At 38.2% G+C, this 72,089-nt stretch overlaps 1 protein-coding gene across 1 annotated transcript; it reads left to right on the top strand.

Annotated features, from left to right (window-relative positions):
- Window positions 1–13,979: 13,979 nt before the first annotated feature.
- On the top strand, window positions 13,980–46,580 carry LOC128578946 (band 4.1-like protein 2). Its single transcript, XM_053581283.1, has 10 exons — window positions 13,980–14,022; window positions 16,790–16,832; window positions 19,628–19,703; window positions 21,187–21,411; window positions 23,883–23,970; window positions 28,814–28,951; window positions 29,500–29,597; window positions 34,129–34,289; window positions 40,117–40,263; window positions 45,759–46,580. Exons 2-10 carry the CDS (start codon window positions 16,826–16,828, stop codon window positions 45,785–45,787), a joined length of 969 nt encoding a protein of 322 aa, XP_053437258.1. The 5' UTR covers window positions 13,980–14,022; window positions 16,790–16,825; the 3' UTR covers window positions 45,788–46,580.
- The last annotated feature ends 25,509 nt before the right edge of the window (window positions 46,581–72,089 follow it).

Below are 72,089 nucleotides of genomic sequence, written 5' to 3'. Positions count from 1 at the left end.
CTATTTTTTGGTTGCAGCGGTCATTGTTATTTGGCGGGCCTGGGCTGGATTTGAACCTGCCAGCTCAGGTATATGTGGCTGGCGCCTTAGCCGCTTGAGCCACAGGCGCCAAGCCATCTCTTTATTTTTGAATGAAGATTTAATTGACAGATGGCCAGAGAACAAAAAGCAGAAGTAACCCCAAAGCTGTAAGGGTCTAAGGGTGTGGAGAAGCCCAGGGGGCTACGAAGGAACTCCGAGGAATCCTGGAAGTTCCAGATGTGTAGAATGCCCCAGCCCTATTGTCTCCTCTAGAGATTTTGCTGCTGAGAGCTCCTGCAGCAGAGGATCCTGGGTGTGTACCCTTTACCCTGCATTTCCTCAGTTACTGGGCATAAATAAGAACCATCCATTAGAAGAAGGGGCAAAATGCAGGTTCCCAGGTCCTCAGCATTCAGAATTCAAGATGTGTGGTAGCCTTCAGGGGATGATTCTCAGCATATATCTGATTTCTCTCGAGGTTTCCTGTATGATCCCAGGGGTCCAGCAACGAGGATGGTGGCTATGGAGGCTGCCAACTCTGCCGAGAATCTACAGTTTTGAAAGCACCTCATAGGTGTCTGTGCCTACAGCCAGAGTCAAAGGCTGGACTGTACTAGCTCTCCTTTCAGCTCCTCCAGGATCTGAGTCTCTTTGACCCTGCCAAGGATCCCTGCACCTTTCTTAGAGCTCCTCCTCCCTTTCCTGGGCAGAGTATCCCACTCAGGGTTCACCAAATCTCCCCTGAATCAGAGGAGCCAGTTCATGTCCAACACTCTGACTTGACTTTTTCTTATGTGCCAACCTCTTTGGGGGATTTTAAAAGGGTTTCTTGGTACCAGAGAAAATAAATTCACAAAGGAATCAGAGTCATTGGTTGTCTCCATTTTGTAATTACATACGATTCACAAAGTACTGCAGTTATCCGTATCTGCAGCATCAAAGAAGCAGAGACAGATATGGCCAAAGGGTCAGCGTCTTACCCACTTCTCCTGTTCCCTTGGGTCACCTTCACTACTGTGGCTCTGGGCCTGGGAGCTGTGGTGAGTGTCCTTGCCAAGGTAGACTGTGCTACCCGGGGAGGCCCTGTGGCTACAGCCCCTTACTATGGCAGATGGTTGAGTACAGCTGACAGTGGCCAGGGAGTTGAGTGACAAGAACCCTGTCTTTTCAGCCCATGCTGCAGTCTGTAGGTGCACCACAAGACAACAGGCGACCTTTCAGAAACCAAAAACTAGGAACAACTATGACACCTGCACACCAGTCACCAAGCTATTAAGGTAATATCTACTAAACTAAGACAAAACTTAGACGTGAACAATCCCAAGATAACCATGCAGAGGCCCATGAAGCCAAAAGCACCTGCTAGTTGTCTTTTTGCACAGATCCAGCTGGCCTGGTCCCAGTCTGATCCAGGCAACCAACTGAGTATGAGCCAATGGTTACTTCAAATGGGCTCATAATCCTTAATAAACCATTTCTGGTAACTTCAGAAATTTCTTCAACCTTAGAAAAGACTCAGGTCATTTCTCCCACAAACAACTCCTCCTTAAAAACCACCCACTGTAGTCTCAAAGGATCATCTGTTTAAGTCCCATTAAAGGAGTTTCTCTGTAAACGTTCCTCAGAAATATATTTAAAATCATTCTCATAAAATGTGTTTTGAGAAAAGACAAGCTTAATTCTCATATGCTTCATTATTGGGGAAAAAATAATAATTGTACGGTTTCTAAATTGAAATAAAATTGCAAAGATGCAAAATCAACCTATATCATCATCTATAAACCAGTCACAAATGTTAAATCAACTGTAAAAACTATTTTAAATCTACATGAATAATTTTATTAAATGATTTGAAATCATATTTTGTGCTACTTTCATTTATTAACCACTTCTCCAATAGCAATGAAGTTATGGGGGATATTTGAAATACAGAGATGTTTTCAAATAATTCTGTTGATGATGACAAGGTCGCCCTCTCCTGGGGGGAAAGAAGAAGCATATGACTTTCTGGTATGTGGTGCAGAAAATGGACTTGGAGAGTGAAAGCCGCATGATTTACATACCTACAAATTTGCCATTGAGTCTTAATAAGCATGCGTAAGATTTTATGCACAAGGGTTTGCATTCATATTGTGCGTAGTTAGAAGCAAGGAAATAATTTTCTAGAAGCAGCCAAAATAGCCTATGTCAAATGACTCTAAGTGTCAAGAAATTTCTCAAAGCATTTGGAGTTTAAAAGCAAGGGGACATTTCTGTCAACCCTCACTATTGAACATCCCTTTCATAGAGAGAAGTTCAGAGTATTTTCATCTCTGTAGCTCTAAACATGCCTCTTGGTGAAGAATAACCAGATCAAAAAGTCTACAAATATCTCATCTTTCTTTGTGTCTTCCAGGAGTCACAGGAATTCGAGTGGAGTATTCACCAATTGCCTCTGAACATGAAGCAGAAACAGAAATGTCACGCAGAGAACACTGTAACTAAAGTTCTTTGAGTGTTCCCCACCTCCCTCTCTGAGCTTTCTGCTCACTGTCCTGCTGTGGGACAACAGAAACCTACATTGGATCACTAAGGCTCTAGGCTCATTGCACCTTGAACACTTGAGTCAGCAAACTCAAGGGCAAATCATTTGTCTATTTACACAGAAGAAATGGAGAGGAGCTGTGCTAACCCTAATAAGCATCTCTATCCCAAAGTTTAAATGGCATATCCACATCCCTAGAGATGAGAGAAAAGAATTCCAAGATTAGTAGTCATCCTCCTATAGATAGCTACCAGAATCAAAGTCCAAAAATATAAAGCCAGATAGAGAAACGGAGCTTTGGAGTGTTGTCTGTGCCTCCCAGCCACCTTCAGTTGCAGAAGCCTCTCATGGAAAAGGGGGTTGAGGAAAAGGGGAGAAGGTGGGCAGTGGAGACTAGCCTTGGAGACTAGCCTGACACCCAATGACCTGCTCAATCAGCTGGGTCTCATTCTCCTTTTTGACTGCAGGCATGTCTGGAGGGACCATCTCTGAGCTGCCCTACCCTGTCTACTTTGTCCTCATGTCTACAAGCCACCCACCGTAAACGCCCATATGACCACCTCACATCGTAATCTTCATTGTGTTTCACATATAATACATATTTTCAGAAATACTTCTGTGCTACTACAGGTGTGTGCCATCACACCTAGTTCTATGTTTGTAGCACTTTTGAAGATACTCGGGCATTACTCCTTGGCCAGGATGCTAGGACTTTTATGACTAGTTAAAGGAAAAAGAAATATGTGATCTGCTATCTCTGCCAGGCCCTGCCTATTCTCTATGGCAGTTGTTCCCACACTTTGAAAGTCCCTTTGCCTGTGTAAATTTACCCAACAGTTATTTTCAGATTTAATTTAAATTTTGTTTCCATGAGTTGTGATAAAATCAAGATCAAATCAATCATTAGATATGTTTTTCCTCCTCTAGAGTTTCTTCATTTGGTTTGGATTAGGGTCCATAGACATTTGTCTTATCATCATGTACACAAATAAAAGAGTAAGCAAAATGGACAGGATGGAGGTTTTACAAGTGTGATTATAGTTTGAGTACCTTTCTCAGAAAATTAACTTTTGCATTGGAACAGTGATAGTAAAAATGGTGTGACTGGAACACAAAATGAGATATCTTTGCTCTAGATTTAATGTTATTGCTATTAGGCACACTACATTGAAAATCTGTTGCCATAACTGCTAGCATTGTGGTATATTTTGGTTTTAATGTGTAAATTTGCAATAAGATTCTGCTTCAATACTTTGGTGATAACATTTTCCTATTACCACATATAGAAGGAAGAAAACTAAGTACACAGAAAAGTAAGTATCCTATACAAAACTGGACAATGGGGGTTAGTTGTCATTTATAACTAGTTCAAACCAATGAACAGTAATATCTATGGTCTTGGTCACTTTAAGGTGTAACTGTCCTGATTTAGAATTCTATTGTGATGCTGGTTTGGGATCTGTGACTCAGACAGAATTCTGAGAGTCAGATTACCAGTCTTCATTTTCCCCTATACTTTTGAACCTTCCTCTTGTGTGATTTCTCCCTCTTATCTCTCTGCTATTCCCCTTCTCACCCTTTCTTATTCCACTCCTTGCCAAAACTATAATTGAGAGAGTTTATAAAGTACCATTTTATGATTTTGTTTCATCTGCAGCATAAGCTGTAATGATGATCACGGAAGTAGGCTCTGCCTCTCCGGAAAAGACTGAGATAAAAGCAGAGGCCTCTGCTAACAGCAGGAAGAAGACCCAGATGATGAAGTGTACTGTGGTCCTCTTAACTGGTTTCAAATACCTCTGTGAGGTAGAGGTGAGACAGAGCTGAGTGGAGAGCTGTAGTGATGTGTGGTCATGGCATGGCACAGTGAATGTGTTTCACCAGGTTTCTGTAATCTACTTTTCATACATTTGTATTAAAAGAAAAGAAAAAAGTCATTTCCGTTACAAACAAAATTACCTGTCCCTTAAAACAAGCAGTCCTGTGTACTGTGTACTCCAGTCCTGTGTACTCGGTGTTTGTTCTGAATAGTCATGAAATATTCTGATTATTACCTCTGGCTGTAAGATGTTTCTCCTGAGGAGACCTTATGGTAGTAGTTTGGTATTTCTGAATAATGAAGTGTAACTCCAAATGTTTTAGCTTGAGATAGATAATAGCTAAAATCTAGCTTATTTATGTAGTTTCATTTAATGAGAAAACACCCATGATTTACGAAGCATAATTCCTTTGACAGAAGCCTGACAAAAACCAATGACAGAAGCCAGTGTCATTTTTGAAGCCTTCAGTACCTTATCATTTTATGTCAATCAGAAGAATTTAGTGCTTTTTACAACTAATTACTTAATTTGTGACATATACTAATAGCTAATGTTTACAGAAGAACTGTGTGAAACGCTTTGATTATGTCACTTAATATATATGAGACTCTGTGTAACGTGGGCATCATTAGTATTGCCACTGTTACCGTGAGGAATATGGGGTAGACGTATTAAACAACGTGGCCCATGTTTCACAGCTAGTTTGTTGTTGAATCAATATTGTAGCCATGGTAATTTGATTCTAGAGCTCATGGACCTGACCACAGAATGATACTGTTTCTTCTGCCCCACATGGGACTGATCTTGCTGGTTAAAAGCTGCTCTAGTTGATTTTCCATTAACATTTTTCCTAACTTCCGACATTCTTGTTAAAAATAGAAGTTATACTTTAACAACAATGAAACAGTTCAGCTTGGTAATAACATCTTAAGTGTATCAAGTAGAACAGTAGTTTATTATGTATTCAGATGATTTATGGTTCTTGTGCTCACCTTGATATTTCAATTGTGTTTAAAGAGAGGGAGAAGCGAAAGGGGATTGAAAATCTATGTCTTAATTCTTGTTGCCATAACAAAATGCCTTAGCCTGGGTCATTCATAAAAATCAGGAATTAATTGCTTTCAGTTCTGGAGATTGGAAAGTCCAAGACTAAGGTGCCAGGAAATTTGGTATTTGATGAGGAGCTGCTTCCAAGATGGCTGTTGCTTCTTGCATTTTCACCAAGTTCTAGGAGCAAGTGCTGTGTCTTCCCTTGATGGAAGGGACAAGGCTGCTCCTATACAGGGAAAAGAATAGAAAAGAATGATTTTCTGAACTTGGGTCAAGGGACCCCATGTCCCTTGTTTTTCCTACCTACCCTAAAAGTGAGGGGATCTAGATTTTTGAGCATTTAACTTGATCCTAAGTGACCTTGAATCATTGATTCAATCTCTCTGGGCCTATTTCTTTATCTATAGATTATAGGACTATTTAGATGATCCAAAATGCCTATTAATTTATAAATTTCTTTAGATCAGTGAACCACAGGAGTGACCATTGTCCTTTATTTTTTAAATCTAGTTTTGTTCTATCTTTTCTTAAAAGTCATGAATTATTTAAAAAACTATAAAAACACAGAAACAGTAGAAGGGACAGTTGATATGCATCATAAACATTTAATCAGCCATTACTACCTTATTGTGTGTTTTTGATCTTTAACCAAATAAAACATTACGGACATTGCTTCATCTCATTGTCATCTTTTCCTTCTTGCTTTGTATATCATTTTATGATATGTAAATCTTAATTCGTTTTAACAGCCGTAGAGTATTCCGTTATATGACTGGACCATTTATTCCCCTTCTTTATGTACAATAATGGCCCTTCAGTGAACATTGTAGGATGAGTTTCCTCATCTACTGTGCAAGAGTTTCTTTAGGGTAGACAGACAGTGGTGAAATTATTGATGAAGTTTCACTTCACTTTTCACAGATACTGCCAAAGTGAATGTGACAATAACTTACATTGTAACCAGTAGTCATTTAAGTTTGATTTTACCACATTATCATTAACATATCTTATTATCAAACTTATTACTTTTGACCAATCTTATGTATGGAAAATCACATTAGTATTTTAATTTGTCTTTACTTGATAACTGCCAACTTTCACTAGGTTATGCTGCAGTAGCAACCAGCGTTATCTAGGGAATTGCTATTAAGGATTTTTAAAAGGGGGCACACAACAGGGTACTGAAGTGTTCATGTTTTCTGATTAAAATGTTGTATATCACAAAAATTAAGAAAAATGACAGTTACATACTAACTGATCTAGTTGGCCACTGTTATAACCTAAAAACTGACTTTACACACACACACACACAAAATTAACTATTTATATGGTGGTGTGGTATTTCTTATTCTCAAAGATAATGGGCGAGTATGATGTAGTGAGACAGATTCTACCAGCCACTCGGTTTTGCTACTTTTTGGTGAAACCTGAATCAGTTCATTAGTAGGAATAATAAAGCATTTTGTAGATGTTCTAAATCACACATAAAGGATGAAGATTGGATTAGCTCTTCATGTAATCATCATTAGTAGCACATTCCCTACTAATTAACATTGTTTATGTTTGCTTTAAAATAACTAAAAGAACATAAAAGCAAATCTCAGAAACAGTTTGCTGTTAATATCTACATATTTTGTAAAAAGGTATACTTTGTTCTGTTAAAACCTTTGTTGACTTTTCTACAGTGAATCTTTCCTTGATTTAATAAAAGTGTTAGTTTTGGAAGTAGAAAAAAATAAAGAAAATTCTGTCTACAAATGTGGTAAAAAGTGAAATATCAAACTAAAATGTTGGTGGAATAAATGATGTTGAATAATGGGGCTGATTGATTTTCCTGGGGACTATCCAGTCATATGTCATGAGCCACCTGAAGGAATAGAGGGAAGCAGTCTCAGCAGATTTTGTACTATTTTTAACATTAGTAAATGAACTGCTCACATAGTGCCTTTTTAGTCCTTTTTGTTATGGGGACTAGTATCAATAAAGCAGAGGGCATTTTATTATGATTTCACTTTAGATTTTCTGCTTTTTTATGAGTGGGAGGTATAAGGGCTAAAGTGAGAAGGATTATGAATCACTTTCATATGGTCATAAAATTGGGAAATAAATATGTTAGGTTAATTTACACTATATCATAGATCTGCCAGTATGTTCTGTAGTTACAGTACTCATGAAATCTTTAGTGCTTGAAAAGTAAAAAATGCTGCTTTTTTCTTCAGAAAAATTCAATGGGACAAGCATTATTGGACAACGTATGTGACCATCTCGATTTGCTAGAAAGGGACTATTTTGGGCTCATGTTTTATGAAAATGTTGAGGAGAAGGTAAGTGACTTTGACTCTATCTTTACCTTTTAAGAACTTTTTAAAACAAGTTTTTATCAGTATAAAATTTATCTTTAAAATAACTTATGTGTTATCAAGACTTCACCTTAGAAATCTGGTAAATATTAGAAAACTATCTTGTGTAGAGAAAATGATCTATACGTTTTAGGAGTTTTTTTGTATGTGTGTGTTTTACACTTGTAAGCAGACAGAATGTAATTGTCATTGATTGAAAATTTGTGTTCTGGCATAAAAACAACACAGAGTTTTAAAAATGGCATTAAACGTTTGGTTTTCAATGTCTCAGTCTGCCTTTTTGTTGCTAAGGATGGATAAATCAGCTCACACTGTGTAGGCACCTGCATGGTGGGTATTAAGGGTGCCTGACACATGGGATGGAGACACTTTGGAGGGATTCTATGTGAGGATACCCAAGGCTCATGGTGACAGTAAAAGGGATTACTGTTTGAGACCTAACACTCAAATCACAGAAAGAAGAATAGAAGGGTGAGTACAGAAACCTGAGTGTGCATTTTATTTGCTTACATGACATCATTGTTTGTATTTCCATGTCCCACTAATAAAATACAGGGTAGGAAGGATGGCATTATAGAACAGGACATTTTCTGAACTTGCTTACTTTTCTAATCTTAATGTTTAGTTTGTGTTAATTTCATGTTTGGACTAGAGGCAATTAAATTGCCTGCCGGCCTGCTGAAGAGTGTGTGAGTACGCTTACTAGGTGTGTGTACAACGCTCTTCTCAGAAGTAACAACATATATGACTAAACTGGACATTTTTGAGGCTATAAATTATAAGTTGATCTTAATAGTGTTTCCAAGCATGTGCTTCTTTGTGGTGAATAAAAGAGAATGTGGTGAGAATGGTTGTTATCTAACTTTTTGAACTTACCAGTTAGTAGTTTCCTATGAGCATTTAATCTTTGCAAAATAGGGACAAAATTCAGTATGTTGTCCAATGTATAGACTGATGTGTTCTGTTAGTAGAAATAGACTATGCTATATTAAGAAATCCAGAATTTCTGGAACACTAGTTTTGCATAATAATGATATTTACATAATGAGATTTATTATATTTTATTTTGATAACTCCTAATATATGTGTCTAATTTATATTCTACTCCTAATCTCAGCCTACTGTAGAGGGGATTTGGTAATTTTTCTGCCTGTTGTCTACAAATGTAGTACAAATGTTATGTGTGTGTTATTCTTTCCTGCTATGACTCTGTGAATCTTTGAGGATACAAACTTTGCATTATTTATTTTTGTTGCCTCACCATATCTAGACATTAACTAATGCTTGTTACCTATAAACCATCTCAGACCCTGTCCATTGTCATCACAAGAAAATAAGAGGTATCAACAAGGATGTGGAGAAATTTAAACCCTTGTGCGCTGTGTGCGGGAACGTAAAATGGTACAGCTGTTAATAGAAAACAGTATGCACATGTCATAAAAATGAAAAGTAGAGGTATCATATGGCACAGCAATCCCGCTTCTGGGTATAGATCAAAAATAGCTGAAAGTGAGACCTTGAAGAGGTATTTGGACACTCATGCTTATTGTAGCATTATTCATAATAGCTGAGAGGTGGACGTAGCTACATGTCCATTAATGGATAAAAAAAGTGTGGTACATACATATAAGGGAATGTTATTCAGTATAAAAAAGGAAATTTTGTCATATGTTATAGCATGAATAAATGTAGAAAATGTTAAGTGACATAAACACTGTATGATTCTACTAGATGAGGCATATGAAGAATCAAACTCATGGAAACAGAGAATAGAATTGTGGTTGCCTAGGGCCATGAGAAAGGAAAACGGGGAATTGTTCAAGTGGTTTCAGTTTTGCAAAATGGAAAAGTTTTAGAGATCTGTTGTACAATAATGAGAATATAGTTAACATAACTGTGCCTTAACAATGTTTAAAATGGAAGGTTTTATACTATGTGGTTTTTTACACAATAAAAAAAAACCATCCCTATGGGCTAAATGGCAAAGGATCCAATAGAGAACCACGAACACAAAGGCCCTGACCTCCTAGATGTCTCTGCTTATATTCTAGTTGAGGAGACAGAGGAAAGAACTAATTACCCAGTTACTACATTTTGATTCCTGCTCTACAGGAAAAATTATGGACACTAAACAGGAATACTGTTCTGGCTTTTTTTTTTTTTTTTTTTTTTGAGACAGTGTCCCATTTTGTCACCCTCGGCAGAGTGCCCAGCTGACAACAACCTCAAACTCTCAGGCTTAGGCAATTTTCTTGCCTCTGCCTCCCAAGTAGCTGGGACTACAGGTCCCTGACACAATGCCTGGCTATTTTGTTGTTGTTGCAGTTGTCATTGTTTATCTGGCCTGGGCTCGTTTGAACTCACCCGCCGGTCTTGGTGTTTGTGGCCTGCGCTATAACCACCATGTTACGGGTGCCGGGGTGCCGGGATTCCATCTAGGAAGACCGTTCTTAAGAGGGAATGTTGTTTGAGCAGAGACCTATGGTGTGAGTGGACCTTGGCTGGGTAACAGAACATAGGAAGTACAGACATGGGACCCTGAGTTTAGGGCAGCTATCTGCTTGAAAATTCTAAAGAAGCCTGTAGGGTAGGGCTGGGCATTAGCAGGGGTCAGATCATGTCGGGGTATCTAGGCTACTCACTGAGACTTGGGTAATTTCCTTTATCCTACCAAATGGTAAGTCATTGATAGGATGAAGCAAGTATGTGATATGAGCACTTTTGCCTTTCAAGAGGTCACTTTGTAGCTGGGCCTTGTGGCAGATCCCTGTAGTTTTAGACACTTGGGAGGCTGAGGCAGGATGTTAACTTGAACCTAGAAGTGTGAGGTTGCTGTGATATGGTTAATAACACAGTACTCCAGCCTGGGGCAACAGAGTGAGACACTGTGTCTAAATAAATAAATAAATAAATAAAACACTTGTGCTAACACTAAGAATGGGATGAAAGGGGACTTGAATAAGGGTGATTACTGAAAGCACAAACATGGCTTTAAGGTTGTGGCAATGGAAATAGAAAAGTGAATAAGAGAGTCTTTGCAAGGAGACAGAATCAGTCTAATCATTGACCGGTATGAGCAAAGGATGGCAGATACCAAGAATAAGTAAGGCCTGGTTTTTGGGAAGTTGGAGGAGTTTATTTAGGAGAAGGAAGACTTGATGGGTCGTGGAAGGGGATAGAATGAATATAGTTTCCAACAGTTTGAACTTTGGCTCAGATAACCTCTGGAAAGAATAAGTAAACAAATGAATTTAATTTTGGATGTGTCTTAAAAGATAGCATCTAGCATGAAAAATGCTCCATCTGTAATCCATCTCAAATGTACCTAGTGCATGAGATGCTTTTATTTCTGGATGAAAATACCGTACTTGTTGGGTTGAGGCTTATAACCAGACATAATTATTTAGAATTTATTTTTTTTAAGAATCAGATCTGGCATTTATCACAAAGTCATTAGTACTAGAATAGAAATGCCTGTTACCAGCTGATCATTCTGGGATTGGCACTGTGTGGCCGGCACAGTTCTCAGCACCTTATACATGTTGTCTCAGGGAGTTTTCAGAAGAGGCTTCCAAGGTAATGATTATCAGCCACAATGTGAAAATGTGAGGCATAGAGAAGTTAAATATTTAACCCAAGGTGCCTAGAGCAAAAAATGTTATAGATAAGTTTGAAACTCAGGCAAAACTAGGTAGAAAAAAGTAGATTTTAGGCAAAATGCAAAATTGTGAACTTCCTGTTCATTAAGAATAGGCACACTGTTTCGTAGCTATCATAACTGGGAATATAGGAGTGTACCATCTTTTCTCGGAGGAATTTTCCATGTCATCAAATTCTGAAAGTCCTCTTGCAAGACTTTCTGTATAAGGTGTTGAAGGACGGTGCTGGCAGAGTTTCTATTATGAGTTTGACTGTTGATCACTCTATTATGACATTAATACATGTGTGACTTGAGCTAACTTACAGATGGTGATAGTGTGCCGGTCTTTGCCAGTGCTATTCAAATGGGACTTCCTTTTTCATATGAGAATCACGGGAGAGACAGAATTAGGAATTAATTAATTAGGAATCTTATTTATCTCTCATCCTACCTTCATTCTTCCTAAATACGCACCAAATACACTAATGCATATGAATGCTTATGTTTACTGGGCATGCCGTTATTGTCCCCTTCCCAGTTAAAAAAAATACTAGCTCATTGTTTAATTTGCATAATTTGTGTAATTTATTGAAAGATGTTATAGCAGGAGATGTTATAGGAGTGGAGATTTATTGAAAGATGTTATAAGATGTTACCAGGTGGACTATGAGATGTCATATTGCTCAGGTATGTTGGAACAGAAAATGGATTAACCATTTGGTGAGGCTAAAATTATCAAGTGTATAACCTCCTTATAATCTAACTCTATTCATTATCAGAGCCTAATATACTCTGTCCTAAATACCTGATTGACATTTATTAGGGACTAGAGAGGAGACACTTTTTGAAGTTTTACTGCCCGACACGAATATTTTGTGTTACATAAAGGCAGATCTTTCAATTTTGGGAATGAGATGAACAGTTTAGTGTTGACATAGCTACTGAAAATTAGGGGCAATATTCTGGATGTGAGCAGGGAAGGGACATTCTGCACAAGAGAAGCAGCGGCTCCAGCATGGAAGGTCCTAATACACATGAGGCATTTTAAGCTGTCTATTGGGGATGGCGGAGGTGGCAGTTCCATCATCCCCACATAGAAAAGACCCAGGAGGAACAGGCATATGGGAAAGAGGAGCTGGGGACCAGTTTTAGAGCCGTGTTTTCTCAGCAAGTGCTGTGTTTTCTCAGCAAGTGCTCTCTTTCAGCTGGAATCCCAGGTTGGTTTGGGGGCTCTGTGGGGAGTGCTGATGGAGATGCTGGAAAGCAGCTGGAAAGATAGGCAGAGATCATTTTTGGAATATATTGTATCTCATGTTATGGAATCCAGATTTTAAGAAGAAAGATTTTTGGTCAGATTTACATTTCAGAAAGAACTTGTTCCTGGAGTTGAAAGCGATTATACAGGGAGCTGAGACCAGAGACAGGGAGGTCAGGAGAAGATTGTGACCATCTAGCCCAGAGCTGATGAATACCAGGGAGGTGGTATTAGGGGTGAAGAGGAAGACACAGAGACACTGTGTGGGGAATGTGCCTGGCAGGCTGTATGACCCATCACCTCTGAGGTGTGATGTTGAGTATGGAAGGTAAGTTCAAACGTCAAAGTTGGGTGCTGGGGAGTTTGTGGAGACTTTACATAGGTCTTTGGAGGAAAAGTAGCAATTTGGGTAGAGTTAATCACTGGAGAGTAAATTTAATTGTCATTTTGCCGAATTGGACGTTTTTGTAGGTCGTTGGCTAGATAATGCTTGGGGATCAAGGAGTAGGTGAAGCCATAGCAAATTAATGGTGTAGAATTTCAGCACTTGTGTGAACTATTACCTTAAGAGCCTGGCCATGAAAAGAACAGAAGGGAAGGCGACATTAGAGGATGTACCCCAGTACTTCCAATAGACGTTTTGGTGGTGGAAATGTGGAATACTTGCCCTGTCCAGTAGCTGTGGGTGCAACTGGACACCAAATCAATACCATCTACTCAGTCCATTTGTGTTGAACTGAGGGACCTGGGGAGGCCAACACCAGCCAGCCCTCCGGGGGAGAGACAAAGGTGCACCCCCTCTCTATGTCCCTCACAGGTTTTTATTGAAGTCTCAGGCATGAGAAAATAGAGCACAGAGCAAAGCTTAGACAGAGGGTAAGGGTGAAAACACAAGGCATTTATCTTTAACTGCATGATGGAACTTTTAACACATTTTGTTTCCTGCACTTCTATCTTGCCTTTTTCTTATCACTGCTAAATATGACCTAGGGCTGAGACACTAGTTGTGTCTAGTGAGTATCCTTTTTAGTATGCAGGGCCAGCAGTGATGCTTGGGTTTCCCCCTGATCACTCTGTCGTAGTGCCTTCCACTTTTATCTCCATTTCCCACCCCCTGTTTTGCTTTTTAGAGCACATTGAAATTTCTTACAGGGAAATGTAAGAGGAGGATTTTAATCAGGTTGTTTTAAAAATAACCCAAGTTAGTATAACATGTGACCCCATCTGTCTGTTCATGTCAGAAAGTTCTTGGGACATGGATTAGTTTCTGTTTCTAGAGTATTATTTGTAAAGTGTATCCACAAGGAGCCACAGGGGGCTGTTGATCACTTGAAATATGGCTGGCATGACTGGTGAGTGGTGGCTATTATACTGGACAATGCAGATATTTGACTAATGGTTTGGGGGGTTGGAGGATTTGCTTTATTGTAAATAGCTTTGAGTTTCCTGTGAGAAAGCCCAAGAAACATAGATGGCTGATGACAGAGGAGAGTGATGATGAGAAAATGTTCTAAATTCATGAAAATGATTAGCCTCGAGTGAAGAGAGTGACCTCATCCAGAGTCTGCAAGAAACAGGATAAAGGTGGTGTAGTGGTTAAAAAATTTAAGTTGTACAAAGTGCAGTATAAAATCTCTATGAAACAGATGGCAAAACCATCTGTTTATGAGTGAGTAGGGTCGCAGTGGGACCAGGAGAGACAGCCACCAAAGAGCTAGCACAGGGGTTGCTATTGACAGTTCTGAGATTGGAGATCATAAAATTGTGACGACAATACAATATATTCGTGCGTTTTTCTCTAACTGCCTTCATCAAACTGGGCATAATAGTGGAGAAATGGAGTATTGGATAGGTTCTCTCTTGGCTGTGTTCATGGTAGTTACAGTTAGAGGAAAAAGCAATGAGAAAATTGGAGATGTTGAAGAGATGATTAGTCAGAGGGTCTTAGGAAGGAAATTAATTGAATCTGAAATAGCAGATTGGCTTCGAAAAAATATCTTAGGGAAGGAGTAGAATTGCAAAGATGTTGAAGATTAGGCTCAATGGTAATAAGTGTGTAGAAAACTTAGATGAGAGGAAATGACTGTTTCTGAGAAGTGTGATGACATGACCTGGCCTGTGGCCATGAAGGCTATGGCTGAACTCAAGGAGAGGTTAAGGTCATTAAGTCAGATGATATTAACATAAGTACAAGTTTTGGTGGGGTTTACCATAGCATTCTTGGTCAAAAATATGCTAATGCTAAATAATAATTTGTAATTCCTAATACATCATAGTTACTCTTAGAAAAATGTCAGATGAAAATACACAAATATTAGGCACACACTTTGTATCTAGGCTTTAACTGAAAACTTCTGGAGAATAAAAAGTGAGATGTCCTTTCTGAGAAAATCAGGTTTCAGGAAATCATTGTTCAAATATATTTGGAAGTGAATTAAATTATTCACATATAATCTAATTTGATTTTTTAACTTTTGTTCCATAAAATTTTAAAAAGGTCTTCCTGTTTGTTGTGGACAAAATCTAATCCTAAAGTAACCTAGGAAAAGAATGCTTTTTCTTCCTGGATAGATTTGTATAACATTCTGTTTTTTTTTCCCACAGAGATGTATTACTATTCTACTAGCTTGATTTAATCAGAGTTACTTTGTTTCAAACCCTTGCAGTTTCAACAATAGTGATTGATCTTGGATTTCCCATCATCTAAGACTGTGAGAAAATAAATTGCTGTCATCTAAGTCAAAAAAAAAAAAATAGGACGCAGGGATAGGTATAGGGATCACTGCCCTGGAAATTTGAAATGGACAAGAGAGACTAGGTTTGATACTGAAAACAATACGGTAGGGTGGGGATTTGTAGTTGTGAATCAGTGTGGGGGGCAGCTGGGTCTTGCTGTTCATTTTTAGAGCTGCTTATTATTATGGGGAGCAGTATTTGGATGGGGAACAGTATGTGGAAACAGTGCCCTGCTAGGGCTTTCTGTAGGGAGCTGACTTGACAACTCAGTGTAGGCTGATTTAAGCCAGTAAGACTTGAAAACTGTCTGTGTACATTTTGCTTTGGGAAAAAGCAATCATTTCTATGTCAAAAGAAATTTTGGGCTCTCCTACTCAAAAGGTAGTCCCAGGAGCAGCAGTGTTAGCACAATGTAAAAACTTGTTAGATAAACTCCAGGCTGCATTTTTTACTAGATGTTCAGGTGATTCATTCATATGCACTTGAAAGTTAGGGAAATATTGATGAAGGGGATAAAATAGGCATGAGAGAGTTTGAAATGTTACAAAAGTCAAGAGAGTTATGGGGTCCTAATAAGACCATGTGGTTTGTGTTCCCACAAGTGTTCAAATACACAGGTTATGAAGGAAGTAGGTTGTCTAGTTTTGTTTGTAAGTTGAATCTGTATGTAAGATAGAACAGATACATTTACCCATTACCTGTGATAGCCTCCATTTCTGAGTTGTAGGTTAGTGAGATGTTTGTAACTTCGGGGCCTACTGTAATAGCCTCCATTCATAAGTGCAAGCTTTATGCAAATCAGATATCTATAATTAGGGGACTGCCCGGATTCATAGTGACTTAGGCATGAGTTTGACCAATCCCACTCTCTGTGGACATTTTAACCATATATTCTGAGGTTCTTTCTAACACTGCTCGTATCCTATGAGTAGACATATGCTATTAGGATACATTGTCTAGCGCTCTTTTCCCAGATTTTTCTGTCATGAGAGGATCAAGCCTCATTTGGAACACTTTTTCTCAGAGAACCTGTATTAAAATGTTGTAGGGAAATGTCAGAAGACTTGGTTAACCAAGACTGCTGCATCCTCAGATTTGAAGTGTAGTTCCATTTCAGATCCAAGAGAACGAGGCCATAAGAGTCACCTTAGAAGCATTTAGTGTTTAATTAAAGCACACACAGAAACTCAACACACGTAAACACATGCACTGAAAACCAAGTCACTACTTAGCCTAGTGAAATGCTAACAGAGGAAAGCTGCTTGGAATAGGACTTTATGAAATTGTGCTTACACTTTAACAAGTAGGTGAATCATAAATGGTTCTATTTGTGACTCTGGAGTTTTTCTTCTGGGTTCATTAACCCTTTCTCTCCTCCTGCAGATCTGGCTTGATCCCACAAAAAAGATAAAAACACAAATGCAAAGTGAGTATTTAAATCATATTTTGAGTTTGTTAAGTTAATCATTACATCTATTCATCCCTTTATTATCTGTAACATTTATAGGAATATAAGCTGGGATAATAATATAGTGCTAGACTAATCAGTTCTGTGTTGCATGTAATACCATCTTAGGAGTTAATAATGCTAATGATATTTTTGTAGAATTGTGACTATTTTGAACTTGGCTTAGGTTCTTGTATTTTTTAGGAAGTTCTAGACTCACATTCCTAAATGTTCCCTCACAGTGTCTGACTTTGTTTTTCTGGGAAAGAATGAGAAGATGGTCTTCTCATGCAAGAAGACATGCGATCATGTGATGATTTTTGTAGATTTGATTCTTAGTAGACATATACCATGGGCGTGGCTCTGATTTGGAAGTGTCTAATTCGTTTAGTCAGCATATCTGTGGATCCAGAGTAGTAAAGGTACACTGGTTGCAGATGTTCTGGAAGAGTGAGGACTCGAGCATCTTTCCAGGGCTCTGATACCTTCACTGTCTTTACTTCTCCTTGGTTCCACAATCAAGGGCCACTGTTTTTACTCTTTGAATCTGGGTTTATAGTTAGGCCTGCTTACCCCTTTCTTCCCATGTACCCATAGAATCTCCGAGTGCCTTCAAATGTCCACTCTCACCAGATGAGTTCTCTAAGCCTCATCTCTGCCAAGATTTCATTGTAGCTATCAGTCAAAATATAATTAGGAAAGGTAAATGTTAATTTTTGAGTTATCTGTGACAAATATCAACCTCATTGTTCTTGTTGAAAATTTGTCTTTACAACCTTTATTTTCTCAAAGTTACCTGAAAATACTCCATCTGTTGAATGCTTGCATATGATTAATATATAAACTGTTTATAGCTAGAAGGTCTGTTGCTATATAGCCGGGTAAAAATGATGATGTGGCAATATAAAAAGAAATGAAAATTTAACTTGAAAATGATTAGGAGTAGATTTTGAGTGTTCTCAACACAAAAACATATCTGAGGTATAACAACTATGTTAATTTGCTTGATTTAGCCATCCCAGAATGTATTCATAATTTACAACATAGTATTATGAACCAGAAATACAAACAATTTGTATTTGTCACTTTAGAAAAAGACTAGTGTTATGGATACATTTCATTAGCTTTTAGAAAACATAGGCATTCTATTAGAAATTTATTCCTGTAGTCATAGCCAGGCACTCAAGTGCTGTGTTAATACCTACAAAAAATCAACAAGGAACCATTATGAAACGAAAATCCTGTGATGGTATTGCTTTACTCTGGAGTGACAGTCACCTCCAAAACGTATGTTTTCATACACAGTGCTTGGATGCTTGATGCTGTCACCAAAGTGCTGCAAGACAAGAGACATAATAGTTAACAATACTTAGAAAAATCTTGTATTCCAGTATCCTATTTTTATATGTGTAAAGTAAAAATGAAATCTGACTTTGATAGGATTGATATTATTAGTAGAACAGTGATGTAGTGCCCCGAATACAGCAAAAGTGCATTTATGTCCACAGTAGCCAGTCAATAACTATTTGTGGACTATTGAGTTAGAGGAAAGGGAGTGTGCTGGCAGGGAGAAAAAGATAAAATGACACATTGAAGAAGAAGATGGGACTAAAGAAACTTCAAGTCAAGAAATTAGAGATCTGGCAAGATCTTTTAAGGTGTATATGCACAGCCTTGTTTTTATTTAAAAATCCTGTGAACTTGGAGCAGAACTCTAAATTCAGTCTAATGGAGTGATTTGAATCCCCTTAGATAAGTAGTACCTGCCCCTTTCCCTAAAGTTTTATTATTTTGAGCATTCAAAATGAGACATATCACAACATTAAGTTTTAACGCATAAATGGTAAGATTTATTTTTAAGAAGTCAGTTATGATATGCATGATTATCCTTTAGATCACAACACAGAAAACTTGATTTTATTTGAGGGTACTTATGCTTCTTGTATAAAGCCTGGGGAACAGTTTTGTTGTCTTTAAGTATTGTGAAGTTTTACCAAACCTTCCCTTTTCTGGTATCCCTTTCACACTTTATTCAAATACTGCATCCTACTAGTAATGCAATGAGTAGTATTACTCCCTTCCAGCAACAAAGTAGAAATCTTGAAATGCTTTTTTTTTAATTTTTATTTTTTAAGAAAGTGGCAGAGAATATTTGGCAACTGAAAAGCCTGTGACTAAAAGAAATCTTATCTCTAAGCTAGTACTTAGAGGTCATATTAAAATGTTTGCATAATGTTTACATAAACATTTATGAAAGTAGAAATAAATGTTTCTAAGGAAGTGAACCTATTCATGTTAATGATGGGTTATTTGTGTAATTGATTTCTAATTTATTTTTTATTTTCTTTTAGTTTGGTAAATTGTGTTAATTTTTAAAATAATAAAATAAAATTCTGCACACGGATCTGCAGTGAGATTGATCTGTACCATTTAAACATTGACCTTAAAGTTTTATCAAAAATGTCCTTCTGAGTGGTACCTGTGCCTCAGTGGGCAGGGCACCGGCCCCATATACAGAGGGTGGTGTGTTCAAGCCCAGCCCCGGCCAAACTGCAACAGAAAAATTTCCGGGCATTGTGGTGGGTGCCTGTATTCCCAGCTACTTGGGAGGCTGAGGCAAAAGAATCGTGTAAGCTCAAGAGTTAGAGGTTGCTGTGAGCCGTGTGATGCCATGGCACTCTACTGAGGGCAATAAAGTGAATCTCTGTCTCTACAAAAATAAAAAAATTCATTCTATTGATTGTTTAAATAATCATGATATTTAATTATTGCAGATCGCTCCTGGCTTTTTACATTTAATGTAAAATTTTATCCATCTTGTGCTTCTCAGATGACTGAGAGTATTTCCAGGTACTTTATATTTGCATTTGAAAATTAATCTTTCCTTATAGCATTTATTTATTTCTGGGAGAATAGTAGTAATTTCAGGGTTGAAACCTAACAGTTTTTTATTAAGGTAAGTTTTAAAAGTTTCCTTAGAATTCAGTAATCCCAATTAGTTTGAAATGTTGTCAATTTCAAAATAAGTTTACTCCCTTTAGCTTTTTGATTTCCATTTGAGAAATGGAAACATAAAAAAATGATATAATGAAGCAACTTTGTTTTCTTTGTGGTCTTTTAAAAAGTCACTGATGTTTCATCTTTGAAACTTAATACTGGTGATTTTTACTTTAGAGCTCGTGTATCTGTGCACTAGTCTCATGTAACAAACGCGATATAAAGATAGAAAACTGAAACTATTTTTAAAAGGCATTTAAACTGGTATTTTTTTGTCCCCTGATCTCACCCAAACCACCAAACTAAGTAGGCTTTCCCTTGTAGAGTCAGTAGCTATTTCAATTCCATCTCCTCTGAGATTGTGTGGGCCATTAAAACACACTCCACTTCAGTTGCAAAAATAAAGGACTCAGTTTATTAAGAAGAGAATATTTACTGCTTCTGAGAATTTGAATGGTAACTTTTGGGGTAAATGCAGGGGCTATGGAGAGACAGTCTTGTAGCCTTCAAGGATAAGCTTCTTCCTATAATGTTAAGGAAAGGAGGCAAGAAACTTGTTAAAGTTCGTTTAGGAAAAAGAGAAAGTAACATGAACGAGGTAGAGATGATCAAGAAGGGTAACCTTAGGTTCTTCTAGCCAATGATTAAGACTCTCATTATTTTTTAAATTTCATTAATCTTCAGAACTTTAGAGTGGCATTCTAATTTTTGTTAACATTTTAAATACAAGAAGACAGTTGATGTGATTGGCATTTTTACTTTATTCTAACAGTAATCATCGACTATGAACAGAACAGCAGTTAAGAATTTCCATTCTAGGCTCCGGGCCTGTAGTAAAGTGGTTAGTTACAGTGCCGGCCACGTACACCCAGTGTGCCAGGATTGAACCCACCCCAGGAAACCTAAACAATAAGAACTACAACAACAACAACAGAAAAAGACCAGGAATTGTGGCGAGTGCCTGTAATCTCAGCTACTTGGGAGGCTGAGGCAAGAGAATCACTTAAGCCCAAGACCTGTGAGCTGTGAGCTGTGATGTCACGGCACTCTACCAAGGGCAACACAGGGTGGACTCTATATCAAAAGAAAGAAAAACAAATAAATAACATTACCATTCTATTCATTAGCCTTTGAAACTAGTTTCTGTAAATAAACCAAAGTTTAGAAGCCCAAGGAGTGAGAGGAGGCTTCTTCATAGAGAATACCCTTTTTTTCTATGGATATGAAGGGGGTCTATGTTGTATATTTCTTTCCAAAGGGACATCAGCATTGAAGGAATAGAAGTGCTGCAGTCTTAACTAATTATTCTCCCCTTTTTTCCCTCTGCTCCTCACAGATACCTCCTATGCCTCCAGATCCGGGCAGACATTGTTTCTGGGCGCCTGCCCTGCCCCCCTGTGACTCGTGCCCTCCTGGAATCATACACCATCCAAGCGGAACGTGGAAATTATGTGGATGATGAGGTCCTCAACAAAATCAAGCCACATACTGATTATTATTTTGGGTCCATTGACACCAAGAAGATGGAGGACTTGGTATTGAATTTCTACAAAGCACATATGTATGTTGTCATGCTTCCTGGAGGGAGACTGGTCATGGTAGATTTAAATAGTGTCTCTTGTAACACTTTGTAGACATTTGAGCGCAGTTTGGGGGATTATCCAGTTTTCTTTTTGGATAACCTAGCTCTGATCAAGCCAACCTGCACCCCCTGTGATCTCCTGTCATTGGTTGGGTGACTGTAATATGAGGCCCTATGCTCATGTTCAAACGCTTCATTTACTGGATGAATGCACCTTTCCCTAGGACACCTCCTCTTCCTTTAACCTACACACACTGGAAACAAGCATATACACATACATGTTTGGCATTTCTATTTCTTCTGCCTTTTAATGGTTTTTATTACTATGGTAAAATGCCAGGGAGATAACAAAGCATTGAGATTTGTAAATAAAAAAGAAAGGACAAGGTATTGAGATTTGAATTAGAAGCGTAGGTGGTGATGGATTCAGGAAAATAGCAACAGAAATGTGAAGGTGGGGCTGGGTGTGGCGGCTCACACTGTAATCCCACCACACTGGGAGGCCAATGGAAGGACTGTTTGAGCTGAGGCATTCCAAACCACCCTAAGCAAGAGCAAGACACTGTCTCTACTAGAAACAGAAAAACTATCCATACGTCATGGCTCGCACTGTAGTTCCATGTACTTAGAAGACTGAGGCAGGAGGTTCACTTAGCCCAGGATTTGGAGGTTGCAGTGTGCTGTGATAACACCATGGCACTCTAGCTAGGCAATAGAGTGAGACTCTGTATCAAAAAAAAAAAAAATCTGAAGGAACCTGCCAATAAGCAGATAGTTACTTTATGCACATAAGATGACCCCTTTGGCTTAGCTAAAGATTACTAAAATTACATTAGTAATTCAATACCATATACTTTGGGAATGTTTCTATCTGTGTGAAAAGAGAATGGGTTTTTACACAAGTTTTTAAAAGCCTAGCTACACAATTATAATTTGTTCTGTTATTTCAAATTGTAGATTTATTGACAGCGCCTCAGGCTCAAAGGAGTAGGGTGCTGGCCCCATAAGGCAGAAGCGATGGGTTCAAGCCCAGCCGCAGCCAAATACTGCAATAAAAAAAAAAGAAAAAGAAAGAAAGAAAGAAAATTGTAGAACGTTTATAAAATACTTTGTAAACGTTCTGCAAGAAACTTTCACATATTAGGAAACAGGCGAAAAGAAAGAAAGAAAGAAAGAAAGAAAGAAAGAAAGAAAGAAAGAAAGAAAGAAAGAAAGAAAGAAAGAAAGAAGGAAGGAAGGAAGGAAGGAAGGAAGGAAGGAAGGAAGGAAGGAAGGAAGGAAGGAAGGAAGGAAGGAAAGAAAGAAAGAAAGAAAGAAAGAAAGAAAGAAAGAAAGAAAGAAAGAAAGAAAGAAAGAAAGAAAGAAAGAAAGAGAGAGAAAGAGAGAGAGAGAGAAAGAAAGAGAGAAAGAGAAAGAAAGAAAGAAAATGTAGTTTTATAAAATACTTTGTAAATGTTCTGCAAGAAACTTTCACATATTAGAAAACAGGCCACATTTTTTGAATTTTCTTTAAAAAATAAATACAACATTTCACTCTGAAAATGTTACTGTGGTTTAAGTTGCGATCAACAGGCCTTTATTGTATAGTTGTCATATGAATTATCAGGTACTGAAATGCCTTGGGGAATATAAGATTAATGGGACATGGACTTGTTCTCTAGGAGCTTAAAATTTGTTGAGTTAGGGTTAAGAATAGAAATATTTCTAGTGTGGACAGAATGTGATTATCTATTATAGGTATAAAATGAAATGCAAGTCATTTCAGTGTTCATTATGGTCAGTCCTAGCAACATAAAAGTAGGGAGTAAGAATTTCGCTATATCGTAGAAATAAAGTCACTTAAAAAAAATTCAATGTTAACTTACACCTATTAATTCTGTGGCTTTCTTCACCAGTAGGAATAACAAAAATCAACTCTCTTAACATACAAATCATAAGGGTGGAGTTATGTGACTCATTGCTGTTAGCACGTTAAGATGAGAGGATCCTTTTTATTTACTTTTTTTTTTTCCAGAGATAGTGTCTTACTCTGTCACCTTTGGTAGAGTGCCACGGTGTCACAGCTCACAGCAACCTAAAGCTTTATGGCTTAAGCGATTCTCTTGCCTCAGCCTCCCGAGTAGCAGGGACTACAGGCACCCACCAAAACGTCTGGCTATTTTTTGTTGCAGTTTGGCCGGGGCCGGGTTCAAACCCACCACCCTAAGTATATGGGTATGGCGCCCTACTCACTAAGCCACAGGTGCTGCCCTAGATGCGATGATCTTAAGAGAAAAATGCTAGAGTTGAGAGTTGAGTCTGTTTTCCCATTTCCTGGTCTTCTGCCAACTTTCCTGGGTTACATCCTCTACTCCAAACTATCTAATCTTAGCCACCCCTGGCTCTGTTTTAAACACTTCTATTTTGCATGTATTCAAAGCAACTGTAATATTGTTTCTTTTTATTCTCAGTGGCATAGCTTCAGCAGAAGCTGATTATCAGTTCATAGAGCACGCCAAGGGACTGCCCATGTACGGGGTTCATCTGCATGAGGCCAAGGTACTGTCATTGTCATGGAAAGTAACTTCACTCCAATGTGTTCACTGAAGTTTTCCCAGGGCTCTAGCTTTAGAATGGCCTAGTTTCATAAAAAAGAAGAGAGAGAGAAAGAAAGGAAGGGAGGAAGGGAGGGAAGGAGGGAGAGAGGGAGGCGAAGGAAGGGGGAGGGAGGGAGGAGAGAAGGAAATAACAAAAGGATGGCCTAGTTCACTATTGGAAAAAGACTGTTGGCCTTCCCTTGAGGATTTCTAATATTTCTTCGGTTAATCATGGGGTTTCGGTAGTGGGAGGAATCATTTATTCTCCCCCTACTTCTTCTTTTCAGTAGTCTTTTTAATGAATACCTTTTCATGGGTAGTTATTCTAAGCACAACTTGTCAGCCTTTTTACCTCTTATCCTGGTTTATTCTGAGTCCCAGCTTCTGCTAGGAGAAGTGCTGTGTCTGGCCCCGCTCCCTCTTCCACATTTGTATTAGGAGAGGGAGCAGATCTCAGTAAACCTAACAGGGCTGAGGTGGCACAGTTCTGACTGCTTCCAAAAGCTTCTGGGCTGTGAAGGAGCCCTAATCTTGGGCTCGTTCCTATAGGTCTGTTTTGGAATTTGTGAAAGATCAAGTACACTGGCCCAGGCTCACATGATGAAAGAACCTCAGTCTCATGTGAGAGGTAGTGAGATCAGGGAATCAAAAATAATGGTGGAGCACTGGTCTTGATCTTGAAGATACGATTTTGAATGCCATACTCCTGAAAAATAAAATCCTAAAGATCAAATTTCTGAAAAAATAATTTCAAAAATTGAAAACATATTTATTTGTATATTTAAAAGGAGTTTGAATTGAGAAACATAAAAACATGACAGAATACTTCATAGGCCATTTCATACAATAAAGTAGGCAATAATATACCTATATTTGTGAGCATAGATACACAGATATTCTAGTGACAGTCACTTTGATATAATAAGTTATGAACAGGTGAACCCTATTCATCAAGAAATGAAAATGAAATCTGTAAATGCATACTGTGGTTATTACTAGTGACAAATGTCACCTATTTCATGATTCTAGCTTAGGTAATTACATAGTGGGGAGAGTCAAGGAAGAGAATGGGAGCCCAGGTGAAAGATGGATTTGGTTTTGAGAAATGTGTCCACAGTCAGTGGAATGTTCTGAGGGAACCCACAGTTGTGAGCTTTGAAAGGACTCTGTCAAAACCTACCTGCAGTTTAGCAGCCCAGGTTGCATGATTTAGGAAATCTCTAGGAAAGCTTCCACTGAAACATAGATTTCCTTTCTATGACTCATGGGTCCTAAAAGACCTCCCAAGCACATTTCTCCTTCTCTAAACCCTACTACGCTTGCCACATGCAAATCTTGCATCTCGTGATCATTGAGAAGCCAGTTCTTAGATTACAATGTCACAAAGCGTCAAGATTTTGTTTTTAAATGTGATATCTTAGAAAGAAAGCTAAAAAGTTATAGGCCCTGTTGTAATATCAGTGTTTGCTTTGCACTTAAGAGCAGAAGACTAAAAAACTCAAAGTAATCACCATTGTGTTTGTTAGCTATTTGATTTGTTAGATAATATTTGATGAGTAAGATGTTTGTGGCTTATTGAACAGACTCTCTATAGCAATTGAAAAGAAGTTTTTATGTACTTTATAGTTTTGTTCCTTTTTCTATTTGATCCTTTTTTATTGTCTAGAGTTCAGATTTATTTATTTATTGCTGTTAAAGGAGTTCTTTTTTTTTTTTTTTAATCTGCCCTTCTTAGCCAGGGCAATTTGTACAGTATATTTTTTCCTCTTAACAATTATTTTATTAAATCATAACAGTGTACATTAATATATTTTGGGATACAATATGCTAATTTTGTATACGATTTGGAATGCTTACATCAAGCATATGTGAGGTTAACATAGCCTTCACCTCACTTACTTATTATGTTAAGACATTTTTACTCCACTTTTAATAGATTTGACATGTACCCTTGTAATATGCACCATAGGTGAGGTCCCAGTGATTACCCTCCCTCCACCAGCCTCACCGTTCCCCACTGCCCTTCTTCATCCTGGGCTATAGTTGTGTTTTATCTTTTGTGTGAACGTGTGGGTAGTTATATATTGGCTTTGTAATCGTACTGAGTACATTGGATACTTTTTCTTTCTAGCAAAGTATCTCAAGAATGGAAGAAAAAATATCCAATGTTAGAGGAGTTCTTACTGGTGCATTCATGTTAGGATAATTAGAAGAATCTGGAATAAAAGGACTCTTAACACAGGTGCAAGCAAACCACAAAGCAGCACAAACCATCGTCTGTGGTCCCCCGGGCTGTGTCACCATCCCTTTTGACCTCCCCAGGTCTGAAGGGGGCAGAGCAGACTGCATACCTGAACCCAGAAGGCAGATGTATGGAGATGGTTGTCTTAAGAGGAGCCAGTGTGAGAGGAACACAGGCAGCGTGATGCCACCATGCAGGGAGGGAATCTGAGTGTAAAATACTCTGACCTCCCCTCCATTTTTCTCCATGATCTCTTGTGAGAAATTTCCAAACCCATTTGGCAGCCAGCCATCAAGGGACCCGCTGTTATCCACATGGGGCAGCGTCCTGAGGTGGTGAGCAAGGCAGAGCAGGTGTTTCTTTTTAGACTTTCCTTTTCTGCCTTTGCTGCCCGGTGGCAGAACTCACATATGAGGGGTTAAGACTTGCTTTTCCCCTTTTACTCCCTGGCACTTATCTTGAATTTCTATTCACACAAATGTTAATAATCCTAAAACCATGCTGTAGAGCAATACCAAAATCAACCAATTTACTTGAATCTGCATTGCCCTTATTTTAAGTCAGATAAAATGGCTTTCTTGTCCTGTCCAAAGATTCCTTTGGACTGGAGATGTCTTGTGCAGTGTTTCCACTTGGGTTGCTTCCTCTCTTTTCGTGAGAACATGACACCGTGAGCAATCTTCCACCTTGCTCCCTGTGGACGTGGGCAGGGATGGTTTTGGCAAAGTTACTTGGGCACATGCACCTGATTCACTCCACCTTTTTATTCAATTCCTAGAGAGAGTTGTGGCTGCAAGCACAGGGTGAGTAAAGGAATAGACTAGATTTTTAAAAACATGCTTGGGTTGATATAATATAGTTTTGTTTGTATGAATTATTCAAGTATCATAGCAGAGAAAGCAATTGTCATTAACTTCCTCGACCTGTGCTTGTATTTTCTAGACATGTAAATTCTATTGAATTTTTCTTAGTAAAGGTAGTCAAGATATTATGCTTTATGAAGTGACATGTAGACTGAAGATGGTGTTTGTTTCAGCATGTTTTTCTGACACCTTGTTTCCTATTATTGACTTTTAAGAATGTGGATACTTTTAGATAGTATTCTTTAATTTTATATTTCTTTTTTTAGTTTGGGAATACTAAATGGGTAGACATGATATTTCTTTTTTCAGTTTGGGAATACTATAGAGGTAGACATGATTTACCCCCTAATACACTTTTGATCACTTCAGTCAAAGTTAAAAGTGTTCTGCATCCCAAAAAGGGGCATTATACCAGTTAAATGTGAATTCACCTAACCCATCTTCCCACCTCCTACCTACTGGGTTTCTATTGAGTTTTATTTTCAGATGTGCACCTAAGATTGGGATTTTATATGTTATGGATGAGATCCAGTTCTCCCCCGAAGACCTTGGGGATTTGTATACTTTATAGATTGTGCATCTTAGACCCTTTGCACTACTTCAAATGTGAGGAGGCAATTAGTCACTTTGGCTGTCCATTGATTTAGTTTTCTAAAAGCCCTTCAGGGTCTTAGTTATTCTCAATTATCATCTATTTTAAATGAAAGCTCTGGGGGAAAGAAAACTACGAAGAGCTTCAATAATAGTCTTTTAAAGTATGCCAGTCAAAGGAATGCTTGATGAGAAGTGAATGTCAGCACTCTGACTTATTGAAAAAGTTCTTGAAAGAATTCAGAGATTTCAGTGCAATTTTCTGTGGTGGATTTGTGCTTTGTGAACTACTGACATCATTTCAACAGCTTTATCTGAATTAAATAAAATTCACATTATTTATCTGAATAAATAAATAATTCAGGGTGATTTATCTGAATTAAATTGGCCTCAAATAAGATGGTTGAGTGCATCTTAGGGTGGACAACAGATCATTTCTAATGGCTTGAATAGCCTTCAGGAAAGCGTATTTTATTTTCTTTACCTTCAGGATCGTTGATACAGTTGTTTCCTTTCTTCGTTGTTATTGTTCAGAGCTGGAGAACATATGTCTTATGGCTTTTGAAGAATATTGTGTCCTAGGGCCAGGCGTGGTGTCTCACGCCTCTAACCTTAGCACTCTGGGAGGCTGAGGTGGGTGGATTGCCTGAGCTCATGGGTTCAAGGCCAGCCAAGGGAAGAGTAAGACCCTGTCTCTAAAAATGGCCAGGTCTCCTGGTGGACGCCTGTAGTCCCAACTACTTTGAAGCTGAGGAAAGATCATTGCTTGAGCCAAAGAGTTTGAGATTGATATAAACTATGACACCAGGGCACTCTACTGAGTGTGACAAAGGGGGACTCTGTCTCAAAACAAATAATGAACAAACAGAAAGAATATTGAGTCCTATATTCATGTTCCAATAACTGTTTGGCAAATCAAATCTGAGTCCTTAAGATAAATAGATTTTAGTTGTGACTATGTCTTACAGTTTCTATTAATTTGTGTTCTATTACTATAATTTAAATACAAAAGCATTAAGTTGCCATTCTTTCTTTGAGAGAGCTCTTTAGCCTCTTCATTATATAACTTTGACAGCTCTAATTATGGTTAATTCGGTTATTCTTTGAAGAACATCAAGCTGGGCGTGTCTGGCAATGGCGTGTTCATCTATAAGGAAGAGCTGACTTTCTGTCGCTTTGACTGGGGTAACATCGCAAAGGTCTCCTGTAAGGGCAGTGAGTTTTTACTCAGACTGAGGCTCGAAGAGGTAAGCAATCGTTCATCACCGTTGGCGTATCTAATCACTTGCGTCAGTTTGCTGCTTTACAGACTTGAGCTAAATAAATTCTTTCCCACTAAAATTTTAAGAAAATGAACTATTTTCTATTCCATTATAAAAAAGTCAGTCTTTTTGATGATCAGCCTGCATATACATATTTTTGCTACTAAAAACACACACACACACAGACATGCAAAGAAAAAGTCATAAATTCTTAGCTCACAGTAGTGAAGGAACAATAGGTTTTTGTTGTTAAATTAATTCAGTGGTGGAGATGAATAGGAATGCAATAAAAGGAGTTTAGTGGACACTGAAGTTGGTCGGTTGGTTGATGTTGAATAACTTCTACTTGATTTTCATAGAAAATGGTGTATCAATCTATGAAAAGTCCTTTTTGTATGAGTACATTAGATATACAATATTTACCTTTTTCAAGAAGAAAGACTTTTTATAGAGCCATCTAAATCCATGTTTCTCAGTAGCTTCTCATTGCCTTTTAAGGGAATATGCTGATAGATTTTGTGTATTTATTCCAGAAGAACAAATTTGATGGCACCATTACATTTCAAATGCCAAGTCCCCAGGCAGCCAAAAGGTTCTGGAAGGAGTGTGTGGAGCAACATACCTTTTTCAGGTAATTTTAGAAATGTAGTGCAGTATTTTCCTTGGTAGCCTCTACTGATTTAGAGACAGTAACATGGATAGTATATTAGGTTCATCCACCCTGGTGTCCTTGGGCTCTCTCTTCTTCTCTGTGCCTTATCTCCTTTGTCTGCAGTCCCTTCCATGTCCATTTTTGTGGCCTAAAGCCCTGTTTAATACTCAGCCATTCAGACCTGAGTCACTCTGCAGCTGACCAGAAGTCCACTTCCTGACTCAAACCACTTTCCTCCCACCACTACCACACTGCCCTGCACCTTGTACCTTTTTTCTCTCTACTGTCACTCATCTTAGCTTCCGTTTAGATGATCTTGTCAGCTCCTTCTTGGCTTAACTTCTTTCCAAAACCAGCCTGAGGCCTGTCATCTGGCCTCCTGGCTACATCGTCAGAACAGTCCTTACTTTCTCATGCCCAGACCTGTCTTCACATTGACCTTCCCAGTCTGTTGGTCCCGGATGAGTCTTTGTGCTGACTGTACCCCTTCTGTACCTGTGCTACCAGTTCCACCTTAAGCAGCACAGTGATGGCAACACAGGCAAAGTATTCTTTGTAACAGAACCTAACACAATCCTGAGGATTAGTGCTATTCCAGATAAGTAATTCACAGCATAAGCCAGATCCTCAGTGGAACTGGACAATCAAGCAGTCTTTTTACTTCCTTTGCCATTCCAGATGTCCACAGTCAGCTTGAGTTCCTAGTCCCCCCTGCCACTCTCCTCTGATGCCGTCCATCGTGTGGGTCACTGATGGTAGGCGTGTGGGTCGTGACTGTTCTTAATGTCGCACACCTTCTATTTCTCCCCTTTTTCCCTGACCTGAGCATCATTCCTCCTCTCCAACTAGCTTTCATTCTTTTCCTCATCTCCTGTCACAAAGAGGAGATAGCTATTTCTATGCCTTGGTCCCTCATTTCGTGCCTCATAAAGAATCCTGCTTTATACAATAAAATTTTTACGCTCCATTGCATGCTTTTGGCTTTCTTGCCCAATAAAAATGTTCATGTCTTGATTTTTTAGAAACAAATTCCTTTGACTAACTATCCATCTTTAGCTTATGTATTATCTCCTTTCGTACTTCTCTTCAAGGACATATGTTTGCATGTAGTTTGCTTATCCTTCTTTTATCCATTTCTGCGGTTTTCTATCACTGCACTCTACCCAGCTTTGTGTCTAAATCATTCGTCTTTAAGGTCTTTGCTCTGGGGTTTGGGGCTAAGGTGTTCTACCACACACTAGCTGTGTGACTGTTGTAAGTGGCTCAGCTTCTCTGAGCTCCAATTTCATCATCCATCTTTGGTGATAAACATAATATCTTCCTGATAAGATTGTTCTGAAAATCAAATGAGGATAAAACACACAAAGCAGAATTATTTTTAGTGGTTCATAGAGATTATCTTCATTATAATTATCACCATTATTCTTAGTTTGATAACATAACACAGTTTGTTATTTTGAAAGTGAGTTATCAGCTGGTACAAATTACTCCTTTGTAAAATTAAAATAACCCATATTTTTGAGACTACTCATCCATATTTCTTTTGAAGGAGAAATGTAACTCATAACAAATCGTTGAATCCATCTGACTCAGTTACACTGATCTGATAATTCTTTCACGAGCTGATAATGTCTCCTGGTAACTATGACCAATTTCTGCTCAATTCCAGAGTAGCCTGTTTGCTATAAAGGTAGTAAATGACATTTATGGCACAAATGTAAGACAGATGACAGCAGCTTTTGCTGTGCAATAATGGTAATAGTAGCAATAATTCTTTTAGAAAGGATTGACATACATTGAGCATTGCTTGTTGTGAGACACAGAATTGATTGGTTTCTATTACAAAGATTCATTTATTTCTCAGCCCAGGCAAGGCAGCTGGTGCTTATAGGCAGGTGCCTGCAGAAGAACACAGCAGCCAGGCACTGAGCAGAGACGGAGGCCCAGCCCTGTGACTCTAAAGCCCACACTTTCCACCACTGTGTTGTCCTCTTCTTACATTGTTCTAGCAAGAGTTTCTGAGATATGTTAGCATTATTCTCCTTCATTATTTTTGCTAATGTACCATGGACTCCAGTGTAAAAGTAAAACAATTTGATCCTTCAAACCATTGAGATAATGGTTAACAACAGCCCTTTTAACATTTCAAACTTTGTATAGCATTGTATTACGTAACAAAGCTATGTAAAACAGTATAGATAACAAAGAAAAGGCAAATGTATTTTGTCTACAGGGCTCTTTGAATCAGATCAGTGGTTTCTGTTTTGTTTTAGATAAAAGGGCAAAATGATTTTTTTTCCAGAAAATTATAGAGGCTTGCAGATTGAAGTCATCAAATAAACAAATCTTTCTGTTGATAGTAGTGGAATGAGAATATAATAAAGCTTCTTCTTGTGATTGGGTATGTAATGGAATTGTAAGGGCTGTGCAAGGATTATTTTAAGGTTTATATCAAACCTTTCCATATGGAGAGAATGAGGAACAGAAGAGCTATGAAACATGCCCTAAGGTAGTAAGTGGTGGATGTAGAATTCAAACCCAGGTAGTGTGGCTCCAAGTGTTTGTAAACATATCCAAGATGTTATACTGCTAAGTTGTATTAACAGCAGATAGGATCCTCTTTGTATTTTTCTTAATGCCTACATTGTTCTTATTATCATTTGAACTAGAGATTAACACGACAGTCTTGTAGCTTAACATTAAACTATCTCTTAAACTTGGCATTGTAGGGCCGGAGTAATCCCATGTGTGTTGGTGTCACTGGTGGCTTCATGGAGAGCTCTGTGGAAATACTTGTATTAGTTAAATGTATGATTAACTTTAGTAATAAGTGGATTTTTATTTAAATTGAAACCGAGTCTCTTTATGTTGCCCTCGGTGGAGTACCGTGGCATCACAGCTCATAGCAACCTCAAACTCCTGGGCTTAGGTGATTTTCTTGCCTCATCCTCCCATGTAACTGGGACTACAGGTGCCTGCACAATGCCTGGCTATTTTTTTGTTGCAGTTGTGATTGTTGTTTAGCTGACCCCAGGCTGGGTTCGAACATACCAACCTCAGCGCAGGTGGCCAGCACCATAACCACTGTGCTAAGGGAGCTGAGTCAGATAAGTGGATTTTTAAATATTCTTCTATACTCCATAAAAATCATTAATGATATTTGATTTATAATGGCAAGATTTAAAAAATTCAAATGGTCATGTACTTCTTATGTATGAATTCCTTTTTGATGCATCATTGATATGCACATCTTGCTCAAGGCCTTTAAACTTTTTATAAAGGTTAGTCCTTTTTTGTTATTTTTATAATCCCAAAGTAAAATGATAGATGTCTTTAGTGATTTTGATGTTACAAAGGGAGTCTTGTAACTAGTCTACATTTCTGCAGTTCCAGCATTCTCATGGGAGACTTTTCAACGCACGATTGGAAGCACTGACCATTGGCAAATTGCATTTCTCTGTAGCATCACCTGTGTTTCCTTTGAAAAGCAGGAAACACCTCTACTACTCTCCAAGAATAGATACAAGCCAGGAAAGCCAGAGTGCATGGGTTCTTCTTTTATCAATTACTTCTGATATGCTTTGTCCAGGTGAATAGAGTTGATGGAGGATCCCTTCTTGTATTTATGACATTTAGACTCACCTGGAATTCCATAGCTTTCATTGCAGAAGATTTCTAAAAAATCCTACTGAAGGTCTAGTAATACTTGAAATGGTAAAGAGCTCTTTAAGCAATCACTCTCCTTGGGCAAACAATAGGAAAATTTTGAAAGAGCTCTCCATATTCTTGTGTTACCAACTGAAGTCTTATTTAATGAATTGTACAAGAGTTCTGAGACTGTCTTTGTTTAGTAAGCTCTTGATCAGATAATGAAAACAAAATAATGTCCATTTTATTCCAAAAAGATTGTCTTATTTACTAAACATAAGATTTTACAAAAGTCTGGATATATTTGGCCTCAGGGAAATTTGAATTTTATTGTGAACCCAGGGTTTAGAAAGTAGAATTGTGCTAACAAGACAGGATCTTGCATCCTCCAGTTGCATCAGTTGCTTCTCTGCAGAGCAACTGTGTGTTGTGTTCTTGAAGAATCAGTGGATGGAGCCAATTCCCAAGTTAGGTGTTTTTTCCCAGAAGAAATAGACTTAAGTATTAAGAAACACTAATTGTAATGGACTGCTACTTACCATGTACAGCTGGCAGGAAGAATTCAAGTGGGTATCTATGGAAATGATTTAATCTAATACAAATAAATAACCTTTGATAAACAGTGACAACCTCTGCTCCTTTGCTTAGGTTGAGAAAGACATCTCGTTTGTGTATCCACGAATGTAAATTTACTCACATTATTCCTGTCATAAAACTGTCTGTTTAGGAGGATTTGTAATGTTCTTTTCTCATGAGAAAGCTTAGGTAGCATTCTTTTTGAGATATTATCTAATTAAACTATGTACTTTTAAAGTTTCTTTAAGCCCTCACATCTAACTTAGGTCCTTTCTTTCCCGTATAGACTGGAGCAGGCACCTAAAGCAAGATTTCTCGCCTGGTACAAATTCAAGTACAGTGGCCGGTCCCTGGCACAGGTCTGCCAGGCAAACGCCTTCATCAGCAGGGAAACACCAAAGGTTAAGCGTCCTCCTCCCATGTATATCTATGCACCTTTCATTGAAGGTAAATACATTTATGATACTTTTGGATTTCACTTACCTTTCTTGAAACTACTGAGGTTAGAATATATTGATCTAGTTAACAGTGTCACCAGAAACACTATAAAGGGATAACCATTCCTTTCCTTGAGTAAAGAAAATGCTCATTACACATATTCACAAGGAAATAATTTTGTAGTGCTTTAAAAATGTCACTCTAAAGATACATTGTCTTGGTTCAGATTGAACATCCCAAATCTGAAATCCAAAGTGCTCCAAGGTCTGAAACATTTTGAATGCCAACAGGTGTTCAAAAGAAATGGTCACTGGAGCATTTTGGATTTCAGGTGTTTGAATTTGGGATGCTCTGCCAGTAAGTGTACATCATGCAGGTTTTCCAAATCTGAGAAAATCCAAAATCTGAAACATTCCTGGACCCACACTTTTGGATAAGGGATACTCAACTTTGTTCTTAGTCAACAAAAATATTCCTTAAGAGTTCTTGCTTATGAGTTGTTAGACTTGATTATGGTGTGGTTTATTTGGTTCAATTTCTAGAACTTGGATTTAATGATAAATGAACTTGAATTAATAAATGAAATCCTAAGGGCTTTAAGCACATACACCTTACTTCAAATTAACATAAAACATTTCTACCATTATCACATTTTTTGAGTTAAAAAAAGTCCTACTGAAGTTATAAGACTTCCCATAACATGAAATGTTCATTGTTTCAAGAGAATAATTTTAATACAGCATTTTTACAAAAAGAAAGGAAATCAGTTTATTTGTTCTTCAACCCAAGGGGAGATGTGTTTAAATGTGAATTTTATTCTATTGCAATTATAATCAGCTACATATTTGTAGTTTTATATGAGTTACACATGGAAATAAACTGATGTTACTTCATATGTGCATCTCATTACCTGTTCTGCTTTGGGGTTAATATGTTTTCTATAAAAGAGTTAAAAGTAGATTTAAATTAGAATGCCTTATGAAGGACTTAATTTTTATTTCTATGTAAGAGAACGTGATTAGTATGGACAATATTCTACCTGAAGAAATAGTTTTCCAACATTTTTCATTGATTATTCCCATTTATATATATATTCATATGTACACATAATTTTGAAAAATATACTTATATGTTTATATGAACAGATATGTAATATCAATTTTGAAATTTTATTTTAATACTGTTCATTAGCAGAAATCTTTTTGATTATTTCTTGATATATTTTAGAATAAGTAACAACTTATATTTTAAATAATTAGGTAATATAAACAAGATACTGCTAAGAGAGAAGACAGCTCTCTCATTAGTGCAGTATTGGCATCCATTGGTCTTGATCTATTTTTCCTAGAAAACACCTTGATGCAGGTGGACACATAGAGACAGATCTATCCTAGAATTTGTTTCTGGGCATATTTGTATATAGTTATTAAATCTTGATTCTGGTGAAGGTCCCATGTAATATCATGAGGCCACATAAAAACTATACAAGGCCAGGTGCAGTGGCTCACACCTGTAATACTAGCACTCTGGTAGGCTGAGGTGGGTGGATTGGTTGAGCTTGAAGTTCAAGAATAGGCTGAGCAAGAAGAAGACATCATTGCCACTAAAAATGGAAAAACTAGCCAGGCATGGTGGCACATGCCTATAGTCCCAGTTACTTGGGAGACTGAAGCAGGACGATGGTTTGTGTCCCAGAGTGTGAGGTTGCTGTGAGCTATGATGCCACAGCACTCTACTCAGGGAGACAGAGTGAGACTCTGTCTCCAAAGAACAAAAAGGAAAAACCATAACTATATAAGGGAACCATGAACCATGCTTCAAACAGATGTCCATACTTGCAAATAATAAGAACTGAAATTCAGTGAATTATACTGCCCCAACTAACAGGCACAACGTAAAGGTATATGGCACTCCTTTCGGGTGTAGAACACAACTACAACAGGGACCTTACCTAACTAATGTAAACACTGTAACCTAATCATTTGTACTATAGTATTAATCTGAAAGAAAAAAAGAAAAAGAAAATGAATTATGAATGTACTACATCTGTCAGAATATCTTTTACCTCATTACCTACTCTGAGCTCTTTTTAAGGAAATAAAAGTGCAATTCCATGTAAATATTTTACAAGCCTTACCCCTTGTCACAGAGAATTTATGCAAGTGATGAATCAATGAAGTCACTGTTGTTTAATGCCCCATGAGAAATTATAGCTCTTTCTGGAACTCTGTTTTCAGCAGTTATTTGAAACTCTGAGGCTCTGTAACTCCTATGTGGTGAATTTTAGTGTTTAGGAGAACAATAAAACAATGGATTTTTTTCTCTTTGTATAAACCATGCTCAGGGAAACCCACCATGTCGTATGGGCAGTTAGCAAAGAGGGTGACAGAAGGTCTGTATCAGAAAACAATAATTTTTATAAGGAAAAGCAATGTACAACATAGTCATCCCTTATTTTTCCAGTTGTGCTTGGGACACTGTAATTTTTCTGATGAGCAAGTCATCAAAAGCATTATTGTTACTGTAAAAAATAGGAAGTCAAATTCAGGTGCCCTCTCCCATACGTTTGTCTTGGCGCCTGTAGCACAGTGGTTATGGCGTCAGTCACAGACGCCATGGCTGGTGGATTCGAGCCCAGCCCTGGCCAGCTAAACAATGACATCTGCAGCAAAAAAATACCCGGCATTGTGGCGGGTGCCTATAGTCCCAGCTACTTGGAAGGCTGAGGCAAGAGAATGGTTTAAGTCTAAGACTTTAGGGCTTTACGGTTATTATTAGCTGTGGTGCCGCAGCACTCTGCCCAGGGCGTCATAGTGAGAATCTGTCTCAAAAAAAAAAAAAGGGAGGCATTGATGCCAACACATGACCAAACAATCAGTGAACTCTTGGTTTAGGGCTGTGTTCTTTTTTTTACCGCATGAAAAGCTAGGCAGTAGCCTGGAACTGAGCATTATTTTCTTCACTAGAATAATTTAAGTATATAAATAATCCTCCGACTGAAGTTTGGCAAGGTAAAATAAATCCTCTAGTAATTACATAGAAAGTAAAAATAAATGTACTGTCTAAAGAACAAATATCAAAATAAAAATCAATGTAGATCAGCAATTTAAAATGGCAAATCCTCAGGATTAGAAAATTGAACTAAAAGGAAGGCAAGTCACCCATTTAAGAGAACAAATCACCAAGCTGCATGGTGACCGCTGGGGTGTGTGAGGGAAATAATTTTCTGAAAGTAGAAAGTATGAGCAGGGGCGCTACTTAGACTGGATCACAGAGGAAGGGAGGCCTACTGAGGAAGAAGCAAGTCCGCTGAGAAGGAGGCAGCCAGTGGAACGGCCGGAGTTTCTAAAGCATTGTAGGAAGCAGAGGTGGCAGGACTAAGGGAGTAAGTGAGGGAGAGCTGAGTCTTAAAGGATGCAGAGTCAGCATTTTGTCAGCTTTTAATTTGACATTCCTACAAATTTCAATATGTTACATTTGAACCTGTATTAGGTCTTTTTTATTATTTCTGTATATTTCAGGGGTACACATGTTTTAGTTACATAATTTGCTTTTATACATTTTAAGTCAAAGTTATAAGTGTGCCCTTCACCCAGAATGTGTGCATTGGACCAGTTAGGTTGAATTTACTCAACGTCTTTTTCCCCTCCCTCCTACCTGATTTCTATTTAGTTCCAGATGTGCACATAACTATCGATCTACTAGTTGCAATATAGTGTGAAGTATATGTGCTGTTTTTCCCAATCTTGTGATATACCACGTGGAATGGCCTCCAGTTCTACCCAGTTGTTAAAAAACATAGATCATCACCATTTTTTTAATGAATGATCACTACTCTATAGTATACATATATCATATTTTATTTATCCACTGATAAATTGATAGGCACTTGGGTTGTTTTGACATCTTTCCAGTTGTGAACTGTGGTGGTATAAACATTCATGTTGCAAGTGTCCTTTTGAAGAACTTGCAGCCTAATCTGGCTGTTAGTGCTTGTTTATGGGCATGTCTCTGAGACTGCATAGAATGGGTCCTGACAATGTGTGGGAGAAAGGGGCTGGTGTTGAGTTGCCTTTGGGTTGCTCTTGGCAGTGACATGTGTGAGAAGGGCAGGAACAGAGTCTGTTTGCAGGAGTACAAATAGATGCTCACCCTGGGCACAAGGTCCATGTTCTGGAGTCAAGCAAATCACCTAGAACCCTGTGGATTTCACAGTCTGAGCTGGAGAAATCTGTGTGTGTGGAAAGAAACAGAACAAAACCTGAAAAATTGAAGAGCTCTGAGAAGGACAATTGCCCAAGTTAGGTAGAGAAGCAATATGGCACCTGCCATCCCCTTTTGAGTCTCTGGGGACAGAAAGTGCTCTCTGTGGGTTGGGAGGCCCGTGACCTGTCCTCAAGCAGTTCCCAGCTCACTGGTGGCAGCAGCCTGTGTGCTCAGGTGGGGAGAAAGTCTCTCCAGCAGGTACAGAGCCCATCAACTGCCAGAGATGTGGGGGAAAGAGAAGAAATTGCTCTCTCTACCCTTCTCACTGTACACTAGGATGTCTTCCTCCTTTGTGTTCTACTCTGAAACTTTGTTATGGAATCATCTATAGGTTCTGATGCTTTTCTATAGAAATTATAACCAATCTGTGATTGATTCTTTCTTTTTCATCTAAAATACTTTCTCAGATGATCCAGCATTAGTGTATCTGGTTAGCCATCTTGTCTCTCTCATTATGGCAGTGGTTCTCAACCTTCCTAAAGGCCACGTTGTTACAAATTGAACAAAGGGGTCGTGACACAAACATTGAGAACCGCTGTGTATGGCATATTTTTTTCATTATCCAAGATTCCTGAGTGTTTGTAATAGGTACTTTGAAATCATAACCATAAGCTAAGGAGTTAATCATGGCCGTACACATAATTTCCAAAGGAAAATTATTAAAATATTATTAAAGTTAAAAAGAAAACCTCTGAAAATTTGTTAAGGGATGGTGAGTTCTTGAAAGGTGAAGTGGAACTAGAAAAGGGAAGAATGGTTCACATTCAGAAATGTATCCAAGGACCCTGTTGGGCATGATGGTAATGAGGGATGAAGAAGAGGCCTAGAAAATGTCCAGGTCCCTGGCCTAAGAAAATACTTCAGTGGAAAGATGAGAGTAGCTTCCCTATGGTGTCATCGTGTAGGAGAGATGAAGAGAGACCACACGAGTGCCAGGGATGCTGGGCGGGGGAAGTGGCTATATATTAGATTTACTGTCCATTGTATTGAGGCACGGAAGACAGAGATTTAAAAAAAGAAAACTATTAAAGATGAACATAGTTAAATTCCTCAAATTCACCTTGGTTTTCTTATCTTTTGAATGGTGTTCACATTAAAAATGGCCTTATGGAGTAATTTTTAATATTTATTGAAGGGAATCATTTTAATAATTATATAACTATTTGTTGCACTAGATAGATTCAGAAGTATATCCAGGCAAGATCAAAGCAACTCCAAAGAATTGTACTCTACAATTGTAATTCTGAAGTTTTGCCCAGATTGTGATATTTCAGCTGATATTACAGACCCTCGCACTGTCCAGCTCCATGATCAGGGTATATCCTTTAAAAATCTGTGATTCGAGACCCTTATGTAGTTCAGTTGGTTACAATGCAGAGTACTTTCAGACTTTGGTAAAAATCTAAAACTTAAGTTTCTTTTATATAGTCTCATTTTGAAAGAACTCAGGCAGTATTTCCATTCCTGTTAATTGTTTACATGCTGTCTGTTGATCTGTTTAATGGGGATTTCCATAAAATGTTAACATTTATATATTCTAAAGTAATTGAAAATTTCCCTTCCTTACTAGATGAAATCGGTCCTTTGGACAAGTGTTATGAAGGACGTTCCTGGAGAGATAACATCAAATGGCCCTGGTGTCGTAGTCATTGCCATCGTATGACACAGGGCCAGCAGAAAGACACCGAGAGGACTAAAGTCCTGCACTTTTTGAAAGGTACAGAACATTAGTACCATATGTGGTTTTAAATGTTTGCCTAGACTCAAGGTTATCTGTGGCATTTTCTGTTTCAGAAATCAAATATTCAAAATTAGCCATGTATTTTCTCTAACTGATAAAATTTTCCAACTTTCAAATATATGTAGGCTCTTGCTGGCTTTCACTGTGGTCTCTAACCTTTTTAGTAAGATATTCTCATGAAAATTGTATTAATGGAAGGAAGTAATTTACTGGACTTTTCAACTGTCTTCATAATCATCTGGCAAGATTCCTAAATTATGAAAGCTAAAATGATTTAAAATGTAGATTTGGTTTGTTACAAGTACATTTTAAAGTCGACCCTATGACTTGGTGATTTGAATTATGTTGACTTAAATTTTCAACAAGAACAAAGATGTTCTTTATGAAAAATTTTAAACTATAACTGATCAAGTCATCCTTAAGGAAATATAACTGTTTTGTGAAGAGTGAGTAGAAGAAGGTGTGTTGCCATTGGCTTTATTTTGTGCATACACCATAGTGAATGGACGAGTAACCTATAAAGTGTTTTTCAAATACCACTAAAATCACTGGAATATTGATTTGAAGAGTCTTGGATTTCTTCAGATCTCTTTCCCGTGTCTGCACAAAGTAACTTTTATTTTTAAACATAACATGGGAAGTAAGCATACTCACAAAAAAAAAAAAAAATGAAATCAGCCTGTGTATTTATAATGTTTTCTAAAACTAACTTTGAAAATTTTAAAGACATGCAACATGAATTTATAGTGAACCTGCCAGATAAAGTAGCTGCCAGTGCCTGAGGAATCTCATACCAGTAGCCCCTAGTATGCAGCATGGAGGAGGTCTCAAGTACCATGTGGACCTTGGCTCATGCCACAAGTACAAGTGCTTCATATAGCCTAAGTCATTAAATTGTTTGCATTTCATTGTAAAATAATTTTTGACTATCATCTTGAAATATTATTTGTTTAAACATTAGATTTGAAACAATAGAAATTCTGTCCAATAAGGTGGTATCCTTCAACTTCTGAGACACTGTCAGAAACATGTTTTTGTAATCATTCCAACAAGGCACCCAGTAGAGTAACTCCTTACATCTGAAACAGAAGAGCACAGAGTATCATGAAGTATCTTTTTCACTTTGCCTACTTAATTTAAAACACCTCCACCTTGTATTAGGTCATCTACTCCCTTCATATGAGAATTCAGTACATTGGATTCTTGCTTCCCCATTCTTGTGAGGCTTTACTAAGAAGAATGTGTTCCAACTCAATCCAGGTTAATACAAAAGATTAATATAATAATTAATTAATACAAAAGATACTATGGCTGCATAATATTCCATGGTATACATATACCACAGCTTCTTAATCCATTCCTGTGTTGTTGGGCATTTAGGTTGTTTGCATATGTTGGTGATTATAAATTGAGCTGCAGTGAACAGTCTAGTGCAAATGTCTTTATGATAAAAGGACTTTTTTTCTTCTGGGTACACGCCTAGTAATGGGATTGCAGGATCAACTGGGAGGTCTAGTTTGAGTTCTTTGAGGATTCTCCATACTATTTTCCACAAAGGTTTTATTAGTTTGCAGTCACAACAGCAGTGTAAAAGTGTTTCCTTCTCTCAACATGCACACTGGCATCTGCGGCTTTGAGACTTTGTGATGTGAGCCCTTCTCACTGGGGTTAGGTGATGTCTCAGGGTGGTTTTGATTTATATTTCTCTGATGATCAGGGATGATGAGCATTTTTTTCAAATGTTAGGCATTTGTCATCATCAGAGAAGGTTCTGTTCATATCTCTTGCCCAGTGGTAGATGGGATTGTTTATTTTGTGTTGATTTTTTTTTCTTTCTTTTAATTTATTATTAAATCATAGCTATGTACATTAATGCAATTATATGGCACCATAAACTGGTTTTATATACCATTTGACATATTTTCTTTATTTTATTTTATTTTATTTTATTTTATTTTTTTATTGTTGGGGATTCATTGAGGGTACAATAAGCCAGTTACACTGATTGCAATTGTTAGGTAAAGTCCCTCTTGCAATCATGTCTTGCCCCCATAAAGTGTGACACACCCTAAGGCCCCACCCCCCTCCCTCCATATGAGTTCTCTGTAGATTCTAGTTACCAACCCTTTGTCAGATAAATACGTTACAAATACCTTTTCCTGTTCTGTAAGTTGTCTTTTTGTTTTGTTGTTGCAATGACTGCTGAAGTCTTTGTCCATAATATCATTCCCCAGTCCAACATCGTCAAGAGTTTTCCCCACAGTTCCTTCCAAGATTTTTATCATTTTGTGTCTTATATTTAAGTCTCTTTTCCATCTTGCATCAATTTTTGTAAGTGGTGAAAGTTGTGCATTGAGTTTCGGTCTTTTACATGTGTTTATCCAGTTGTGCCAGCACCATTTGTTGTAAATAAAGTTATTAAAGATCAAGATCTATTTCTTTCAATTTTTGTATATTGCTGGATTCCTACAATAACTCTGAAGAGAGTTTAATTTTAGCTTTTCCTTACAAATTTATGACTCATTAAAAAATGAAATGTTTATCTGATAAAAACAGATTCAAAGAACTAAAGTAACAGTCAGAGAATATTTCCCTCCACATTGTTCTCCCTGTAGGTTTTCAGGTCCTGGTAATATCAGGGGTTTATTTTCTATGACATTATCTAGGCTGGGGAAATGGAAGCTGTGTTCAACAAATGCTGCACATTCACTGAGCAGAGAAGCACAGATACCTCCTTTCAAAGAACAGGAACAGGCATGAGGACTGAAGGTCTCATGTAACTGCCAAATCCAATTTGATCAGTAGTTTTATCCATTTCCTCTCAGCATCCACCACTTTCCTTTTTATAATTGTTAACCTGTAAAAAGTGTTTGTGTTTTCTTCACTGATTTTTTTTCCTTGCTTACAATCAAGCAAATGTACGTAGGGGAATGTAAAAGTGTCTCCCAAGAAGTCTCTTAATTTTCTTTTTGCTTCTTTCCTAAGTGTATGGCCTCATATATGCAACCTCTATAACCAACCTCTGATTTTCATACAGAAAGCTTTGGTATTCGGTGAGGCATGAATTGATCAACCAATGATACCCTTGGTGTTCATAACAGTGACCATTTCATATGGTACTTGGACTCTTAAGTTTTGTCCCAAAGTGAATTTATCAGCCTCCAGCAGTAGTATGGCAGGGGCTACATGTGTTCTCAGGTATGGAGGCCAACTCTTCGGGCCCTTGGCAAGTTGCTTAGAGAGATAAGCAACTGGTCTTGTGAAGGATAATACATTTGGGTTGAGCACTTCCTCAGCTGTTCTATTTCTCTCTAATATGCATAGTTCAAAAGGGCTTGGCCAGGTCAGGGAGGCCTGACACCAGGGCTGTTCATAGTTTTTCCTTTAGCAGCTTAAAGGCTATTGGTTGGCTGATATTTACTCAATTGACCCTTTCTCTCCTCCCTTACTAATTTCATATAATGGTTGGCCAGTTTGTATGTTTCATTTAGTCTTTCACAGAAATTCTCAGGGCTTTCATCTGGCTTCTGCCTGAACTCAGCCACCTTGGATATGTTTGCGGATCTCTGGCTTTGTTATACTGACAAGGCCATCGTCAAGTTTGCGTTCAGTAGAAGAGAATGAAACCATTTAGCAGTTAACTATAAATATCAGCAAGTTCTGGATTTCAAGGCTAAGATTCACCTGGAAATTCACAGTGAGAACATTAGTATTCATATCTACAGACTTAGCACAGTTTTTAATATAATACCTAGGTTTCAGAGTTCCTATGGAACTGATCCAAAGTTCTGGACAATTCAAGTGAATATTCTTGCACATCAGTTGAATATTGGGCCTTTTATGAGGCCATGTTATATTCACATCATTTACTGGGAAATTCTCATTCAAGTTCCATTTTCTTTTTTCTCAAGGTATCTATATAGACAAAACAGATAACGTTTAATAATACACAATTGTTTTCAGTGTGGCCAAAAGGTGACCTTTGTTGACACTTAAGTCTTCAGAGTAAATATAATTACTATCTATAGCTTTTTATTCTTTGGCCCGTCTCTTAGTCCCAGTTGAACAGATCAGTTTAGTAAAACAGCTATGTCTCATTTTATGAGCTGGCATTGCAGACAAGGCTGGAATCTAATACAGGTGGGCTACAGTTTCTTTTTTTTCTTTGAACTATTTTTCTCTTTCTAATTTCTCACCTTACTAAAAACAAATGATAGCAGAACTAATTCAATTGCCAAAATAAGCTGTACTTTCAGTATACTGGGTGTGATCATTTGCATCAAGTGCATCAAAATAATTGTTAGTTACCTAGGCCTTTCTTCCCTTTAAAATTGCCTTTGCTGAAACTTTTTATACGGAATCTCAGGTTAGACTTGAAAGCCTTCCATGAGCCCAGATTTCATATGTGTAATTAGATACCTACATGCATTGGACAAATTCTTTGTCTTTTGAGATCCCCAAGCAAATTTTGGTTCCCAGACCTGTCAAAAAGTGACATTCTTTATTTAATACAGACCAGGAAATGTTATTGATGGGTATCTGGCCAGTTTTTTCAATGAACTTATTTTTTATTGGTCTTATAAAGTCAACTTTAATTCCTTAAGGTAGTCTGGACACCTCTGAAAATGCTATTCCAGTCAAAGCCTTGGTAAAATACCAGTATTTTTATAATATCCTATAGAACCAAATATATTCTTATTGAACTTATGCAAATAATTGTATTGTCAGAAATTAGGAATACTTACAGATGGCTTTCAAATTCAAGAGAAATCAAGGAGAGAGGAAAAAAAATGTTTCACATTCTGCCTATAAGTATATACATTCCTGAAGCTCAAAAGACAGAAAATGCTTTTCTTGACTTCTGGAAAACAGAACACAGAAAGAATCAGCAATGTTTAAGACAAAAAACCATAACAAACCAGCTGAGTTCCATGTAACTGATTTTTGTTCCATTTGAAGTTAGGTTAAGAACACTTACAGACAGGTTAGTTTTCTAATTAAAGTCTTAGAAGTTTGCCTTTAGCCCGAGGCTATTTAATTATCAAAGACACCAAAAATTTGAATTGGAGAGAACTCCTCAGTCTTTTTTAATAATTTCTCTTGTCTAGTCTACACAAATTGATCTCCTCTACCTGCCCCCTAAACTCCTCTGCAAACATGTTCTTCTACCTTTTTTAACTCAGACTGTTAGAAGCAGCCTCACTGACCCCCACCCCCAGGTCATAAAACTCCTAGTAGCCAGCCAGTATATTCAGTCAAGCTATGGAAATCCTTTAAAATGATTTACTAAAATGAAAAGGAAAGAAGATACAACATTACCAAAAGGGGGAAAAAATCATTCATGGGTGGGAGATTATTTTTAATCAGATACTATCTGTTTGTTTTAAGAATGGGATGAGAGATTGTGTGTCATTCAGCCCTCACACCATCCTAAAGGTAAGTCCCATTATTATGATCCTCCCCTTTTTCAGGTGCAAAAACTGAGGAGGAACGACAGTGAGTAATGTGCCAGGTGAAGCAGGAACTGGGGCAGCTGTTGTTTGAAACCAGGCATTGTGGCTCCAGATGCCGCCTCTCTGAACTACAAAAGAAGCCCATGATCCCGCTTTACAGGTGAAACCGAAAGGCCTAGATTTAGCTCCAAGGGATCAAACAGAAAAATGTACATGATCATTAATAAACAATCAAAAGACAATTTACTTTGCAAATTCAAATATTTCTTTTCTGAATCTCAAAATAGACACAACGCTAAACACAGAGAGAGATTAGACATGAAAGAGATCTAAATGAGCCTCCATTACCAACTTCATTGTGAGGGTTGATCATCTGGGACCATCTGTTGATCATCTGGGACAGGCCCTCTGCTTTGCAGGGAGAATCTTTTCTCCCCAAATGTAGTCCTCTAGCACACTAGTCCAATCTTTCTGCTATTTGTTTCCACCCACTGAATATGTAGCAAACATTCTGCACCCAGTTTGTGGTTGGTAAATAAATCCCTGTAGTTGGATTAGTGAAGAGGTCTCAAGGATGTCCATTATGGTATTATAAATTTTAACTTGTTTTCCAGACTTCCTTAACCTGAAGTCAATTAAGACACTGTTTACACACACTGTTTGGCTAAAATTGTGGATGGGGAGATGTTTCAGGAAGGAAAGAGGGAGCCTCATTTGCTTTCAAACAACCAGTAGTTTATTTTATTTTTTAAATACATGCGAAACAAAAAGCCACACTGAAATTTTCACTTTCTAGTATCTAGAAATAAAACCCAATTCTGTTCCTTGAAGCCCTGAATAAAAAAGCATGTCAGCCTTTTTTTTTTGTTTTCTATTTCTTTTTCCTTTCACCATCACTATTAGCACCCGGCTGTCTCACTTGCTAAGAGCTTTTGCACACACTCTTCTGCATGATGCACAGGGATGCAGCCTCAGGAAATCTGATCCTTGTCAATGATGGTCACTCCAAACACACAAGTGTATCCATGTACCTGACCAAGGCCCATGCTGTCCTTCTTTTATTTCCTATCAGACAGCCATATTGTTCTAGCAATGACCACAACCATTCAGAAATTTTACCCAAATAGTTAAACTCTCTAAACTCCTCCCCCTCACCATTATCAAAGACGTTTACAAAACTGGAATGGGTAAAGGGAAATGAGCATCCCTCCAAAAACACACACATAAAAGGCTTTTTTTGGCTGGGTAAGGTCTATCATATCTCCTCTCTCTGCAAACACAGACAAGTTTTCAGCATACGATGCGTCATGGATAAACATCTCAAAACAACAGGTTAATTTCATGTCCAGCATTACCTTGAAGCCCCAAATTACTTCAAACAGATTCAAATGATTGAACTGGCTAGGCTGCCACCATTGTGGATTCCCAGGAGCAAGGAGAGCACCTGGTTCTCAGCTTGGGAGACAGATCCAATTCCAGCACTTAACAGCTGCATGCTCTTGAGCAAGCTCCTAATTGCCAAGACTTCAGTTTTCTCATCTGTCAAAGGTACTAATGCTTGCATATTTCTCAGAAACAGAGGCCAGGTACAACAGACCAACACCTTTTATCTGTGGCTATGGCCATGATATTGGCTGCTAATTCAGCATTCAAGGACAAACACCTCCTCATGGTGGATGAGGACGGCAAAACACCCATTTGATGCCCTGTCCTGTACATGGCAAAAGGCTCCTGGCATAGCAAGAGCTGAAATTCATCGAAGTGTGGATTTCACTGGCTTCTCACAACCTTTATGTGGGAATGTGGCAATGTGTAATTTATTTCACTTAAATTTTCTTTCACCTACTCTTTTGCAAGTCAGGAATATGTTTCAGATTTTTCAAAAATGGGAGAAAATAAAGAATGAAAAGAAGTTGCAGGGTCTTATCATTGCATTATTAGCAGCCCAGTGTTTGCATGGCCTGGGTGGAAGCCTATCTTTGGAATACTCAGCTCTGTGGAGTCCTCCTTGCCCACAGAATCACAGACTCACAATTTCCTGGCTGAAGGGCCTATTTTTCTGCTTTAAGTGAAATCTCTCAATTCTCAAAAGTCAGTGGGAAGGACTGACTTGCCCTCCTGAGATGGGAAGGATCAGATAGACTACTCCAAATAAGTTTCAGTAACCAAAAGACATGATGTAATGTAATTAGTATTTTACAAATAAGGGAGAAAAGATGGAACTAAAAGCCACTTGTCTCTGCAACTCTCAGTACATCTTATAATCACTCGATACATCCTCCTAAACTGGGGAAACACACCTGTGCCTCCAGTCCTCAGTTCATGGTGGGATAATGGGCAACCCCAAAACTTGGGAGTGTTCTAAGAGTTCCAATTATTATTTGATCCCCTGACTGCCCAGGTTAGGAGTAGGTGAGACCCATGGCTTGGGGATTTGAAGATGTGGCTTTTCTGCATTGGGTGGTCCTCAAGCTCCTTCCTCCTGGTTTTCTCAGCAGGCCACAAAAGGCCACACAGGCTCCTTTCTCTTACCACCACTCTACTTTTCTGGGACTGCCCTGCCATTTTCCCTTTTCTTTTCACGGTCAATTATGAACAAATCACTTACAGAAGACACAGTGGAGTGACCCCATCTTCAGGAAAGCCTCCTCTAGGACACAGTTAATGACTCTCAGAGTCCATATTGGCTAGGCTGACACCACTGTGGATTCCCAGGGTCTATTCTTTCTCACACAGTGGAAATGCCATCAGGGAAGGGGGGGTACCCAGCGACTACAGGATGGAAAGAGACCTTGAAGACTTAGCCACTTCTGCTCCTGAGTAATTAGGAGCCATCAAATGAGAAAAGTTTGCAGGAGTCTCCAGCCTCCTAAACCAGACAACAGGCTGGCTTTTCTGAATCCTAATGATGACAATATGAGATAGAAGATCAAGGAAACCATTTAACTCCAAGGAAACCTGCAAGGAAGAGGCCTTCATATCTATGGAATAGATTAGAGAATCTAGAGAGGAACCCAGCCACATACAGACATATGATCTTGATAAGCCTAACAAAAGGACCCACTAGGAAAAATAATTCTTGTTTAACCAATGATGCTGGGAGAACGTGTCAGCCACATGTAAAAGACTGAAACTGGACCTGCACTACTCACCACTGAAAAAGATTGATTCTTACTGGATAAAAGATTTAAATTTAAGACATAAAACAATAGAAATTCTAGAAGAGAGTTTGAGCAAAAGACACTTCAAGATATTGGCCTTGGGAAAAACTATATGAGGAATATACCCATGGCAAATCTAGCAACACTACAGATAAATAAATGGGATTTAATCATGCTAAAAGTTTAGCCAAGGGTACCACAAACAAAGCAAACAGATAGCCTTAGGAATGGAAGGAAATTTCTCCTGTGATGAATCTGACAAAATCCTGATAACTAGAATTTACAGAGAACTCAAATTAAACACCACAAAAAAGAGCAAACAACCCCACTTCTATGTGGTCAAGAGACTTGAACAGAAACTTCTCTAAAGAAGACAGATGAATAGCCAACAAACACATGAAGAAATGCTCATCGTCTTTAATCATAAGAGAAATACAAATCAAAACCACTCAGGTGAGATATTACCTAACTCCAGTAAAATTAGCCTGCATCACAAACTGTCAAAACTGCAGATGCTGGTGTGGATGTGGAGAAAAGGAAACACTTTTGCAGTGCTGGTATGATTGCAAACTAATATAAACTCTATGGAGGTTCACATTGATCTCACAATCCCCTTATTAGGCATCTACGAAATCATTTTACCACAAAGACATTTTCACCAGAGTGTTTACTGAAACTCAATTCATCATTGCCAAGTCATGGAAGCAACCCACACACTCATCAACCCATGAACAGATTAACAAATTGTGGTATATGCATACCATGGAATACTATTCAGCCATAAAAAGATAGAGACTTAACATCTTTTATGTTTACCTGGATGGAGATACATTCTTCTTAGTAAAGTATCTCAAAAAAATAAGTCCTATGTACTCAATACCAATATGAAACCAATATATAAACAATTACATCCTTATAAAAATGACAAAAGAAAAATATAGTCTAGAAAGGGGGAGAGGTGAGGAAGGAAATGGGAGGGGGATGTGGGAAGGGCAGTTGATGGGAAGAGAGAAGGTATTTGGTGGATACCACCTAAGTGCAGAATGATAGAGTGTTTAGCAAGCCCCCTTGGTGTGGCGTTCCTCTACATCTTGAACTTTACTTTGGAAGTGAGAACAAAATAACTTAAAAATTTGTGCCCTCATATTAATTTGAAATAAAAAATTTATTAAATGAAAGAAAAGAATAGCGGGCTAGAGACACCAAAGAGGTACTCTTTGCACTTTATGCTAACAGCTGTTAGGCTGTGCTTTCTGCTGGGGACACCTGCATCTCCACAGCTCACATGCTCCCTCCAGGATGTCCTCTCTGAGTCCTCAGCACATCCGGCTCCACATCCCTTGCTGGCTCCACCCCAAGCTCACTGCTGCCTCTTGGCTGCTTGTTACTCAAGCTTCTCAGCACCTGGCAGAAACCTAGCACACAGATCTGCCTAAAGCTTGGTGAATCAGGACCTTTCTGGGTTCCTTTTCTTCAGAAAAACCAAGTAATGACCCTCCTGGGCACTCATTTCATTAAAGAAGATGTTGCCTGTCCATAAAGGATACAGGCCTATTTGTCCCAGATCTACTAAGGTTGCCTTGGGGTTTGCACAGCTGGGATGGGGTGGAGAGCCCCCCTCCAGCAGGCTAGGGATCTGTAAGGATTGTAAAAAGACATTTGTCAAATGGGCCTATTGAGGGACAGCTGAGTCTACAGATGGGTCTACACCTTCTCCCCTCTTGTTCCTGGCATAACAGAGCAGAGGCAGGATGGTCACATGAGCCTCCAGACCTGTGAGTGTTTCCCTTACTCCACCTGACAGCATCAACCCCAGCCTTGTCCCATGTTCTTTGGCTTTCCCTGCCTCCCCTTAGTCTGAGTCTTTCCCAGTGGGTGAAGAAAGACCAGATGCTCAGGTGGTAGGAAGCCCACCCAGCAAAGCATATAGCATGTAACTCCGATTCCTGACATGGTCTGGGGTGAACTGGGCAGCCAGAGAAAGGCCCTTTTTGTCACAAGGCCAGCAGCTCTGGCTGACCATGGCTCGTCAGCCAAACAGCTTGAGGGCCCAAACCCTTTTGAAATTTCCCAAGAAGCCAGAAACATATTTTTATGTGAAATCCCTGGAGTTCTAAATATCAACCACCAATTTCAAGCTTTCAGAGCCTCTGGGTTAGTCAAGCCAATCAAGTCTGCAGATTGTTACCAGTGGACATATACCTGCCCTTGGCTTTCCTGCTGAGACTGCCTTCTACAGCCACTTCACAAGCACGGGCCTACCGGCACCCCCTTGGCAAGGGCTCAGCCTCCCCCATTCAGGGAGGAACTGTTTTTGCAGGAGCAACACTCATTCTGGGCACAAACACCTGGTGCCTCCAGCCCAAGGCTTTTCCGGTCTCCCTCCCTAGTTCCCATGGTCCCTGCGGCAGCCAATAAAGACACTTCTGCCTGCTCCCTTTCTCTTCATCACCCTGGGCCTCACTCAGTAATCTAGCTGTGGCTGTGAAATCATTCTCTGTTCAGAGACATTTTTGGAGCAGTGGTTAAGGAGAAGAGCTATTGATAACCCACCCCGTGGATGTATTAATTTTCAAAAATAAAAAATAAGGCCAATGAATAAAGAAAATTCTGAGCTTTTATTGAATGGCCATCTTGCAGTGGGATTTGAGGCCTGGACAGTCACTCCACCCTTTCTTCTGTATGGAAGAATAAATCATGTGTTCTTCTACCGGCTCTGTGCTTAAGAAGGTACAGCCACCCTACAACTATATCCTGGGACTTGTTAAATATTTGGCATGCATTTCTCTTTATTTTTGAATAAATATTTAACTGACAGATGGCCAGAGAACAAAAATCAGAAGTAAACCCGCAAGCAGTAAGGGTCTAAGGGTTTGAAGTAGCCCAGGGGGCTAACAAGGAGCTCTGAGGAATCCTGGAAGTTTCAGTAGTGGAGGATGGCCCAGTCCTCTTGTCCCCTTAGAGATTTTGCTGCTGAGAGGTCCAGTAGCAGAAGGTCCTGGGTGTGTGTCCTTTACCCTGCATTTCCCCAGTGCCTGATAATAAGAACCATCGAATAGGAGAGACAAAATGCAGGTCCCCAGGCCCTCAGCATTTGGAATTCAGGATGTGTGGTAGCCTTCAAGGGGTGGTTCTCAGAATACATCTGATTTCTCTTGAGGCTCCCTGTCTGGCCCCAGGGTCCGGATTCACCAAGCTTTAGGCAGAGCTGTGTGCCAAATCCCTGCCAGGTGCTGAAAAGCTTGAGTAACAAGCAGCCAAGAGGCAGCACTGAGCTTGGGGTGGAGCCAGGAAGGGAGGTGGAGCCAGATGTGCTGAGGACTCAGAGGGGACTTCCTGGAGGGAGCATGTGAGCTGTGGGGTTGCGGGTGTCCCCAGCAGAAAGCACAGCCTAACAGCTGTTCGCATAAAGTGCAAAGAGTCCCTCTTTGGTGTCTCTAGCCCGCTATGCTTTTCTTTGTTTTGTTTTTTTTAATAAAATTTGGCTATCTGAAATCAGCTTGACCAAGCTGACCTATAACTTTGGGATATTACATTTTCTTTATTCTCACATAAACTCTCTTAAAAATCATATTATCAGTGCCAAAGTTCAGTTATTTTCACATCAATTCTGAAATCCTCACCAGTGAGTAGGGAAGTGAAGACATGGGCCTGTCAAGTGTCTATCCATCCCCGTGGGAAGGCCAAGCCCACATCAGAAGCTGTGACCTCTAAGTAGACTCAGTCTCTCTAACAGGCCCAAACCAGGGGAGCAGGGAAACTATGCAATTTGGAAACGTTAGAGGGAAGTATCCAAGCTAAAGGAAGTTAGGAGTATGGGATACGGCACACTGCATGGAACAGGGTTTTTTAATAAGATTTCTTGAAAACGTATGAGCACTCATTTGGATAACCAAATAACACTCTCTCAAGGGCTGTCTGTGTAAGGAATCAAATTTTGGATGCCAAGCAAAGTATAAACCTGTCACATTAAAATCTACATCAGAAGATCTCATCATCAGTTTTTATGCTAGCTTGCCATTAAAATGACTTAAATATAAAAGCTGTATTTTTGACAAGCAAACTGTATCTGCAGTCTCGATATATACTGTAATGTGTAATGTTGTGAGACAAACAGCTCTAAGTCTGACAAAGCAACCGCACTGTGTCCTCTCAATTCAGCTCAGATTTCCTGAAGGGCAGTGCAGTGATTCTCAGAGTAAATCAATAAAATTCCACAGCATTTTAGGGCCTATTCTCGAGAAAGAAATTAAGCTTGCTGTGTAAATTCAGACCCTTTTCCAGTAAAGTTTCTAAAATGAAATCATCAAATCAGGATGTCTTGAGTACCAAGAAGAGAGCTACTACTATTTCACGCTTCAGTTTTGCAAAACCGTTTTTGGCCAGGGTCAGGTTTGAACCTACCACCTCCAGCATATGGGGTCGGCACCCTACTCTTTGAGCCACAGGTGCCGCCCCCAAATACTATTCTTTATCACTTGGTAATATTAGAGAAGAGGATTATATATACCTAGTCCTACACACACAATATCCTGAAGAAACAAAGTAAGAATTATTCTTTAGGGGTGGCTTACAAATGGAATAAACTTCAAAATGAGATTGCAAACAGATGTACAGTAATTTTGCAATTTTCAAATCTAATACAAAAGAAAAAATGCCAAACCACTGAAACATACACACAAAAGAAAACAGAAGGAAATCATGCCAGTTTTAAAATATTGTTTATATTTTTATCTTTTCATTACTAGTTTTTGAAACAAGTATCCCCCTGCCACTACTGTAGTAGCACATATGTTTATTAAAAAGAGCACATTCATTGAATTCCTAATGCATTCCATGTTAAACATGAGGAGAAGAGATTTTTCCAGAAGGTAAGAGAAAGTACATCTCTATTCTAGATTTTGATAGGCCAAATAATATGTCCTTTAAATGAGATGATCTAAAGTCCTAAAGGCATTCCTACTTTTTTGAATTCTAGGTATTATTTTTTGGAAGAATAGTTCTAAAAGATATGACTCTAAAGTCAGAAGACTTGGTCTTACATCTGGCCATATCCGTTATTTCTTTCATGCATTTTAGGAAGTCATTTCAGAATTACCACATTTTTCTCTGCTGCAGTAAGGGTTACCACATTCTCCCCTATCAGGCATGCTATCAGGATAAAATGATACAATGATAATTAACCTTGAATTGTTTTAGTGATATACCAGAATTTTTCTACTGTTGAAAATGAATACTGCCCCAACCCAAGATCAAAGCTCCTTCTCTGGTTCTTTGTACTTTGCATGTTCACCTTCCCCTGAACCTTGAAAGCAGTGCTTTTCAACCTTTTTAAGACACAGTACACTAGAATCTATAGCTAAACTCATATAGCACACTTAAATTGTGTTGAAAAAATAAAAAGATTAAAAAAAAAAGAATACACCGTGCTTTGAACTTCTATTGAAAATAATTTAAAGATCATTAAAAATTTTCACAACGCACCTAAGATCCTACTCGACCACTGTGCCCACCAGTTGAAAATCAATGCTCTGAAGACCTCAACATCTTCTGGGTTTGGGACAGATAACCCCAAGTAAATCTTGCTTGTTAAAATTGGGAAGTTAGTTTCCTTCTTTTTCTGACCCCATACTTGTGAAAACCTAAGCAATCTCGAGTTTTCCGAAACCACATTAAGTAATAGTGTATGAGTTTTCAAAATCTACCTTTGTCTATATTTGGCTACCTTTAATTTGTTGGGTTTTTTTGTTTGTTTGTTTGTTGTTTTTTGAGACAGAGTCTCACTTCATTACCCTGGGTAGAGGGCTGTGGCATCACAGCTCACAGAAACCTCTAACTCTTGGGCTTAGGTGATTCTCCTGCCTCAGCCTCCCGAGTAGCTGGTACTACGACACCGCCACAATGCCCAGCTATTTTTTGTTGCAATTGTCACTGCTGTTTTAGCTGGCTGGAGCTGGGTTGGAACCCACCACCCTCGGTATATGGGGCCAGCACTCTGCCCACTGAACCACAGGTGCTGCCCACTACCCTTAATTTGGAGATATAATAATTATTTTCTTTTCCCCTAGTTAGTTACCTACATTTGCATATAACCAGAACAAATGACATTAGGGCATATGCATATTTCCACTGTGACAGGGGCACCCAAAACTACAGCCAGGCCCTAGGAGGTTCAGATATTCTAGTCATTTGAGCCTCTCAGAATTAGAAAATGAAGCAATGTCAGACAGAGTGCATAAAACTTGGGCACATTTTAGAAGTATACACTTGAAAAATTATGTTTTTAGCACACAAAGAAAAAAGAGAAAATTTTGAAGTATCTTCTTTATTTTCTGTTCTGTGCATATCTTTATTAACCTCTTTTTAATAGTTCCAGAGCATTGTGCTTTTATCCTCTGTGCTGTGGCGGGAGGAGCAGAAGATCCCCAGCTGCTCCAGAGTCTTTGGCTGCAGACACTGAGAGAAAAGGGGCAATGTGAACATGTGATCTGTCTGAGCTGAGCTGACTGCATGGGCGTCACTTACTTCCTTGTTTGCACGTTTCATAATTAATTTATGCAGTTATTTGATATCCTTAAGAAAACTGTTGATCTTGAATTTCATTCAAGTTAAAAGGAATGGAATTAAAACATCAATAAAGAAGTGTGTTTGCTCCTCTTCTTGAAAGGGAAAGATAGTAAATATTTTAGCCTTCACAGACCATATAATATTTGTGGTAACTACCCAATTTTGCTTTAGTAGCATGAAAATAGCTATAGATGTGTAAAAGAATGGTTGAGACTGTGTTTCAATATAACTTTTATTTATGGAAATTTGAATTTCCTGTAATTTTCACAAATCACAAAATATTTTTCTTTTGATTTTTATCAATCATTTAAAAATGTAAAATCATTCTTAATTCAGGGGCATATAAATCAGAAAGTGGGTCAGATTCAGCCTTCTGATGGTAGTTTGCCCAGCCTTTTTTAGTCTAGTTAATCTAGTTTAACTTAAAGTTGCAAAAAAGGTGACCAAGATTCACCTATGTTCCCAAATGAAAAACTACATAAAAGACATCTGCTTTAGATTTATTCAAAATTTTTTCTTAAAAACATTAAGTAGACTTAGTCTATTAATGCAAATTTCTCTGAATTTTTTTATCAATTACTTTGAAAAACTTCCAATGTGCTAATTTGAACTGTGAAAGCCATCGAGGCAACCTCTATTTGGACTCCATATCGAGGTTAATAAAATTTATGTTATCTGAGACCATATTTTAGGTTAAATGTATGTAACAAAAACTTCTAAACCAGTGGTTCTCAACCTTCCTAATGCTGCAACCCTTTAATACAGTTCCTGTGGATCACGACCCACAGGTTGAGAAAAACTATTCTAAAGCTTTCTGCTTCTGTTAAACTAGTAGATACCCATAATTTGATGAACGCTGGAATGAGGCATTGGAGGAAAAGTAGAAGGAACAGAATTGTCTTCTTCACTGTATTATTTTGCTGAAAGACTCAGAAGTGTGTATGTTGATTATTCTCCCCCTAACCTGAATAACTTTGCCATTTAACATTTCAAATAATTTGATTATCATTGGAAATAATGCTGACTCCTTATCCCACTGTTCAGCTTCACTTTTATTGCTGCCATTGTTTTCAATATTCTTTTAAAACTCTATCTGAATGTCCCACAAGACAATTTCATTTTTCTCTCAGAGTTGTTTGTTCAGGGACATTAGGCTAACAGGCACGGTGGCTCACACCTCTAATCCTAGTACTCTGGCAGTCCAAGGTGGGTAGATTGCTTGAGCTCAGGAGTCAAGACCAGCCTAAGCAAGAGCAAGACCCTGTCTCTACTAAAAAAAGAAAAACAGACTGGGCATTGTGGTGGGTGGCTGTAGATCCTCCCAACTACTCAGGAAGATACTTAAGCCCAAGAGTTTGAGGTTGATGTGACTGCCTGGCAGTCTACCCAGGCTAACAGAGTGAAACTCTGTCTCAAAAAAATAAAAATAAAAAAAATAAAGTCACTGGGGCAACTTTAATCAGATGTAGTTCATGGGGCCTCCTTGAAAATTGTGGCTGAGAGTCCATTTATTACAGTAACTATTTGTGGTTCCTCAATCCTACCACTAAAAAAGGACTCACAGTTTACAGTGACAATATTACTGCAAAAATGAGTAAGTCCCTAGTCAACTGTAAAACATACACACAATAGCAGCAGCAGTGACAAAAACATTAGTCCACTTGGCTCCTCAGAGCTCACAGCTACTGCATTGATATGGAAGCTGTGTGTATAGGATACACCACACCAGCCATATGTTGACTAAGGCTAAAACCAGCTCTCTGGGGAGAAAAGTCCTCATTTGCTGATTTCCACAGTGGGGATACTTAGAGCGTGGCCCATTTGTGGCCACCAATGTGACATCTCTGAATGTGGAATGGGGAGACTTCCTCTCCATTGGCTCTTTTCAACTGAGATGAGCTGGCTTCTGCATCTCCCTGCCCGATAGTAAGAAACTACAGTAATTTTCTCCTGATATCTAAAAGGGAAACTGAAAATCAAACCTCCTTCCTATATTTATTTTCGTAATATTATACATTTCTATAATAAATAAAATCCTCTTAATGACTAGAAGGCTGCAAAATATTGGGTTATTTTATTTTTGCTGGTTTTATATTTTTAAATTTCAGAATATTTTCGTACAAATGTTTTGGTTACATGAGTTGCCTTTGCACAATTTGAGTCAAAGTTGTAAGTGTGCCCATCACCCAGACAGTATGTATTGTGTCCGTGAGATGTAAGTTCATTGTTCCCCCTGGCCCTTGCCACCTGCTTGCTTTCCATTGCATTTTACTAGCAAATGTGCACATGGGTGTTGCCTGATTAGTTCCAGTTAAATAGTGAGTGCATGTGGGTTTCCTTTTTCCATTCTTATGAAACTTCACTTAGAAGAATGGCCACATCTTCAGGATAACTTACAAATGAAGGTATTGACACTAATAAAATTTAGAATTGCTACTTGTAATGAATGGAACAATTAGCAGAGAAATTATCATTTATAAATGTCAGCAAATGCTACATTTAAGACAGAACCTTTTATTAGGATTTTTTAAAAAATCAAATCAGGGCAATTAAGACATAATCTTGAAATGCATTCCTTTTGTGTGTGCCTTTTAAATTCTTTTTATTTTTCCAATGTTATGTTTTACAGCAAACCATGGCTCTTATGAATGCAAATCAAATTGATTGCAATGATTCACGTAGTGTAAAGGGGGCAAGAACACCATGCTATGCTACTAGCACTGATTTGTAACATGAGTGGTAGATGTTCGTGGCAAAAAGAAAAGGAATAATCTGTGGCTTACTTGTAGAACTGAGTCCCTAAAGCTTATCTGAGGCAGTGAACAAGACTTTCTCTTACAGGATAGCTATTGTTTATCTTGCCTTCACTAGTTAGAGCAAGAAGCTTTACTCGTTTCGCATTCAAATGAGAGTAACAGTATGACATTTTACCTAACCTAGACAAAATGAGATAAAAATGTAAATTTAGGTGTATACTCCAAGATTAAAATTGCTACTGCTAGGATAAGTCACACCTGTTTGTAACTGAGACCACACTTAGTAGCTCAACAACTCATCCAACCTGAGTTATTCGCATCTCTCAGTATCTGGTTCTACAAAGCTGTAGAAGACATCAGTTCAGCTTGTTTGTTTAATGATAGATTTGTAAGAGAGATGAATAGAACCTTCTCTAATGAAGACAGACGAATGGCTAACAAACATGAGAAAATGCTCATCATCCCTAATTATTACAGAAATGCAAATCAAAACCACCCTGAGATACCATCTAACCCCAGTGAGAATGGCCCACATCACAAAGTCTCAAAACTGCAGAGGGCTGGCGCAGATGTAGAGAGAAAGGAACACTTTTACACTGCTGGTGGGACTGCAAAGTAGTACAACCTTTGTGGAAGGAAGTATGAAGAAACCTCAAAGAACTCAAACTAGACATCCCATTTGCTCCTACAATCCCATTACTGGGCATCTACCCAGAAGAAATAAAAATCCTTTTACAATAAGGACACATACGCCACACTGTTTATAGCAGGTCAATTTATAATTACAGAGATGTGGAAACAGCCTAAATGCCCACCAATCCAGGAATGTATTAACAAGCGGTGGTATATGTATACCATGGAATACTATTCAGCCATTAAAAAAGATGGAGACTTTACATCTTTTGTATTAAACTGGATGGAAGTTAAACACATTATTCTTAGCAAAGCATCACAAGAATGGAGAAACAAGAATCCTATGTACTCAATTCTGATATGAGAATAATAAATGACTTAGCACAGGGTGGGGGTGGGGGATGGGGAGAGCAGAGAAAGGGAAGGAGGGAGGGGTTGGGGGTGGTACACCTTTTGGGGGTGGAACACTATTATGGGAGGTTCTTTATCCGACACAGCAATCAATGTAACCTGGTTTTTTCTACCCTCAATGAATTTCCAACAATAAAAAAAAGATAGATTTGCAAAAACTAAAGAAGGCAGCAGCTTATGGAAATGTATACTTCAAAAGAAGATAACACATTTTAGGACCTTAATTTAATGTGATAGTTACTTAGGAAGTAGTAGGCACTCCATGATTGTAATACAGGATGTTAGCTGAGAAACGATCTCTTCTAGGATTGTATAGAAAGAAAAATCAGTGAAAGTGAATCTAAAAGAAACTCTTTGTGAGGCAAAAAAGTAAAAAAATGATGAGAATTTAAAAAACACATAAAAAAATAATGGGGTCAATAGAATAGAGAGTTTTAAGAAGAAAGCAGCTAAGCACAGAAGGGAAGATAGTTACTTCTGGATGAAAGAACATTGATTCTGACAAGAAGATGTTTTGGGATCCTGGAGAGTATCTTGGGTAAGAAATAAACTTATAAGGAGGAGTTGATGGCATGTATTTAATAGGTTTGGGAATCAAGGCAGATTGTGATCACTAACTGACAGTCAAATTCAAAGAATAGGAAAAGGGAGTGTGGCAAGTGAGGGAAAATGTATTAGAATGAAATAGGAATTGAGAGTCCAGTTGTCTAGCTGAGGTGGAAAGTGACTGGGTGGAAGAGGGACTGTGGGAGCCTTGCTAGGTAAGAAGGCTGCCTTGAGAGGGAGAGATGGCAGGGCTGTCTGGAGCTTGTGATAAAGCAAGCCAATGTCCACAGGGCACGTGGGATGGAGAGGATGAAGAAGGAAAAATAATGCCAGACAGCACATGCTAATAGGGCATATACGCCCTTTATCCCAGAGGTTTGGGAAAATCATACTAACAAATGTCAAATGAAGTCCTAAGGACTATGGAAGTAAATGCTTTCCTGGGGCATGAGGAACTCACCCAAGCAATGCCAAATCTTTGCTACACTAGAAATGCAAGTTTATTTCTAATTCTTCTAGGCATCCAAAAGACTCAAACTGAGAAGAGATACCTCGCTTCCCAGAGCCAGAGGGACTTTTATTCAAGAAGGAACAGGTGCCCGATAATAATGCGGTCCTATGTATGCCAGACAGAAAAATTCCTCCAAAGATGACGATGCCCTAATTTCTAGAACCTGCGCATATGTTAACTTGTTTGGCAAAAGGAACTGTACACACAGTTTTTGGCTGGGTCGAATCTAATCTCATGAGTCCTTAAACAAGCTGTGGTCAAAGAGATGTGCGAGCAACAAGGCAGGAAGGATTCAAGTGGGTCTGGAAGGCCTCTGAAGCTGGGACAGCCTCGCACAGCTCTACAACTGAAAGAACCCTAATTACATTAACAGCCCCCAAACACATGGCCATAGATCCTTCCCTAAAGCCTGCAGTACAGAATGCAGTCCTGCTGACCACTGAATTTGGCCCAGTGACACCTATGGCAGATTTTTTAATTCTTTCACTGCAAGATAACAAATGTGTTATTTTAAGCTCCTACTAAGTTTGTGATAATTTGTATGGCAGCAATAGAAAACACATACAATATGACCCAAAGTAGCCGTGAGAGTATGTCTCTAATAAACATCAAAGAACAGGGGTAAATTTATATAATCTTACAAGGAGAACAAATGCCTTAAAGACCCTTTCTCCTACCCCAGGTGGTTGGAAAACATGCCAGCTACCAGTGACTCTTCCTCTCCTGTAAAGCTGAACCTCCAGGGATGAGTCATGCTTGGCCCTTAACTTGTACTTCTCCTCTCCCTTTTGGCAAGTCACCATTATATTCCCCTGGCTCCTCAAGGCTTCCGCTCAGGTTTCTGCTTGGCAATGTGCTCTATGCTGGCCTCCAGAGGACTACACTAGGTAGGTAATAAAAATAATAATCACAAAATCTACAATCAGTGCTATAACAGAGGTCTAGATAAGACCCAAATGGCATCAAAGACAAAGCAACTAGCTCCCCTAAGGGATGGCAGAAAAAGGCAGTGGAGGCTCTTCATGGGATCTGAAATAGCGAATATAAATTTGGAAATCACACACACTGGTGGGGCTGTTTGGGCAGAAGTAATGGCACAAGTGAAGGTGTGAAGAAGTGAATAGGAATAAGAGATGTGAGTAGCAGGAGACCAAAGATGCTGTAAGATAAATAGTCAGGGTCCACATTATGCAAGACTTGCTATGACATAAAAAGAAGTCTGGGGTTTATAAATAACAGAAAAACTACTACAGAACTTTAAGCAGAAGAGAACAAAAGTGTATTTATGCTTCTGGGGCAGTAAGAAGGACAAACAAAGGCAGGTTAAGTAGGAGGTAAATGAACAGGAGCCCACACAACAATACTTATGCAAAAATTAATTAGGGCCTAAGTAATAGACATGAAGCGACGATCTGAAAGGATTGAGTTAGAGTATGCAAGATTTGATGATCTTTGGGGTGAAGGATAGTTGAGCAAAAACTTAAGAATCATTAATCACATGGTCATCTCCATAATTAATTTGTGTCACTGTATTAAGTACTTTCTTTGGACTGTATCACAGGGCCTGCATAATAGTACTATGAGAAAGTTATGACTGTTGCCTCCATTTTATTGATGAAAAACGGAGACTTCAAAAGATAAAGTAACTTTCGTAAAGTCATGCTATTAATATAAGAGCTGAAATCTAAACTCTGACAACTGACCCACTTACTTCATAATCTATGCTCTCAACCACTGTGACACGGCATTCCCCTGGCTTCTTCCATTCAGATTTCTGGCCTGTGTGACTGAGTCCATGAGTATCTTCAATTAGAAAATCAAAAAAGAGAGATTGATAACCATTGGTTAAAAATACATTCAATTTTGGACTTTGGGTTTAATGTACTTGTGAGACATCTATGTGATGACAAAAGGGCTCATGGTTTTTTGGGTCTGATTTCTCAAGAGGCCCCAAAAGGAAATATCTGTTTTCTGATACTCATGATGGCTCAAAAATTAATTTAACTAGCAGGTATACAGGAGACAAGGGCACAGGTTATACCTCATCATACTACAGATTAACTTCAGAGATTAAAAAATAAAAAAGGAGAACGCTTCCCCAAATTTCCAAGGTAGTACGACACCTCCACCTACGCAGTGGCTGTCAAGGACAGTGTATCTCCCAAGTCAGTCTGAAGCCCAGTCAGGGTCCTGGGCGCGCCTCTCTGGGACTCCCCATTTCCTTCCCAGCCACAGCTTACTCTGTTTTCTCACGTTTTCCTGACCAGTGCCTCTTGAACCACAAATGGGATACACTGCTGAGTAGAAACCTGACAAGTGTCCAGCAATTAGAAAGCATGGCAAGTGTTACATGTGTAAAAATGTTAATTCAATACACTCTCTTATTCCTCGTTTCTTATCTATCATTTTCTTTGTTTGCTTTGTCATGTCCTGGTTCTGAAAATGGTACTTAACACTTATTAGCCTGCAGGAAGGGAAATACCTTTGGAGACTCAATTTTCTCATCTATACACAGAGCATACTGAGGTTTACCTAACTACTATTGTGAATGTTTAAAGAGAATGACATATGTACAATGTATACAGGAAAATTTTGATAATGTTTTGTTCCTCTAACTCCATGTATCTGATAAAGAAGTTACATATTAGAAGTGATGACATTCACACATATAAAGTAGTATATTTTCACAGGCCCAAACAAAAAAAAAATAAATTAATATGAAAATATATAAAAATAAATTTCAAAACGTATTTAAATATGTGTGAAAAATTCTTACTGTTTTAATTAAATGAAAAACACTTAACAGAAGTTAATATGAGTGAAGACAAACCATTTCTCTCAAGTATCAAGGTTCTATGATAAACATAACCATTTTAATTGTGTGGTTAAGTAGAACAGCAACTCGGGTCATTGTTACTTGTGGGTGACTCCTGTTTCCAGAAACATAATTGCTCTGACTTTAGCTGCAGATATGCATCCTGCTGTTTAGTGCCTTTTTCTGCATATCCATTCATCAAGTAGTTATTACTCACTGCAAGGTGTGAGGCAGTGTGCTAGAAGCAATTTTGTCTCTTCTGCATGATGGGCATTATTGTGACTTGAATAGGACAGAGCTGGAGGGTTTATTTAGGGACAGTATAATCAGATCTCATTTGAGCACGGGGTATGAGAAAGTCCTAGTCTTTCTACATTTGAGTATGGTGAATTTGAAAAGTGTCCCAAGGACCCCTCAGTGGTGGCCATTCATATCGCTTCCTGGTAAGTTTCATGATTTTTGCTAAGGAGGTTGGCAAATGGCCCTGGGCAGTGGCCAGGAGTAAATCATCTTTGTTGTTCAAGGTTTGTGGATTTCTCAGCTAGGAAACAATGGTTGGATATTTTAGAAGAAAAGATAAAGGCCTTGCCAGGCATACGGCACAGAGAAACATCCTGGGCCAAGGAGGAAAACACACATGGAAAGAAGAACATCTTAGGGCTGCACTTCAATACTCTAAATGTTGTTGAAAGCCTTTAACAGCACCCCAAATTCATGCAATCTTAAGTCAATAGCATAGTTTCTATTCCTCAAATTTTTTGTCTTTTGCTCATCAATATGGAAATCAGCGTAATCAAACATGCTTGTATTTTCTGAGTACTTATCAGAAATATTGGCTTTATTAAATATGTAATAAATCTATCATGTTAAAAATAGTACAATGTTTAAAAAGTAAAATTACAAGAACTTAAATCATTAAAATAAAATCCATCCTTATGTATTCAGTGTATATGATTTAATTTTTCATTCTTCATCACTCTCAGAGTCTTAAAATGTACAAGTGTCTTCTATGGGTTCTTTTATCTTTTAAGGGGAATGTGCCATTCTCTCTGAAGACTTTAGTCTTTGGAATTAAGCAGACCTGAATGAACAGACCTTAAATCCTATAGCTTTGCCATTCTGTTTTCTTGGGTAAAGTACTAACCTCTCTGATGCTGCTTTTACCCATCATGCAGCTGGATCGTGCCCACTGCACCAGCAGTTTTCAACTTTGTCACATAACATGCCTGGAGTTCTGCCCACAATGCCCATTGGTTACCAGTGTTCCCCTTACTGACTACACATGCGTTTCCATTTGGTATCATGATTTATTAGGTGTTTAATCTCAGATAAGCACCTTAAACTTTTTAAGTGTATGGATATTTGAGGTTAATTAAATGCAAGAATGGGCATGAAAGTACTTTAAAAACAATAAAACATTATTTAAATGCAAAGTATAGAAAACAGAACTAGAGTGACCTATTTTCTTAACTTAGGTCATCATAAAATGCATTGCCATTACATAGTTTTTTGGTATCCCTCACAGAATAAAGTGAGGGATGCAAAAAAGAGAGACAAGGTCATGTGATAATACCACACAGCAATGAGGCTAAAGAAGGACAGTCATAGACAGTTACTGCCCAGATAGTAAAACATTTGCCCTTATCTATTTCAGATTTCCTGCTGTTCACTTTCTACCAGAAACTATAACTTGTCCATTTGACCTGTGTTATACCTACAAGTTCTCCCACCTTCACTTTTTATAAAAACATTCCAGGCTCACTAATGCTTTTCTTAACTAAATTTTTTCTTACCTATTAGTCTCAATTGAGACTCAATACTTCCTTCAGATATTTAGGTACTAAACAAAAATACTTGCTTAGAAATTTTAATACTTGGGCGGCGCCTGTGGCTCAGTGAGTAGGGCGCCGGCCCCATATGCCGAGGGTGGCGGGTTCAAGCCCAGCCCCGGCCAAACTGCAACCAAAAAATAGCCGGGCGTTGTGGCGGGCGCCTGTAGTCCCAGCTGCTCGGGAGGCTGAGGCAAGAGAATCGCATAAGCCCAAGAGTTAGAGGTTGCTGTGAGCCGTGTGACGCCACGGCACTCTACCCGAGGGCGGTACAGTGAGACTCTGTCTCTACAAAAAAAAAAAAAAAATGTTAAAAAAAAAAGAAAAGAAATTTTAATACTTTACTACCCTGTCAATTATAAATACATCAACTGGGTTTAGACAGCCCCTAAGCTAACCATAAAAAATATGAAATTAAATGGAATTTAATTAACATGGATTATATGGAAAGTTTTGTAAGATATATTGAATGAATCGTGGCTTATTTAAAATTTTAATTGCAGCTTTGTTCCTATCTTATTTTTAATATTTAATACTCTCAGTTACTTGAAGAGATTTAGTTTTCTTACTATTTATTAATAAATGAAATCAATTGGTATCGAAGGGACATTTTATCCTCCTACAGGGTTGTCAACCTACCACAGCTCTGATTATTCCAGAAGGGTGGGGAGGGGGAGTCTCTGTAGTTGACTGGCCATCAATTGCCACATTTTAGTATCTTTCATGTGGAAGAAGGAAAATCAATTAAAGGAGTAAAGGAAACCTCCTCACACTGAGGTAAACTAGATTTCTGTGGAAGTGACATGAGGGACCTGGATATTATGCTTATTTTCCTTTATACACAAAAATAATGTAAATAACCTTTAAGTAATTCTGCAGCACGGGTGACAGATTTGGCTGAACTAGTTGACAATCTCTGATCCTGTCTTATGACTGACTAAAAAATGACACTTGTAAGGCTGCAGAGACAGGTTTTGGTAGCAGGGCAATCGTCTTTCATGGGACAGTGTCAACTAAACTCCACACAAATCATATCTGGCACCTTGACCTCACTGCTGCCATCATGTCGCCATACATGACAGAGGTCAGACAGTGTAGGCCACACAGAGAGGTGCTGCTGAATTCCAAGATTCTAACATAAAACTTAGTCAAAATAGAATAACTACATACCTGAGAAAGAAATAATAGTGATTAAAAGCTCCAGCTCTGGAATTACTGCTTTAAATTCAGATTCTCACTCATTGGCTTAGACAAGTTACTTTATCTTTCGAGAAGTTACATTTTCCTCATCTATAATATGGGGATAATAACAGTACCTACCTCATAGATTTTTTAATAGATTTTGAAGGGAGGCTGTTCATGTAAGGTTGTTCTTCCAATGCCTGGAATATAATAGATAATAATTATTGCTTCGTCAGTTTTTATTAGACAGTACTTTGAATTCCAAAAATAGTGATCATATGGACTCTATAAGTGAGTCTTTGTGAATAAGTGGCAGGTTTTATCACTGAACATTTAAATGACTGGTTTTTGTTTGTTTGTTTTCGTATTATTTTTAATTGAAACATAATATTTGTATATATCTTTGAGGTTCAGTGTGAAATTTGAATACATTTATACATTGTGTAATGATCTAATCAGGATAAAGCATATCCATCACCTCAAGTATTTCTTTCTTTGTGGAGAGAACATCCACAAATCCTCTCTTCTGGCTATTTTTAAATATACCATACAGTATTATTATCTATCGCCACTTCACTGTGCACTTGAAGACCACAACTTATTCCTTCTTATTAACCATCCTCTGGCTACCCACTATGCTACTCTATGTTTTGAATACCAGCATTTTTAGATTTCACATATGGGTGAGACCATGTGGTATTCATCCTTCAGTTCTTGGCTCATTTCTCTTAACATATTGTCCCCTAGGCTCATCCATATTGTTGCAAATGACAGGAGATATATATATATATATTTTTTTTTATTTTTTTGCAGTTTTTGGTAGGAGCTGGGTCTGAACCCGCCACCTCTGGCATATGGGGCCAGCACCCTACCCCTTTGAGCCACAGGTGCCGCCCAGGATTTATATATTTTTTTTATGGCAGAATAATGTTCCACTGTGTATGTCTACTGCACCTTTAAGGTATCTATCCATTGACGCACGCCTCATTTGATTCTATACCTCGGCTATTGTATCGTATTGCAATAAATATGAGAGTGCAGATATCTATTTGCCTTTTGGTTGTAGGAAATAACTGATTTTGAAGAGCTTTCATTATTTTCTGCTCTTTTCCAAACTCCATGCTGGTCTGAAAGTGCCGATGCAAAAATCTTCCCAGTTTTCATTCATAAAAAAATCTGCACAGTGGGAGTGATAATGAGAATAATCATTGCATTAAACAGTCAATGCTCAGTATATAAATGTGATTCACTTTTGTTATAGTAGACACTTGGAAAATATGCAGCAGATTTTATTAGGTGATAATTTTAAGAAACATAAGTGAATTTTTGTGTGTGCCAATGTTTCCATCTTGATACAGACGGCTCTTGCTGGCAGAAGGTCAGGGCAGAGGGAAGCTGATAAATCCACCATCTTTTCACTGAGAATACAAGAGTAATACAGCATATTGATCTTAGAATTAATTTTGTCATTATTCTCTGTTAGTATCTGTTTTCTTTTGTTCATCTTCTTTAAGATTGCTAAACAAAGACGATAGTTAACTTCTTTTCTTCTTAAAAAATAGCTATTGAGTGGATTTCATCTCCCCATCTCGCCTTTCTTAATAATAAAGTTAATGCTGCAAAAATAGATGGCAAATATCAATTTTTAACTGGTTAACATTTTTTTCAATATGTAATTTAAATAATTCCATGTTTTTCAAATATAGTACAAAAGTAGAAATTATGATTACACATTACAAAAAATATTGTGAAGAATTAATTGAAATAATCAAAGATTATGATATAGTTTAGTTAATAATTTATAGTGGTAAAATTTTTCTTATAGAGTAAAAGTACATACAAAGGTATGCAACTTAATTTAGATACCTATTATTTTCCTGGTACAAAAAACAATTAAGACAAGTGATATAAAAATACATGTAATATTTTATTCATTAAAATATCAAATATTTCAATGAATAAGAATATTCCTTAAATTAGGGTTCATTGTACTTAATGTATTCTATATTAAAATCATTCAAAATAAATAATTGCATAGAAATAGTGGAATTTTTATAACCTAAATCATGTTGAGATTGGATTTTTTGATTAATTAAAGATTAGCTAAAAATCTATTTTATCTCAATTTTTTATAAACTTTAGAGGAAATAATATTTGATTTTTCCATCTTAGTGAGCACAGAGTATTGAATACAGGCTACATTTTTTATGTTTATTTTTCTCCTTATTAGATGTCTTATATGCCTGAAGATTAACATTCTAAATTTCAGTTAGGATTATATCAGTATGATGCTATTTGGGACACTATAGCCTTGTGATACAACTTGAAGTAGATAATACGATGCCCCCAGATTTGTTCATTTTACTTAGGATCACATTTGGCTATTTGAGCTCTTTTTTGATTCCATATAAAGTTTAGGATTTTTTTTTTCTAATTCCATGAAAAGGGGCATTGGTATTTTGATAGGTGGTATAAATTACTTTGTGCAGAATGATCATTTCAGCAATACTGATTATTCCAATCCTTGAGTATGAGATGTCCTCAACGATCTCGTTCATCAGTGTTTTATAGTTCCTCTTCTTCTTTCTTTTTTTTTTTTTTGAGACAGTCTCATTTTGTCACCCTGCGTAGAGTGCTTTGGCATCATAGCTCACAGTAACCTCAAATTCTTGGGCTCAAGTGATCTTCTTGCTTCAGCCTCCCAGAATGCTGGGATTATAGGCACCCACTACAATGCCTGGCTATATTTTTTAGAGATGTGGTCTTGTATTTTTTAGAGATGTGGTCTTGCTCTGACTCAGGCTGGCCTGGAACTCGTGAGTTCAAGCAATCCACTACCTCGACCTCCCAGAGTGCTGGGATTACATGCACCTACCATAACACCCTGCTGTTTTATTAGAGATAGGGTCTTGCTCTGACTAAGGCTGGTCTGGAACTCCTGAGCTCATGTAATCCACCAGGCTTGGCCTCCCAGAGTGCTGGGATGGCAGGCGTGAGCCACTGTGCCAGGCCTTATAGTTCTTGCAGGGATCTTTTGCTCCCTTGGTTAAGTGTATTCCTAAGTACTTACTTTTTTTGCAGCTATTATAAATGGCATCTAGTTCTTGATTTGATTCTCTGGTTGATGGCAATTAGTGTACAGAAATGCTACTGATAGCTGTACCTTAATTTTGTGTTCTAAGACTTTGCTGAATTTATTTATCAATTCTAGGAGTCTATTATAGGAGTCTTTAGGGTTTTGTACATTTAAAATCATATTATCTGGCTTGGCACCCAGTGAGTAGGGTGCCAGCCACATACACTGAGGCTGGCGGGTTCGAGCTCAGCCCAGGCCTACTAAACAACAACCACTTCAACCAAAAAATAGCCAGGTGTTGTGGCAGGCAACTGTAGTCCCAGCTACTCAGGAGTCTGTGGCAAGAGAATTGCTTAAGCCCGAGAGTTTGGGGTTGCTGTGAGCTGTGATGCCACGATACTCTACAGAGGGAAACACAGTGAGACCATGCCTGACTAGTTTTTCTCTTTTCAGTAGAGACGGGGTCTCATTCTTGCTCAGGCAATCTGCTGTCTTTTCCTCCCATAGTGCTAGGATTACAGGCATAAGACACCACACCGGGGCTAATTGTTGATTTTTTTATCAGAAAAGTTTAGTTGATCCATGAAAAGGGTGAGATCAGGACATGAGCAGTAGAGTTGCCCCCACTATTTAGTGATATGACCTTGGACATGAGGGGTTAACTCCCCGTGTCTCAGTGATTGTATTTGTAAGACGAATATATTTACAAATCAGCAACATTAGCTTTTGACTTACAGGTTGGTTGGGAGAGTCCACTGAAATAATATATGTTGAAGTATTTTTTAAAAGGTGAGGTATTTTTAAAACATAAAGCATATTTAGCTCCCATACTCTTAGCAGAGTCACATGCCTCCATCATGGAAAAGGAACGTAAAGGAATTTTATTTTGTCAGGCTTTACTTCATCTGAGATTTAGGGAAGGCTGAGACCCCACTGAGCAGCAGCAAGGAGGAGGAGTTGGACTTGTCTTTTCCTGCTGCTTCAGTCACTTTTTTTTTTTTTTTAGGCACAGAGTCTCACTTTACTGCTCTTGGTAGAGTGCTGTGACATCACCGCTCACAGCAACCTCCAGCTCTTGGGCTTAGGTGATTCTCTTGCCTCAGCCACCCATGTAGATGGGACTACAGGTGCCCTCCACAATGTCTGGCTATTCATTGTTGCAGTTTGGCCAGGGCTGATTTTGAACTTGCCACCCTCGGTATACGGGGCTGGCACTCTACTCACTGAGCCATAGGCGCTGCCCTTCTTCAGTAACTTTTATTATAGACGCCCCTGTGGGTCCCACCAAAGCAGTCCTAATATTGGGGAGCTTTTTACTTTTCTTTGTCTAATATTCATTTTAGCTGTCATCATGTCATTATCTAATATTTTCTACATAATTTCTACATTATGGATTTCTACATAATTATGTAGAAAATATCTAATATTCATTAGACAAAGAAAAGTAAAAGGGTATATGTTTATATATTAATATACATTAGACAAAGAAAAATAAAAAGGTGTATATTTATATATTAAACATATATATATTTTCATAAACAGGCAACTGGTAAACTAATAACTGTATGAGAATTGTTAACATTTCAGATTTTCTAAAAGTTTGTTTCTTCAATAAAAATTTTTATTTTATGAATGCATTTCATCAACTTTTGCTTCTGGGAGCAAATAGTAAGATAACTGTAGGAATTTTCTCTATTTGCTCTATGCATCAGGAACCCCCTGAGAGAATAAGAAAGAGAATAGGTGTGGCCAGAGGGATTTTCTTGTATGCTCAAAGCTTGCTTGGTCCTCTTATTCACATCGCTCTTACCACCCTTGAAATAAAATAGGTATGGAAATTGCCCAGACTATGGCCCTATGTCTTATTATTGTGCTTACACTGTGCTTCTTATTTTCGTCTGTTTGGTTTAAGTGTTCACAGCTAATTAAATTTCTTTAAAAAATCAAAAATCATTATGCAACTATGCAAAAGCATAAGAAGTTGTCCATATACGATGCAGAAAGATATCCTGGATACATCATCAAATAAAAAAAGCAAAGTACAAAACAGTGAATATAGAACGCTACATTTTATGCTTTAAAAAAGGAACAAAATTACATGTTATTTATAATTGCTAATGTCTACATAATTTCCTTCATTTTGTATGGAGAACATGGAAAGGATTGACAGAAAAAATAGTGGTTCTCTATAGGATTGGGGTGGCAGGCTGGATACGGCCACTACAGATGGATGAGGTGGGAACACGACTTTGCAATAATCTTGATTTTTTACTTTATGAATAAATTACAAATTCAAAAGACACCATTACATTAAACTTTTTTCTGAACTCCGTGATAGAGGTAACATAATGCACTGGAAACAGCCCAGGCTATGAACCTGAGGAGCCTGGGGCTGCCTGCTACTGTTGCCTGCAAGCGGGAACATGGTGCAATGCAGCCCCCAGCCTCGGTGTCCCCACCCGCTCCATAAACTGCAGTTGGCTACCAGATGCCCTAGATGTCATTGTGAGCTGTATTTTAATAGATCAAGTTTGTGCATAATCTAGAGTCACTGGATTAGTGCTGTAGTCACCGAGAAGTACACAAGCAAATTCTAATGTATTTGCTATCCAAAAAGTTATCATAGTATTTCTTTTAAAAAGTCTGTTTTACAATGTTCTTCCAGATGTGTTTTCTAAAAGGTAGGAACATTGCTTGAAATCATCTCTCTTTAAAATGTCTGATTATATAGCAGGATTCCTTGGAAGAATTTAACTTTTCAGCAAAAATTTAGCCTAGAAATACATACTGGTGAGAGAAGGGGAGTGTGGTGTAGCTGGCAGAGTGCCAGGTGTGATTTTCACACCAATATGACAAAAAGAT

Source organism: Nycticebus coucang, chromosome Y (assembly GCF_027406575.1).
Source record: "Nycticebus coucang isolate mNycCou1 chromosome Y, mNycCou1.pri, whole genome shotgun sequence".
Taxonomy (NCBI): Eukaryota; Metazoa; Chordata; class Mammalia; order Primates; family Lorisidae; genus Nycticebus; species Nycticebus coucang.
This window is presented reverse-complemented; position numbering and strand designations above follow the sequence as displayed.

What these genes read in the sequence shown, in the direction of transcription:
- LOC128578946 (XM_053581283.1), top strand. An exon ending in ATGACTGAGAGTATTTCCAG is followed by an intron (nt 19,704 to 21,186) that starts GTACTTTATATT and finishes TGCTCCTCACAG; the next exon opens with ATACCTCCTATGCCTCCAGA. An exon ending in GAGCAACATACCTTTTTCAG is followed by an intron (nt 29,598 to 34,128) that starts GTAATTTTAGAA and finishes TTTCCCGTATAG; the next exon opens with ACTGGAGCAGGCACCTAAAG.